Genomic DNA, 62,036 nt, shown 5'->3' with positions numbered 1-62,036 from the left:
CTCCGCATCATCAATTGGGGCCCACAGTAGGGCCCGTGTCCTTTTCTTCTTGTCTTTTTAGAGCAAGCTACCTTCATGTTCGAGTTATCTTTCCGTCTCGATGGTAACTAGAAGGCATCAATCTCGGGCTGCCGGTGGTAACCCTGCCCTGGAGCCGAGCCAGAACAATCCCCTGAGAAGCCCACAAGGGAGGGACTATAGCCCAGATAACCCTCATCCCCCACCTGATCGGGTCATGCTTTTGGAGAATTAGGTCTAGTGCTTGACGGAGCTGCTTACTGGCTTTTTGGACCACAAGCACCAATAGGGCCATCATTCTCAAGAAGGAGGGAGGCAAGATCCCCCGCTGGATGAAGGATCTTGTCCACGTGAGGCGGATCCTCGGGGATGCGGTCGGGAAGATGGGCAGGGAAAGGTCGAAGAGTCTTCCAGCATGTCGTACGTGCAACAACAACAGGAAATGAGGTTGCGTCAGCTGGAGAAGGAGATTATAGCCTTGAAGCCAAAGCAAGGAGAGTCTCAGGGGACGATGGTGAATCAACCTCTTAGTCTGGAGATTATGGCTATGGTATTGCCAAAACGTCTCTACATTTCAGCTATCAAGCCCTACGCGGGGACTACCGACCCAATGGATCATCTAGATCTTTTTACTTCCCATATGGCGGTACAAGATGCATTCGATGTAATGTGGTGCAGAGTCTTCCTGGCAACGTTGGAGGGGCACGCACGAACTTGGTATTCAAATCTGGCCCATTACTCAATAGCCAACTTTGCCCAGCTTCGGGGTAGTTTTCTAGCTCACTTTGTGCCTCTTTGGAGGCATTGAAGGTCATCTATGACCCTCGTTAGCTTGAAGCAGAACCAGGGCAAATCTTTGAAGGATTGTGTCTCGCGTTTCAATATGAAAGCCTTAAGCATTGAGAACTTCAACCATAATGTTGCTATGGTGGCGTTCCGGAATGCCTTAAGGCCTGGTCCCTTCGCACAGTCGTTAGCCAAACCTCCCCCGCTTACGTTTACAGATATCTTAGGTCGGGCAACGAAGTATATTAATGCTGAGGATGTAACACTCCGCCTCACGCGGGCGCGTCACTATAAGGCAATTTCCGAGAATCTTATTTTTTTCAAGTCTAACACGCGGTATCAAGAACAATCTTCACATGCAGAAAACATGCCCAACACATACGATAGTCGGCATCCGCGATGATTTCAAGAACAATTGTCACATGTAGATTAGATCCCGAAAACCCCAGTCTTGCCCGTTTAACTAACAAGATCAATACTTTTAAACTAAATGAGATTTAGTACAATGCAGCGGATACATTAACATCAAAACACCATGGTCTACCATGAGTTTCATACAAGGTGTATTCACACTGAAATAAGTATTACAAGACTATCAAATGATAACAACATTATCATACAACCGTTCATACATATATCAAAATAAATACTAACGCCTCCAAAATGTTACAACGACCATGAAACCAAACACCATTGGCCCTCAACTGGCCATGTCCTCGCCCTCGCAGCAGTCCTTGGCCGAAACATTGAATGTTCTAGGGGTATAACCTAGGTTAGACGATAAAACATCTAAGTGACGGCATGAAACAATTTATCGAATGCATGAAAGAAATACGAGCATGGCATATACAGACAACAACGACATGCAACATGTCTAACTTGAGAAATCTCCCTGACATACTCAATCTCCCATGGAAAATCTATTCCACACACATTTGGGGTTGACCTTGCCACGACATACTTAATCCCTGAGTGCCTTACCGTGTCACTCGATCACTTGGATTAACCTTGCCCCATTCTCAAGTAGACCCTATCCTGTCCCCCATGGACATAATAACGACACGAAAACCAATACCCTGATGATTTGAAAAATCACACACTATGCACCGACTCATTTATAATTAAAAGCAATTGATGCAATGTACCACATGTTCAATATGCATACGATGCCATAAGTATGTAAGTAAAACTCCTATGCATAACACCCCGAGTTCTGGAGGGTATAATTGCTCACTTGAACTAGTTCAAACACATGCATCCTAAGCTTGGGAGGGTAAAACCGCTCACTTGAACTCACTACACGCACACCAAAACATTTCCAAGCAAGGGTAAGACTGGAATCAAACCACTTACCTTAATTTAAAAAAGATCGATTTTCACCTCGAAATGGGTGCTATGTCTCAAAAAATGTACAATCCTTCTCCTTAAAATCTAGTCGTCCCCTATTTACCACTATGACTTGAGAAATCAATATTTCTATTTTTTCCCATAATTTCCTCAATTTTTCCTTTTTTCTTTTTCCTATTTTTCAAACATTTCTTCCCCTCGGAAATTCTTAATAAATACCAAACACCTAATTTTTCCAAATATTTTTGCATAAACCCTCCTAAAATAATTTTACAAAAATTATAAAATTAATTTCGAAGCCTGGATGTACCTTACACGCCCTCATGCGATAAGCATGTGGGTTGCGACTGAAGTCTGCGCGTGGTCTTCCCCGGTTGTCTTCTCCAACGACAGCACTGGCGACGACCTCCAACGGCCAAACAAGCTACAAGGTCTTGAAGCTCTTGGAGAGGCAACCTCAATGGCACCCTCATACGGCCGAAACAGTCGCTGAAAAATGCCTTAAATGGTAGTTGCAGGTATCGATCTGGCCACACCCGATTTTCCGACGAGCTTCACAAAACCCCAATAAACTTATACCAAACTCTCCCAAATTCTCTAGAAGAGCTCCCCAACATTCAAAGAACAAAACCCTCTTATCCATGAGACTTGATTCAAGCAAAAATGTGAGAAATTTATTTGATTTCTGCTTTTGAACTCTCACATTCAACCCCTATTTATACCCATTTTCGACGTCGATTTTCGCCAAATCTTGATTGATCTTATCCCCTTATCCCCAAATCTAGCCTTTAATCCCATCGAATAACCCTAAATCATGAGATATGGCCTTCAAAAAATCCAGCTGAATCAGCGATCACTTCCGCCATTAAAACCGGTCAAATCTCAACTTCTTCCGACCTATAGCAAGCCCCACTCGCTTCATCATCACCTAGAGGCTACTCTGAAGCCTCCAAGCGACCTTCCAAACACCTAGAGGCGGCTGGTCGGCGGCCATGTGAGGCAGTCGCGTTCACACCTTGAAACTCCCATTTTTTGCACTTTAGCCCCTAAGCATTTTCGAATTGCATTTTCTCCCTATCCTTAATACCCCTAGATTTTCTAACACTTCCACTACTGTCCCTAAGTTCCAAATTATTCATTTCCCTCAAGAATTTCTAAAAAAGTCATCGATTCGACCTCTCTCGGGTAGTTTACAAAATTTGCCCTTTTGCCCGGATGCCCCTAATAGCGTGTTTTCGATCTCAAACCTTCGCGAATCTCTTAGTTTTGTCAAATATCACTTATTTGGGAAATTTTTCCTTCATTTACTTTCTTTGACATCGACCCTTGCCTTTTGTTTATGTTTTGGGTATTGCACTTTTGCCCGAAACTATTATAAATTTTATTTTGACCCCGTAATTTTTGAAAATACTCTTGATATTAAATACTGGGTATTATATCCTCCCCCTCTAAAAAGGAATTTCGTCCCCAAAATCACTAACTCTAAGAATTAAACAAATGCGGATAAGAAATTTTCATCTCTTCTTCGCGTTCCTAGGTGGCTTTTTCTTCGTCATGGTTACTCCACAACACTTTTATTAACGGAATAACCTTGTTTCTTAAGACCTGATCCCTTTGATCTAAGATTCGAACTGGCTCTTTAGGGTAAGTGAAATCATTTCGTATCTCGATGGTCTCATTTCGAAGAACTTGAGTAGGATCCGACTCATGTTTTCGCAGTAGGATCCGGCTCATGTTGCCTTTTGCTCAATAACATCTTGGGTCCTTTTCCTCTAGCGGCTGGCCAGGTTAAATACATTATAGCAGCCATAGATTATTTCATGAAATGGATTGAAGCGGAACCAGTGGCCTCCCTTACTGCTCTACGAGTAAAGAAATTTCTATGGAAGAATGTAGTGTGTCGATTCGAAATCCCTCGGGTCCTAATTTCAGATAACGACACTCAGTTCACTGACCGATCGGTGCAGGAATGGAGCTAGGAGCTGGGAATAAGGCAACATTTCACTTTGGTGGCCCATCCATAGGCCAACGCCAAATTGAGCTCGCTAACCGAACCATTTTGCATGGTCCAAAGGCCCACATGGATAAAGCAGATGGAAGCTGGGTGGATGAATTACCAAGTATCTTGTGGTCTTACTGAACCACGGTGAAGGTATCTACGGGCGAGACTCCATTCAGCCTATGTTACGATTCGGAAGCTTTGATCCCAGTTGAGATAGGTGTGCCAACCCTCAAAGTGGAGCTTTTCATCCCAGAGTCCAATGAGCACACTGTAAGAAACAACTTAGATCTTGTAACACCTCGCCTCGCCAGGCATGTCACTATAAAGGTATTTTCGGGAATACTTTTTTTTTTTTTTTAAGTTCATCACGCGCGGTGATTTCAAGAACAATCTTCACATGTAGATAACGAATCCCGAGAACCCCAGTCTTGTCCGTTTAACTAACAAGATCAATAATTTTAACAACTAAACGAGACATATTATAACGCAGCAGATACATTAACATCAAAATACCGTGGCCTACCACAAGTTCATACAAGGTGTTTCTACACCGAAACACTTATTACAAAACTACCCAATGATAACAATATTATCACACTACCGTTCATACACAACCAAAATACATACTAGAGCTTCCAAAATGATACAATGACTAGCAAGCTAAACACCATTAGTCTTAACTGGCCACGTCCTCGCCCTTGCAGCAGTCCTTGGCTGGAACGTTTGAATGTTCCAAGGGCATAACCTATATTAGATGATAAAACATCTAAGTGATGGCATGAAATAGTTTACATAATGCATGAAAGACATACGAGCATGGCATATATAGACAAACGACAACATGCAACAAGTCTATCTTAAGAAATCTCCCTAACGTACTCAACCTCTCGTGGAAAATTCATTCCACACACTATTGGGGTTGACCTTGCCGCGACATACTTAATCCTCGAGTACCCTACCATGTCACTCGTTCACCAAGATTAACCTTATCCCATTCTCAAGAAGACCCCATCCCATCCCATATGGACCCAACAACGACACGAAAACCAACACCCTGATGATATGAAAATCACACGCCATGCACTGACTCTTTTGTAAGAAAAACAGTTGATGCAATATGCCACATGTTCAATATGCAAAAGATGCTACAAGTACATAAGAGAAACGCCTTTGCAAAACAACCCAAGTTCTAGAGGGTGTAACCGCTCACTAAAACTGGTTCAACCACGAATATCCTAAGTTCGGGAGGGTAAACCCGCTCGCTTGAACCCACTATACACACACCAAGATATTTTCAAGACAAGGTAAAGCTAGAATCAAACCACTCACCTGAACGTATTCGTATTGCCTCGATCCTCGTGTATTACCTCGATTTGCGTGTCAAATCACAAACACCTGAATTTATTCTCAACCTTAACCCAAGATATTCCCTGAACACCATATTTAATTAAGGAAGCATCAAAATCCATTTTCCTCATTTTTTCTATAATTTCCTTTATTTTCTCCCAATTTTCACCTCGATAATTCAAAATAATTATTTCCTCAATCATTTTCCCAAATATTTCAACACAATAAATCCTAAAATAAATCAATAAAAATTCTGCAATTCAAATTACCAAAAGCCCCTGCTCATGCTCCCTCACGTGCTTGGCGCGTGTATGAGAGTGAAGGTTGGCGCGTGTAGCCACACGCCACCATCTTCTTCCTTTTTTCAGTCGCCGACGGGTGCTCCAATGGCCACGAAAATGGTACCCCCTTGAAGCCCACGTTTAATCGATCCTATTAGCACCAGTTTCAGGCCGAAAGGCCATCGAAAAATGCCTCAAAAGTCAAGTTACAGGTCGTAGTAGACGGTCCACCTTGCTTCCTCCGGCCAACTTCGAATAGCCTTTAAACGCACACCAAAATGCTTCAAAATGCTCCCAATCTCTTCTCCTTGATTCAAGGATCAAAAGCCCCTTAACAAAACTCCCAAAATCATCTAAAAACACAACCGATTTGATGCCAAAATCATCGAAACCTTCGGCCCCCTTTATAGCAAAAATCTGGCCAAAATTCGGCCAATCAACTGCCAAGGCTTGGCCCCCAAGCCAGCTCACACCGTATACAACCTCCCCCAAGCCACTCTCGGCCGTCCCATCGCCGAAATCGGTCTCCACGTGCGGTGGCAGTGTGGCGGCCGATTTTCCTTCATTGTGTTCACATTGTAACTTTCATTTATTACACTTCCACCCCCAGCTTTCATCAAATCTCATTTTGGCCCCTTCCTTATTACCCCTGATCTTTCCAACACCATCACTAAGGTCCACAAGTTTAGTACTATTCATTTCATCCTCGAAACTCCTGAAAAATTACCGTTTTGACCTCTCTCGGGCAAATTTAGAAAATTACACTTCGGCCCGGTTGATCATTTGACCTTAAATCCATTCGTTTCAACCCGAAATCGCTTAAGGGTTATTTTATACATAAAATATTAGTCTTTAACACGCCCCATTGACTTTTCAGATGATCCCTACGTCAATTCAGTTTTCTCAGCTCGATCGACAGCTGTACCGAAAACTATTCCCGATCCCACTTCTTTTGATTCCTAAAATCATAATTTGTATTACTTGCCCATACTATACCATTTTACTTGGCTATCTATGGTCTGGGGTACTCTCTCTGACTGATTCAATCATCTAAAGCTGCGTTAGTATACCCTATAGCCTCATTTTTTCGAAAATTCCACTCGTACCCTTCATTAAATATTATTTATAACCTCAAAACCTTCTCGGGTATTACAGATTTCTTAGATGAACTTCCTGATCAGGTGAAGGTTCGACAAGCAGAGTACAATCGACGTTTTGAAAGGTACTACAACCGAACTCGAAGCTTTCTTCCTAGAGATTAGGTATTGCGGCGAGTAGATGTTCGAAGTGCCCGAGAGGCAAATAAGTTGACACCTAATTGGGAGGGCCCCTTCAGAGTGGTGGAGGCCCTCAACCTTAGCGCTTATAAACTTGAGACTGCAGAGGGTGCGCCTTTTAAAAATACTTGGAATGTGCAAAATTTGAGGAAATTTTATCAATGATGTTCCTTATTCTTACGACTCTTGAAATAAATTTATTTTTTCTCTTAACAATTGAAGCTCCTCACAACAAAAATCCAGGGGACCCCCCTGACAAAAAATAAGGCTAACCTCGGGGGATTAAAACCCTAAGTAAAGAGAAGGATCAGATGTGATCCTTCGATCAAAAGAAAAAAGATCAAATGTGATCCTCGAGGGGCCTCGAACCCTCGATCAAAAGAGAAAGGATCGGATGTGATCCTAGGGCCCCCCGAACCCCCAATAAAAAAAAAGAAAGCAAAGGATCAGATGTGATCCTTGGGGGGACCTCGAACCTCCAATAAGAAGAAAAAAAGGAAAGGATCAAATCTGATCCTCGGGAGCTCTTGCCCCTAATAAAGAGTGAGGGATATCCTCTAAGCATAAAAGGGGTTAGATGTAACCCCCCACCCTTAAGTTCTAAGAACCACCTCTAAAACGGTTAGGGAATGGACACCTGGCTCCCTCTCGAAGAGTGGATAGTTAGTGCGGGTAATGTTTAATCTTCGAAAATATTCGAAAAGAAATACAAAAATTTGGTAAGATCTTTGGAAAACAAGCAAGCAAAGAAAGAAGAAGATGTTAACGTCAAATTTTATTAAAACAGTGTGTTTAAATACAAAGACATTTATTCTGAAGAAGATAAAGTAGTCGAGACATCGAAGGCGATGGAGTTCACGTCTAGGTTCGGGAAGCACTCTTTCATAAGTTTCTTCATATGCTCGAATCCACCCCGAATGACTCTTTCTAACTCTGCAGCGTAAGCCACGGAGCTTCAAAAATCTTCATGACCGTTCTAGAAGGCCACGCTAGCATCCTTGAGGGTGGATTGAGGTTTTGTATTAGTTGTTCGAAGATCTTCTTTGCATTAAGAGTATGATTCTAGTGCTTTCACCTGACCCTTTTTGGCTTCTTTCAACTCCAAGATGAGCTTCTTCACGTTTTCCTAGAGTAGGTCGTTTGCGCCCTTCACAATATCTAGCCCATCCCCGAGCCTGGAGTTAGCCTGATGAGCCTCCAGTATACCATTTTGCTCCAGCTCCAGATCCTCGCGAGCTTGAGCCTCGGCTTCGTTGGCAAGCTTCGCTTCCTCCTGAGCTAACTCAACGGACTTACTAAGGATATGCATGCTGTGCTTGAGATCTGCTAGCTTAGAAGAGAGGGTCTCAAGCCCTCAGAGCAGGTGGCAATTCGGGCCAGGAGTTCTGATTCTTGTTGGGCAGCTGAATCTTGAAAGGCCGAGAGACTCTAAAAAGAGAGAAGAGAAAAAGAAAGGGGATGAGGATTAAAGCCTAGTTGTACAAAATAAAGAAAACCAAGTGGCTAACGTTACCCTTAGAATCTCGACGCAATAATCGGGGTCGCTTGAGGCAGGCGAAGTGTTAGAAATTACCAGGGTCCTAACAGGAGCCTCGATTGCTTCAGGAATCATGGTGGCTTTGGCCGAAGAAGGAGAGGGGGTAGTCTCAACCCTCTGTCATTTCGCCCTTCGGGCCAGAATCTCCTTAGTGGACAACACTAAAGCCTCCTCTAATGAAGCTCTCCCTATTAATCCCGAGTGCCCCTCCGGTGATAAAGACATTAATATCTACTTAAAAACAGAAGAAATTGGAATGGTGGGGTGCGTTATGGGTGACTTTGTACCTGCAGGTGGATGACTTCTCTGAGCCTCTGCCCTAGCCACCTCAAGTGCTTGGGTAATTATTTTATTGTTGTCTCCAGGCGGACCTTGGGGTAAGGCGGGTAGCGTCATGGATGAAGGGGAAGGTTGGTGGTCCTTCCTATTCTTCAGGGCTCGGACCCTAGAGGAGGGGCTTTTCTGGTAGGCCTTCAAGCCATCCTTTGAAACCTCCTAGAAGGTCTTAAGGTCTCCCTCAGCAGTTTTCTTCGATCTAGATGAAGCAAAAAGTCCTTTGCTATGGGAGGCCTTCAGAGCCTTCTCGGGCAGAGCAAGGAGTCCTTTACTCTAGGAGGTCTTAGGGGCTCAACTGCCTTCTTTGGTTTTGCCAGAGCAGAGGGTCCCTCACTCTTGAAAAAATTGAAGATCATCCCCTCGATGATGAGAGAATAGGTTATCTCCCAGAGATCTTCAACTGCGCAAGAAAAATAACGAAAATTAATGTCTAATAAAGGGGAAAGGAGAGAGGAAGCAAGGAAGAAAGGAGAGGGCTAACACTTATAAGTCTTATCGTTCAGGCCCACATTGCTAAGAGTTGGATTGGAAAGCCATTCCTCTTTCCAGTCTCGGTTGATGCCTATAATCTTATTGGCCGACTCTTTGATAGCCTTGATGCTCAGACGCTTATAGTTGGTATCCAAGGTTCACCCGTTGCACATGAACCAAATCTCCTACGCAGAACTGGATATTTTGGGGCGGACGAAGATGAACCGCTCCTTCCAGTCATCTGAATCTTTGGACCCCCCTGGAGAACATGAGAGACATGGTTGTGATCTCAGGATGGGGACACTCCTTGGATGCGAGGAGGTAGCCTTTCTTCATGATCCTGGGCGAAATTGAAATCCAACCTCTCGGATCGCGGTTAGTAGTAAAGAAGTAATCAAAAAGCTCCCCTGAAGGCTTTACTCGACCAAACTGGCAAATGACAATGAAACCCATCAAGCACCTCCATCCGAAGGGAGACAGATGGGCTGGAGCGATGGTGAGATATTGGAGAAAGGACATAACCCTCCCTTAGGGGGAGGGGGGGCAGGCAAAAGCTCATGTTGAAAGTGCATTTGGAGACGCAGAGGCAACTGGTGATAGGATGGCATGACCGTAGATGGGTGTTAAACTCGACCTCCCATTCCTCGGGAATCTTATATCTTTCCCTGAACTACTGGCACTCCGACTCGCTTATCCATTGGCAAGCAACGGAAGAGGCAAGGTGGTTTTCCCACTTAACGAGCTCTGCGCCGGTCGAGTTAAGCCTTCCAGATCCGGTGATCGCCATGAAAGAAAGTTAAAAGAAAGAACGAGGAAGATGCGAGAAGAGAAGGGAACACACGTTAACATGACAGAAGGCTAAGCAGAAAAAGAATTGGGAGAAGAAGTGAACAGAAGTGTGAGAGTCGCCTATTAAAGCTTTAGAGGCAAAGACCAAAGAGGCAAGTAATGGTGAGCATTAATTGCCCAGGAATTGCGTGTCTCGAGAAGTAAAGGTTTGGACAGCGTCAGGTAAAATGAATGTCAACATCGAAAAGTATTGGTAGCCACGCCACATATACATATATACAAGAAAAAGAAAACTCCTTAGCACCCCGATCCCGGTAGATCTCAACCTTCAGAGGAAAAGAGAGCTCAAACCCTCGGAGACAGTAAGCATTTAGTGCTTGAAACCTTTGGAGGCTTCGACACTCCTTGAGCCATTTAAATTAAAGGGCTGGAGGAGTGAGGGGCAAGTGATGAGGGAGAACCCTTTGGGTTCATAACCACTTCTATGCAACTAGTGATAGCAAGGACACGTGTTCGATAGGGGACCAATCTAGGGCCGCCAACCTGCTCTAGTTTGGGACGAACACGTGGCAAATGCGTCTCAACAAACCGGCTAAACCTGTTATTCAACAAAGATTCTCTAGATTCCTCGGCATCAATCATCGCTCCAAGGATTATGGAGATAGGGATTATTTTGAACCTCTCAAAAATGATTATTATATCCATATCATTAAGATCATGGCTCCGCAAGCGACGGGTTGGGGATCCTGATGATTCAAAAAGGGAATTCTTATCTTGAAAAGAGGATAAAAAGGAAGGGGACCTAGACTGGTAGAGGATTCCTCTCTTTTTCTTTAAGTTCTCTACTACATACTTGAGGCTTGTGATAAAACCAGTTAACTGACTTCATCGTCAGAGTGATCACAGGGGAATAATGTTGGTCCCTTGACACACACAATGGCCACTCAAGAGGGGGGTGAATTGAGTGATTAAAGACTTATTGAATCGATTATTTTCTTTTTAAAACTCTTGAGATTTTCTTATACACAAAATACACTTGTTATAAATATATATGTTGTTTGGAAATGATAGAAATATAAATACACAAACAACCACAATATAAACACAAGATATATAGTGGTTCGGTGTATCCAACACCTACTCCACTCTCTCAAGGTCAAACCGACACTTGAGGTTCCACTAAAACCACTACTAGGTTTCCACACAAGAACACCTAGCAAACTTGTACACCCTGAGGTTTCCCCTTAGCTCACCCCAGAAACTAATACAACACAATAATACACCTAGATTACTTGGGCTCTAGGATGCCACTCACAATCCACAATCTAATACAAATAAATCAATCCTATGTCCAACACACTTGGACTATAATGGATATCAATACAAGAACAATATACAAGGAAAAATGAAATGATACAAGTTACCAATAAGAAGAAAACTTCTTCTTTGCCTTGAGGCTCCAATGGATAGATCTTTGAAGCTCCTTGGGCCTTGGATTGCTTTGATTGAGTGCTTAAGAGCTTGTGTGTGCTTTAGGAAGATAGGAAATGGTAGAGCATTAGCCTTCTTCAGATTTCTCCTCTTGATATTTATATTGAGGCTCCCAAAATGACCTGCAACGGCTCTAAAAATCCGACCGTTGGAGTCTGGCAGTCAACTGTTCTAACTGGCGGTCGACTCCGCGACACCCACAGTTGACTCTTTCTCAGCCCACAGTTGACTCGACAGTCAACTGGCCAAAACCCACTCTCAGCTACCTCGACTCTGCATAAACAATGCTCGGTTATGTCAACTGATGCACATCCACAGTCGACTGCCATTTTGACTTACAGTCGACTGTCCCTCACAGGGAGTCGACTCTCAGTCCAGATTTCAGAAAAAATAAGATTTGTTTTGATAATACAATACATAGTATAAATTCATTACAAGATATTTACATTCATTTAGTTTAAGTAAATGTCCACATTTTCTTTTATTTCTATTTATTTTAATACATAAATGTAAATAACAAAGTACCCCTCATTTGGATTCAATAAAAATATCTAAAAAATCAAAATCCAAATAGATAAGAAAGTAGATTTTGAGTTTTAGAACAAATTCCAGTTATGACGATTTTAGCACTTCCAAAATACATACTTTCCATTACTTGAAAAATTCACTAAAAATCATTTTCATAATAATGAGTACTAGCTATGAAAATACCGGGAGTTAGTTTTCTAAAAGGAAAACATTTTCTTATATGTTCCCTTATAGTGTGCTAATATTCTACTTAGAATCAAATAGCATTTCTTGGTTCATTTTGATACACAAAATACTATAATACTTAACACATATCAAAAATCCATTAGGGGTTTTAAATATACCAAAAATAGTTTTACTAAAATTATGTTTTGTTAAACATCAAAATACACAATAGGTTGATTAGAGCAACTTGGCTCAACAAATAAGTCCCCAACATCATCTTTTATAGGTACTTTGTCTAAGCCAGGAGAGGGTGATCGGCTTCCGTATCATCATAAAGTTAAGAGAGTTCAATGATTAAGAATTTTTTGTTTGGAATCCCAGTTATATCAATCAAGTATTCATTTTCATGTTTGTCATCTAAGTATTAATAAGTCTTTTTAAAAGAATAGTCGACTAAGTGAGTTTGATCTGTTGACTATGCCTAACATTTGTCGACTATGTGCCGTGCATCTGTCGACTATGCTTTGATATGTCAACTATCCTCATGGTTCTATTAACAGAATAATTTGAGTTGTCGACTATCAGGGTGTATCTTAGAAAAATTTTTCTTTATATTTTTGATTTGTCGACTATGTAAGGGTGGTTGTTGATTATCTGTGAAGTTTGTTGGTTTTTTGTGGACTATGCTTCTGGCTCTATCGACTATGTCTTAATTTTATTCAAAAATTAGTTGACTAACCTCTTGAGTCTGTTGACAGTTTGTTTCACAGAAAGTTATAACGGCTAGTTTTTAGCGCATTTAATGCTCGCACAACTACCCCAATGATTCGATTTTTTAAGTATCCACCAGCAACTATATATATGATATTCAACGACCGAGCATTCAAGTCTTCATTGAGCTTTTAATTTTCATTCTTTCTCTATTATTATTTTGAGGCTTTGCATCTAAACTATTCCATTCATTATAAACCTCTTATTCTTCTATAAAGAGAAACTATAACTAAGAGTTTCACTCTTAGATTCTCTTATTCATTTCCCTGTATTTGCCTAGTGTAAGCTAGAGGGCCCATTTGAAGTGAGAGGCTTGTAATCTTCCTAGTCGCGAACTAAAGGACCTACTCGGCTTTAGTAGGGGTTTTGTAGTGGATTGATTTCAAAATCCTTGATGGGAAGCTAAGGTAGTAGATTAGACTTGGAAATCCAAACCACTATAAATCATTGTCTCTCATGGTTGCTTTTGATTTTTGTATTTTCCTTAAGCATTACCCATTGATTATCATTTTCATTTCTTTAAGCATCTTTATCAATCAAGATTTTATCAAGTGAAGTCAATTTTTTTAATTAACCCAATTCACCACCCTCTTGGGTTTTGGTGCCATTGCTATACATTTATATCAATTGGTATCAGAGCGAGGTTCCCTCTGTGTTCATTAGTTTAACAACCTAGGGGAAAAGATCTTGTTTAAATGGCACGCTTTGCATCTACTTCACATAACGAGGGTCAAAGCACCACTCATCCTCCATTTTTTTTTTTTGTACTAACTATAATTATTAGAAGACTAGAATGAAAATTTATCTTATGTAGGATTCAAGCTTAATGCAAGTTGTCCAAAAGAAAATAACATTGGCCGACATGGAGAAAATGGAGGCATCGACAGATGAAGAAAGGAAAAATATGGAAATCAATGCCAAGGCAATGAACATGCTGATCTGTGCACTGTCCCATGAAGAGTTCAATCGCATCTCTACATGCAAAACATCAAAAGAGATATGGGATAAGCTTAAGGTAACTCATGAAGGAATAAATCAGGTAAAAGAAACTAAAATTAATATTCTTGTTCATGAATGTGAATTATTTTCAATAAAAGAAAATGAATCTATAAAAGATATGTATACTAGATTTAATGATATTTTTTCCACTTTAGTGTTAGTGTAGGTGTTCTAGAGCCAATCAGATTGGGCATATTGTACACTGACAATTGTAATCATGTTTATTATTTGAATAAGGAGTTGTTCAAATTCACAAGAAGTCGTTCTATTAGTTTCTTGTTATTATTGTAATGACCGGATGAAACTAGATAGAAGTCCATATAATGTATACTGTGATTAATCTATAAAGATGTGAGATGATGTATCACAGTTTCTAGATATCATTAAACGTCCCAAGTCGTAGCAATGTTAAGAATGAACATTGATAATTGCGGTAAGACTTGTATGTGCTATGTTTTTGCTATGTGATAGCAATGGGGGTCTCACACCCATAGGCATGGGGATACCTAGACAAGTACATAGGTGACCAATGTTGGAGAAGGTGTCACTGGACATGACTCGCCATGAGAATCCATTTTGGTTATATGTTGATGGTATTCTCATACAAGGTGGGTGTAATTAATCCTTGGACCTGAGGTTGTCACGGTCATCTCATAAGAAGACCAGTATACTTTGACATCGTTTCGATGCGCCTAGACAAAGGCTGCACGTGGGCGATCATTGGGTATATCGTGAGGCTTATGGAGATGGGTGCATAGCCAAGATGGGACTCATCTATCCCTTGATAGAGGATGATGTATCTAAGGCGCCTTCGTTGGATATTCACTTTAAATCCATGGATATGGTAAAAAAGATCAATAAGGAGTTATTGATTCACTTTCTATTAAGTGAAGATATCTGGATGACTAAAGAAAAACTCATGTGATCGTAATCAAGCAACACATCGCCATACTTGAGATCACATAAGATACATTGACGAGAGAATCGAATTACATGGTAACCATGCTCGTGAAAGGTTTTTTGCGGATTATGAATCATTCTGAATAATTGGGTAGGCATGATGCCTTGCTAGAGGCCAATCTTATCTTATGTGTTTGTACCGACAAATTGCCAACATATTCGGAAGCCTAATGAATCATACGCAATAGGCATGGTCCCTAGCTTAAACCAAGAGAGTGGACGTATGGTTAAGTGGGACACTTCGGTAAGAAGTTTTGTCGTCGTAGGTCTTCACAAAAAAATGAACAAATAGATGTAATGACCTCGATATGACGAGGAGTCGTCATAATGGAAAGTGCTTCCTAAAATGACAATTGATTAAATTAGGAAGGAATTTCTAATTTAATAATTTTCTATTTGTTGGAGTGACAAATAGAAAATAAAATATATTTGGGCTTAAGTTAATATTTGGACTAAATTGAATTTGAGCTAAATATTCAATTAAATATTATATTTGGACTAAATTGGATTTGGGCCAAATATTAAATATTAATTATTATATTTGGACCAAATTAGATTTGGGCCAAATATTAAATATTATATTTGGGCTTGAATTAGATTTGGGTCAAAATAATTTATTTAAACCTATAAAAGGATTTGGGCTATTTAATTATATTTCTAGTTACTAGAATAAATTCATTTAATTAAGTTCCTAATTGGACTAAATTAAATGGGTTGGCCCATATCCATTAGGGTTTAAGAAACCCCAGAGCTCCTTATAAATGCCCATTTATAGGTTGCCCAAACTAGTGAGTTTTTGGTGTAGTTTTTCAAGAGTTGAAAAATGTATTGTCGTTCACTCTTCCCCGTTTCTTTTGACATCAATATGAAACGAGGACGTTTTTTTTTCGTCTATACATAAGCCACGAAAAGGAGAAAGAGCTAGCACTCCTATTCCGCTCTCATTGCCAACAGACATGTGCTACGTATCATGAGTTAGAGGCTGGATGCTTGGACAGCTTGAATCCGCGAACGACTCGAAAATCTAAATGTTAGATTTATTTTATTTGTATGTGAATGATTTGATTTCGATGTTGATCCAATCGCCGGGATTGGGGTAAGATTCAAAATTTTTTAACTACGCTGCTTGCCCCGTAGCGATCTTGCTTTACTTTCATTTAGAAGCTTTAGGAAAAACTTATACTAATGGAGAAAAAGTTAAAAAAATATTAAGAAGTTTTTCTATGTCATGGGATCCAAAGGTCATAGCTATAACAGAGGCTAAAGATCTAGACAAACTTGGATTTGATAATCTGTTAGGCTCACTAATGACCCATGAAATCATAATGAAAACAAATGATAATGTAGATAAGAATGTAGCTTTTAAAGTTGACAACGAGGAAAAAAGATTCTTAAGATAGTGATGATGATGTGTTTGCACTATTAGCTAGGAGATTTAAGAGATTTATGAAAAAGGGAAGATTTAATCAAAGAAGAAGTTTTAAAAAGGATAAAGATCAAAATGAAGCTAACCCCCCTAATGAGAATTGATGTTTTGAGTGCAAAAAGTTAGGTCATATGAGAAATGATTGTTCTCAGTTGAAAAAGAAAGATCGCAAGGAAAGAAAGGTAAAGAAGAAGTCTCTAGCTGTATGGGATGAGGAGAAGCTATCATCGAGTGATGAATCACAAGATGATGAAGTTGCCAATGTCTGCTTCATGGCTAATCTCGAAGATGAGGTAATTTCTCAACCTCCTAATTTAATCTCTGATTTTACATTAGAAGAACTCCATGATGTGTTTAATGATTTATTAAGTGAATGTGAGCAAATGAATGTGAAAAACATTGATTTAAAAAAGAAATTAAGTTCACTAGAGAGTGAAGTGAAAGATTTGAAAACTAAAATAAGAACCTTAGAGAATGAAAGAAATAGGTTGTCTAGTGAAAAAGAAAGTCTTCTAAAAGAAAATAAAGACTTGAAGGAGTCCTTAGAAAAACTAGTTGAAGGGAAGAAGAAATAAGAAATGATTCTCGAGGCTCAAAGAAATTTTAGAGATAAGTAAGGAATTGGATTTGATCCATTCCATGTAAGTTCTAGTAAAATAGTTTTTGTAAAAAGCTTTGAATCAAAAATTTATTCAAAGAAAACCATTCTTCAAACCAGATTTCTCAAAGAAAGGCCTTTCATGTGACTACTATGGACGAAATGGTAATTTAATAAATAAATGTTTATAATAAATTATCCTAAAAAATTTAAACAAGTTTGGGTTCCTAAGAATGCAGTATCTTCTAACAAGAATGGACCCAAGATGATGTGGGTACCAAAGGGAACAACTTGAAAGATTCATTTTGTAGGTTGCTTTGGTTTCTAATGACTCAAGGAGCAAGTGGTTCCTTGATATTGGGTGCTTAAGGCACATGACGAGAGACCAAGATCTTCTCAACAACATCATCTTCAAGGAAGGAGGTAATGTATTCTATGGTGATAACTCTCAAGGTAAGATCATAGGTATGGGTTCTATCTCTTTTGAACACCTTGTGTTGGATAATGTGTTTCTTGTTGATGATCTAAAGCATAATTTGATTAGCATAAGTCAATTATGTGATATGAAATATGAAGTTCATTTTGATGCTTGTTCTTGTAAAGTCACATGTCCAAAGACAAAGGAAATGAAACTAAAAGGAAATAAAGTAGGAAATATTTATCTTACTCTTCTAGGGTCATCTAGGATGGAAAATTGTTTAGTGTCTAATACTTCTCAAAATACTTGGTTATGGCAAAATAAATTAGGTCATGCTAGTATGAACTTGAATAACAAACAAGTAAAACATGACCTTGTTAATGGGTTACCAAAGCTAAAGTTTGAAAGAGATCACATTTGTGGCACATACATGAAAGGTAAACAAATCAGTGTATCATTTAAACCTAGGCTAGTGGCTTAAGGATATAGTCAAGAAGAGGGTATTGACTATGATGAAACTTATGCCCCTGTTGCTAGACTAAAAGCCATAAGGATGTTATTAGCCTTTTCTTGCTACAAAAACTTCAAGCTATATCAAATGGATGTTAAGAGTGCTTTCTTAAATAGATATATCAATGAAGAAGTTTATATAGAATAGCCCCCTGGTTTTGAAAATCATAAGTATGAAGACTATGTGTTCAAATTGTCCAAACCTTTAAATGGTCTAAAACAAGCCCCTAGGGCATGGTATGAAAGGCTTAGTAAATTTCTCTTTGAAAAATGATTCAAAAGATGACAAATAGATACAATCTTATTTATAAGAAGTCTAAACAAGGACATTCTATTAGTTCAAATCTATGTGGATGATATCATCTTTGGATCGACAAACAAATCTCGATGTGATCAATTTGAAAATCTTATGCAAGGAGAATTTGAAATGAGCATGATGGGTGAACTAAAATACTTTTTAGGATTGCAAATAAAAAAAAAAAAAAGATGAGGGTATCACTCTTTATCAACAAAAATATATAAGAGATATTCTTAAGAGATTTGATGTTCACGATTGCAAACCTATGGCTACACCCATGAGTGGTTCTCTAAGCTTAAATAAAGATGAGTTAAGTAAGGCTGTAGATAACAAGCTATATAGAAGTATGATGATTGGCTCTTTGCTCTATTTAACAACCAGTAGACCTAATATTATGTTTAGTGTATGCTTGCATGTTAGGTTTCAATCGAATCCCAAAGAATCTCACTTAAAAGCAGTTAAGAGAATCTTGAGATATCTAAAAGGAACTACAAGCATAGAACTATTTTACCCTAAATCAAACAACTTTGATCTAATAGCTTATACTGGTGCTGATTATGATGGTTGTAAAATAGATAGAAAAAGTACAAGTGGTTCGTGTCAATTCTTAGGACATTGTTTAGTATCTTGGTTAAGTAGGAAGTAAAATACAGTAGCACTATCATCTACTGAGGCTGAGTATGTTGCAGTAGGTAGTTGTTGTGCTCAAATATTGTGGATGAAGTATCAACTAGAAGACTATGGCATAAGACTCCAAAACATCCCAAATAGATGTGATAACACAAGTGCTATAACTCTAACAAAAAATCCTATATTTCATGTAAGAACTAAGCACATTGAAGTTAAACGTCATTTTATTAGAGACTATATTCAAAAAGGGGACATAAACCTTGAGTTCATAGATACAAATCGAAATACGCGAAGCACGGGTGACCGTTAGTATTCTCAAAACCCTTATATATATATATTATTCTCACATTTGGTCATTTTGCGCAAACGTTCAAGCCCGAAAATATTTTTTCTGTGTTCTCAAAGCATTGATATATCTTAATCGACCATTCATTTTTTTTATCTCTCTCATACTCTCAGCTATCTCTCTCTCATTCTCTCAATTACATTTCCTTCAATCGATGTATATCCTATGGCTAGAACGAAGAACTCTGGTGAGGATAAAGGAAAAGGGAATGAACCAGCCTCTTAAGCTATCCATCTTCACAACCTAGGCCTGAAATCCAGTTGTTCAACTCTGATGGTCAACAAGAAAGGTATTTCATCCACTTTGAATCTCGAGAAGTCCTAGAAGGTCGTTATTTGGATTTAACGTTTCTAGAATCCACCGATTTTCCATACATTCAAACGTTTAAGGAGTTCGAATAGTGGGATTTCTTAACTATCCATGGGTGTATATATGAAGATGCAACTAGGACATTTTATTCAAATCCATACAACACCTATCATAAGAGGAAGTCGGATAAGAAGTTTAAAACTAATATTGGAGATTCTCATATTGAAGCCACCTTGTCTTTAATTCATAACCGGTTTGGAATTCCATTAGAAAGTAAGATTATGCTTCCTGGACACAAGATTATGTCCAGGCTAGTAAAGAAGTCATAGGAGATGACAATATTACCACTAAAATCACTAACACAACATATATGGACTTGAACACTAGACTTCTTCATATCATTTGTTGTCAGATGATCTATCCTGGAAGTGGTAGTTTTTCACCGGTTACTAGACTAGACTTATGGCTACTACAATGTATTAAGGCTAAGAGAAGGCCAAATCTTTGTCTACTAATGATAAACCTGATGATATAATCTATTTTGGGGAAGCATAGGTCACTTCCCTATGGTATGACAATAAGTGAATTATTGGATAATCTAGTGGGCAGATGGAAAGTGCTAGGAAAATCTATCTTAACCCCTCTTAGGATATAAATGAAAAGACAACCATTAGTATTGGCTATGCAAGCAAGGATGGGGAATTGGTCAAGGTTGATAAGCAAGATAATCCTAGGAAAAATAGGAGATCATAAGGACCATCATCATCTCAGTTTGAGTCTCAAGATGAGTCGGTGGTTCAAGGGATGGTAGATCTGAAGTTGGACATCTCAAGGGTAGAAGCAAGCTGGACTGAATTCAGAGAAGAGGTTAGATCAGATTTGCAGAGTCTCCATAGGCAATAAGAATAAATTTCATCTCAGTTGGGATGGCTCATGCAGTTGATGTCTTCTCAATTTCCTCCCCTTGTTTTATCATCATCTCTACCTTCTGCTTCTTCTCCTTCTGCTTAGTCTTCTCCATCGTCCATTTCTCCTGATGTTTAGATGTTTCCCTCATCATACATTTTTATTTTGTGATCTATTAGATATTTACTTTGGAACTGATGAATGTTGCCTTTATGATGTGATTTTGTTTTGGCTACACTGTCATTTTATGGATGAATAATTATCAAGTCATTTTACTCTTGCTATTGCATGCTTGTGACTGAATGAATGATTGCCATTTTTGCATATATGGTCATCATAAGTTGGTTTAAGGGGGAGTTTCACTCCTTTTTATGTTCTCCTATTTTTATTTTGTTTTAAAAAGGGTGAGTCCATCAGTTAAATCTTTTTGATTTTGACAAAAAGGGGGAGATGAAATAAGATATGAATTGATTTTCAAATATGTTTTGTCATCATCAAAATGGTGGAGATTGATATTTTACTCTTGAGTATTAAAAGAGTTTTGATAATGACACAATTTTCTTCATTATATGAAAATCAATCTCGAAATCTAAAGAAATACAATTAAGTGTTTGAATTCAACATCAATATCATTTTTGATAATCTCAACTTGCTTGAAATAAAGTTAAGAGAGCTAGTTCAATGATTAAGAATTTTATGTTTGGAATCTCAATTATATCAATCAAGTATTCATTTTTATGATTATCATCTAAGTGTTAAGTCTTTTTAAGAGAATAGTTGACTAAGTGAGTTTGATCTATCAACTATGCCCAGCATTTGTTGACTATGTGCTGTGCATAAGTCAACTATGCTTAGCATTTATCGACTATATTTTGATAGGTCAACTATCGTCATGGTTCTATTGACAGAATAGTTTGAGTTGTCGACTATCAATGTGTATCTTAGAAAAAGTTTTATTCATATTTTTGATTTGTTGACTATGTAATGATATATTGCTCTTGTGATCATATAGTTTTGATAATGACAAATAATGTAAGTTTCATTATGTTTGGAATTAATATATTAAATGTACTCTATGTGCTTAAAAGAAAATCAATTTCATGAAGTTTCGCAAAAAGAAATGAAGTTGGGTTATGCTATTGTTTATGCTAATGTTTCTATCTTAAAGAAAAACCAAGTTGACAAGACTTCAAGTTTATTTTGGAAGATTGGTCGACTAATAAAATGCTTTTTATTTTTCAGAGCCTGACTTGGTCGACTAAGTTATAGGCTTGGTCGACTAGCAATGTGCTTGTTTTAGTCTTGGTCGACTAATCTTAAACTTTGGTCGACTAATAGTGTATTTGTTATATCTTGGTCGACTAACTCATTAAGTCGGACGACAGATAGGTTGCCTTGGTCAACTAAGTGCCATGCCTATTTTTGTCTTGGTCGACTAAGTGTCTGGTGTCTTTATAACTTAGTTGACCAACCTAATTCGTCTGTCAACCAAGCTTGTTATTTTTCCTGACTTTGTCGACTAACCATTTGTATTTGTCAACTAAGTTTCTTTTGCAGAATCATAACGGCTAGTTTTTTTGCCACATTTAATGCTCACCTAACTACCCCAACGGCTCAATTTTTGAATTTTTCCACCATCATCTATAAATAGGTGGTTGAAGGAATTGAAGGCTACTGAGAATATTTATTACGATCAACTACCGAGCATACACTTTGTATTTGTGCTTTCAACTTGCATTCTCTCTTGTTTTTCATTTCGAGGCTTTTCATTCTACTATTTTATTCATTAACAGCCTCGCATTTATTGTAAAGAGGATTTGTACTAAGAGAGTTTTTAACTCTTAAAATTATTTTCGTTGTATTTGTTTCAATTTACCTAGCGTAAGCTAGAGGGCCCATTTAAATAGGAGGTTTGTAAATTTTCTAATCGCGGACTACAGGACCTACTCTATTTGAGTAGGGGGTTGCTTGTGGATTTATTTTAAAATTCTTAGTGGGAAGTTAAGGTAGTGGATTAGGCTTGGAAAGCCGAACCACTATAAATCACCGTCTCTTGGTTTTGTGCTCTCTGTTCATTTGTTCTTCTCTGCATTCTTATATACCCTACTTAATTTTTATATTTAACATCTCGTCTGCAAATATTTTATATTCATTATTCTCTCAACGAGATTGTCTTCACACGGTTGAAACCTGATTGTGCCATTTTAAGGTTTTTAGATTTAATGAATCTGTGGTCTTCACAGATGACGTCTCTGTTTATCAAAAGAATTTTTTTTAAGAACTAATTTTTATATACCAATTCACCCCCCCCCTCTTTTTGTGTGTGCTTCAATACTGTCATGTAATTGTGGTTGTTGACTATCTGTGAAGTTTGTTGGTTTTCTGTCAACTATGCTTATGGCTATGTCAACTATGTCTTAATTTTATTCAAAAATTAATCAACTAACCTCTTGAGTCTGTCGACAGTTTGTTTCACAAAAAGTTATAATGCTTAGTTTTTGACACATTTAATGCTCGCCTAACTACCCCAATGGTTTGATTTTTGGAAGTATTCACCAACAACTATATATATGATATTGAAGAGTATTGAAGGCCAGGCCCGACTTAAGGCATAGGCCAATGAGGCCTATGCCTAGGGCCCCCTAAAAGGGGGGGGTAATTAATTTTTTTTGTCAAGTTTAATAATAAAAATATTTAAATATTTTAACATTAAAAATATTTTTTACCCAAAAGAGGGCCCCAATAAATTTCTAATGATAAATATTTTAGTATTAAAAAGGGCCCCAATAAAATTTTAATATTTTTTATTATTTTTTAAAGGCACTCCAAATTTTTAATGGCCTAGGGCCCCCAACTCCCATGGGCCGCCCCTGTTGAAAGAGATTCTTTGGATCATTTATTATTCAATGATTGAGCATTCAAGTCTTCATCGAGATTTTAATTTTTATTCTCTCTCTATTATTATCTTTTTTAGGCTTTGCATCTAAACTGTTTTATTAATTTTAAGCCTCTTATTCTTCTGTAGAGAGAAATTGTAACTAAGAGTTTCACTCTTGGATTGTTTTATTCATTTCCTTGTATTTGCTTAGCGTAAGCTAAAGGACCCATTTGAAGTGGGAGGCTTGTAATCTTCATAGTCGCAGACTAGAGGACCTACTCGGCTTTAGTAGGGGGTTTGTAGTGGATTGATTTCAAAATCCTTGATAGGAACCTAAGGTAGTGGACTAGGTTTAGAAAGTCGAACTGCTATAAATCATTGTCTCTCGTGGTTGCTTTTGATTTTCATATTTTTCTTAAGCATTACCCATTGATTATCATTTTCATTTCTTTAAACATCTTTATCGATCAAGATTTTATCAAGTGAAGTTAATTTTTTTAATTAACCCAATTCATCCCCCTCTTGGGTTTTGGTGCCATTGCTATACATTATATAATTTACCTTGAGCAAGATTTAATGTGTACAAAAATACTTTTGCGATCTTTTTTGTGATTAAATTTACATTGAACATCTCAATGATCAACGAGACATAAAAGAGAGGCAAATGAGGATAGATTGATGGTTGCAGTTTCTTCTTTTTCTTTCTTTGTAGGATAAAACTCAGTGGCCTTGTTTATCATTTAGAAAGATACACCATTTAATTGTATGTTCTAACATAATGGCTTGAGAAGTGGTGTGTCATGAGAAAAAAAAATTGAAAAATAAATTAATAAGCGGATCAACCTAGCTTAATCGAGACGACTCGACGATAGAAGACCGTAGCACATTTAGGTCAAGTGGTCAACATGGCTCATAGGTCGACAAAGGAGATTGCAAAAGGTCTTTGTGAAAGGCACCCCCGCAGCCCAACCATAGCGGTCGCAAAGGGCAGCACCCGCAGCCCAGCCAGGTAGTCACAAGGGGGCAACCCTCGCAATCTGGCTAGGCGACTGCAGATGGTCGACTAGCAACCCAATTGTGTGAGTGGCCTCGCGACCTTGGGCACGAGCACCTCCATGGCCCTGTGCCTGGGTAACCCCATGACCCCGGAGCCAGGCTTCGTAGGGGGTTTCCTTGCCTCTTCGGTGGCGACACCACCACCAAAGCATTTCCCGAATACGGTGGGATCCTACACAACATGTAAAATAGATAACTCCAACATTCAAAAATCTTTTCAAGAAAGGGATAGACAATCATCCATAAGGAATTATATCCTAAAAGGGCAAGATAAGCGCCATCTATAAGAATTCTAATCCTAGCCATGTTAGAAAAAATCAAGATAGACGTTATCTATAAGAGTCCTAATTCTGGACTACTTTAGATTACTCAATGCAATTTTTTGTTTTTTTTTAGTGTTTGAATTAAGCATCAGAGTGTTTGTGTGGTGACCTCCTTACGCCCTCTAACTATTTATTTCCTTGCAAACTCAGGTGGCCAGATGACGGCGTTGCTAGTCAAATAAATTTATTGTTGTATCCTGGCAACAACAAGAATATTTTGGAAAGTGATGGTTTTGAAACTTTAGTTTAGAGGTCAACATATGTTTGAGTTTTTGTCAACATGATTAAGATATCATTCAAAATGTTCATCAATCGATATTAATGACCTATGAATTGTTTTGTTATCAATAAAATATTTTAATTGTAGCCTTGCTCTAATAAGAGGCACACACATGTAAAGCAAACTAACAGTACATTCCAAACAATGCCCTAATTTTATTGTGGTTATAATCATATATAGAGAAGAAAAGCAAGAAATTGCAATATTAGAAAAGCTTTAATCCCACTGTATATATATATATATGTACATATACAAATATGTATATAAATTCTAGAAGTTGAAACATTTCTATATACGACCAAATCAAATCAACTAAACAAATTAATAATGGCCGAGCATAAAAGAAGCCACTATGTATAAAGTCGAAGCCAAACATATGGAAATGACGATGGTTTTGGTAGGTATCCTCCCTTTATCAGTCCTGAACACCATGGCATCATACACCGGCCAACAGTTAACAACCACAAAGCCAGCAATAAACATTTGAACAAACAATTGGTCTGCGTTTCCAATACCTGTGAGAACTACTTTAACCAACCCTCCAAAGAAAGCGATGAAGTTAATGATTGCGACCACCGTGAGCGATACAAACATAGGTGAATGGACTCCAAACATAAAGATGCCTTGATCATACCTCTTTCTTTGTTCATCATCTACCACTTTGCTAGTTAGGCTAAAACCATGTGTAGCTATTCCCAGGTGCTTGGAGGCAAACTCGATAAACCCGAAAAGATGGGTTGTCACCCCCCTCAACATCCACATTCGTTGCTCACTCCACCACCTCTTAAAGGTCTCTTCAGCTGACATGAAGTCTAAACAATCTTGTCCATAAGCCCCCATAAATAGAAAAACATACAAGATGAACCATTTATCTGAGACCTGCAATGCAATTAATGCAATGTAATGTAGTGTGATTTTGCAACAATTGCACCAAAAGGCATAGGGAGCATGCATATATACCTTTGGGAAGATGGAGATTCCGTTGAGAAGAGTTAATTGAGGAAAAATTCCATATATGGTGATTGGAATTGACAAAAATGGCCAGAAAGCATAGTTGGCATAGCAAAGGCCCATTAGTAGCCCCATACTCTTGACCCCGAAAGTTATCGGGCTATATTTGGAGATTGTAACCTCGAGAAGGCCCACATCCCATCGCTTGGTTTGGTTTAATGCATCAACCAGTGTGATAGGAGCCTCCCCAAGAAATGCAGGCCTTCTAGGATTGCAAAACGCAGACTTCCATCCCTCACAATGTAGCCGAAAGCCAGTATAATAGTCCTCAACCAACGACCCATATCTGTAGCCCAACTACAAAATTTTGTGCTCAATGCCATTATTTTCTTTTCCATACAAAAGAAACTTGTTCTATATTGAGAAAATGGAGATTGCCTTACCTTAGCCCCCCAGTTGCAATTGGTTTGCTCTTCATACTTGCAGCTTGCTACATGGTGTGCTAATGCCATTACTGGTTGGGACTTGATAGGCCTGCCCGCCACATGGTCTGGCATAAGCTCGGGGATCTCAGGGCCCACAAAAAATAATGGGCCCCCAAAGAATACACGACGAGAGAAAAAACACCCGGTCCCGTAATGATTTGTGCCTGCTAGCCCATCAAATCCAATTGGATTCATTTGAAACAAACCTTTAACCGCAGTGGCGTAGATATCATTCTTGTTGATCCCATGAAAATGTTGAGGGAACTGAACGAACCCTAAGTTGGGCTTTATTTTGTGGTCGAAAAAGTAACATAGCATACGATGGAGTGTTTTAGGGTCATTGGAGTACATATCACAATCCAGAGTCAATATTATAGGTGCATTTGTCATAACAGCTGATACCCGAATCTGTGTACTTCAAAAACATTAGATTTTAGAAAAATAATGAAAAATTTTAAAAACACCATAATTTTTATATACCCTATTATTTTTAGTAAATACTAAAAATGTAATTGTTGTTTAATTTATTTAGATGGGTCAAATTAATGACGATGAAATTGTGGGTTTCTCTCCACAACATTATTAAGAGAGGTTGTGTGCATACCAGGACATTAAGGGCACCTGCCTTGAAGTGATGGAAAGACATTTTGCTCTTCTCTCTGGACACATACACCAAATTTGGCATGGATTGACCTGTTATGTCCTTGTCCTCCCTGGCCTCTAACAACACCTGCATATAGCCTGAATTAGACTTGAGATCTTTTAAGTTTCCGAGGCTTCGATTTTTGTTATTAGGCCAAAGCTTCATTAACTTTAGGTGATTTTAATTAATTAGTTTATTTGATTTGAACTTGTGTGCTCTATTGGTTCTGTAGATTATGAAGGGATTTAATGATGGAATCTAATTATTGTATTAGCTTATAACAACAGTGAATGCCAATCCAAACATGAAATTTTTTATCAAATGAATATAGTTTATATTTAGGATGAGATTTGAAACTTTATTTTTTATAAGAAAAAAAAAGCCAAAGTGATTGACTCAGGTTTCATAGAATATGCTCCCTAAAGTATAACAAGATCGCCTCTTTTTAAAGATTAAATAGAAAGTAAACCTGGATAACAGTAGGATGATTTTTGCGAGTAAATCTTTTGGTCCATTTGTTAAATACTTGACGTTTTTGTTCGCAAGGGATGAACTCATATGGAACTTCTCCTCTCTTCACAATATTCTCCACGCTTGACTTCATGCTTTCGTATATCTTCTGCAATATGATTGGTAAATATTTAGAGTGTGTGTAACACATAATCTCCTAAAATTGATTTGCTAGGTGAAAATTAATTTTGTATATATATATATATATATGTTATACAAGTGTACTACTTAGGGTAAATGACACTCAAATACTTTTGAAATTTGATAAAAAGCATAAATACTCTTGATATTTGAGAAATAATAGTTTTATTGATTTTACAACTCTAACTACATTTATTTCTATCATTGTTAATACAATAAAAATACTTTTGCATTTTCTCTCTCGGTCCCTTTATCCTCTAAGTCCAACAAACTAATTAGAATCTAGCAATTTATCGACTTCTTTCTCTCTTTTTAGTTAAATCATCATCAAATTAAAATGATAAATTGGCAAATAATTATGTTTTGATCAATTTATTGTATGAGAAAAAGATAAAATGTAAAGATATTTTTATTGTGTTAAAATTTTTGACATGTGTAAAGTAACGTTGAAAAAGAAATATACTTAAGAGCTATAAAATTAAGAGAAATTTCTATAATTTTTAAAAATTTAAAAATATATTTATCTTTTTGTTAAATCTCAAAATGATAGTTTAATTAAACCATGGGTCATCACCTTAATTTGTTCAGTCTCCGAGGATTGACTATAATTTGATCCGAAAAACGCATCTGGGCATCTGTCCACAATCTCGTTCTTCCTGCAAAAGGGTATCCAATGGCTTGCAAACCTGGCGGCCTCCATGAACGCAAACAGAGTCAGCTGGGAGCCGCCGTCGTCCGAAACATACACCGAAATCTTCTCCGGTGGATAATCGTAAGCCATCACTGACAGGGCGGTGTTCACCACGGTCATCGGCGGCTCCTTGTAGGGGTCCGCCGTGCATATGAAGATGTCCAGCGCCGGAAAATCCCGTCTCTTCACCACTTTCTCCAGGTTTTCCGGGAAGACGCGGCGGTGGACCGGGCGGAAGCGGAAGGACTGCGCGGAGAACCACTCGAACCCTAGAACCAAGTCGGCGATGAAGAAGGTAACGGAGGTGACGAAGGAGAGAAAGGTGGCGGAGCCCAGGGCGGCCGCTGCATGGCGGCAGAGCACGGCGAGGATGGCGCACGTGTAAACCAGGGCGAACGCACGGTTAGCAAGCGTGCGGCGGGACGGCGGGAGCGTGTGAAGAAGAAGGGGCTGTTTGGCTGTGGCATATTCCTCCATATCTCTGCTCTGCACCACTGGGCGATGATCTGACCTCTCTCGAAGGTTTTGTATGATTGATATTTATAGGCCTTCTCTGAATTATTTCACATGATGTCACAGTACATGTAGGGCCAGAATATTTGTGGTGACAGTTATTTTGTGGTCCTTTAATAATATAAATAAATATTAAATTTTATTTTATTTTTATTCTATTTATTTTTTAAGATATAAAATTATTAATTAAATTTTTATATTTAAATTTAGAGAATAAATATTTTTCAATTAACAATATAGATAAGATAAAAAAATTAAAAAACTTAAAAATTGAATAAATAAAAAATATAAAGAGTCCACAATTAGTTCTTGTAAATTAAAAATTACAACAAATTTTGAATTAAAAGACATTTAAAAATACCTTAATAGATAGTTTATTGGGGCATTTTAACTATTAGGGCACTAATAATAATGCCCCATGTAATTGTACCCTAAAAACGTATTGAGCTACTTATAAATATCTCAAAAATAACTATAAATTTAAGTTTGTTGCGACAGTTAAAAATGCCTCAAAAATCACTATAAATTTATTTTTCATATCCCTGCAAGCCTTCTCTTAACTCTAAGAGTATGTTTGATTGCACACATTTTTCATGAAAAATATGTAATTATTACACATTTTCTATGGAAAACAATCAAACACTCTTAATTTTTCCATGGAAAAATATGTATGGTACAACCATTTAAAGCTTCTTTCTATGGAATTCATTTTCCAAGGGGATGAGATGGTTTTTATTTTTTAGACAATATTACCTAGAATTAAATTATAGGTAATGCAATCAAACACACCTTAACTTCTCCCTCAGTTCGAACCCTGAACCTTTACTTTTTCTTGCACACATGTGACCACCTAATCTACACATCATCTTATTAATATATGTGCCTATATTTATTTTATAGTATATCTAAGTTTTATTAGAATTATTCTATTGGAGTACTTAAGATTTGTCTATTAGGGCACTTCATCAGAGTGTTTTGTTAGAATTATTTTAATGGGGCATTTCAAAAATTCCGCCCTATTAAATTTATCTATTAAGACACTTATATTTGTTTATTAGGTATTTCATTGTCATGCCTCATTATAATTGTTTTATTGGAGCACTTCTTTAAATTGTGCCTTAAAATGATATTTTATATGGCACTTAATTGTTGTATCTCATTAAAGTTATTGTATTGGGGCACTTTTTTAGATTGTGCCTAAAAAATGCCCTAAAAAAGATGTCTCAACAAATCATTTTTGTTATAGTAGTTATTGATTTACTTTAATTTTTTCTTTAATGTTCAGATTAATGCGAATTCCTCATATAAAATTTTTGTCATCTAAATAATTATTTTATCAAATTATCCTTTTAAAATAACTTCACTTCTTGCATTTTCTTTTCCTATTACGTTATTGATTTATACCTTATTATTCATTACCTAACATCAAAAAGCGATTCGTAGAGTTAGGGAGCCTCCTCTCCAAATAAAAAAATAAAATTGAATTCAAATAAAAATAAAAATAAAATAAAATTAATGATTTTATATCTCAAAAAATAAAAAAAAATACATTTTAATTAATAAGTGATTTTAGGCCCCTCTTTTTGGGGGCCCTGGGCATAGGCTTGAGCCTGGGCTAAATGTGAATGAAAATTATAGGACTTCTCTGAGTTATTGTAATATTTACTATGCTGGTGATATTTTTTATATTAAAATTATATATAAATGACCCTTTACAAAAATAAATAAATATTAAAAAATAGACAAGAGTAACATACTTTGGATAAAATTTATATATAAAAAATAGAATTGGAATCATGTGATATTTTCATTTACTTATGAAAAAAAAAAACTCATGACAACTTATAACTATAAAAAGGTCATTATAGTTAGGCACATGCCAAACAATTCATTTTACAAGTTTGAGATTGTGAATTGAAGTAATGTGCAGTCACAGATGATATTATATTATATTATTTAATTGACCATAATATGTATTTAGTATGGTCCCTAAATAGATATATAAAGTGCATGCTACGAGTCTTGGGTTATTGTAAAATGAGTCCTAAATAAGTGTTGTTTATTAAATTCAATGACTTGTCACAACAAGAAAAATAGAGTTTAGCCATGAAAATTTCCATCGCTAAATTTGGAAATTTTGTCGCTAAGATAGGTTTGCAATAGATTAGCAACAAAATTGTTTCTTCGCTAAAATGCTCGTCACTATTTAACTTAGCGATAGAACTAAATATTCGGTCGGTGATCAGCAACAGAATTGCAATTGAACATCCATCAGTTATTAACGACGAAATTATTTTATCGCTAAAATGCTCATCACTATTTGACTTAACGATGGAACTGAATATTTGGTCGCTGATTAGCAACGAAATTGCAATTGAACATCCATCGATTATTAACGATGGATACTAAACATCCGTCACAAACTAGTGACAAATTTACAATTGAATATTTCGTCGCTAATCAATGATAAAATTGCGACACTATCTTTTTTTGTTGATTAGCGATGAAACATAGCATTGTAATCTGTCTCCGATCAGTGATGGATGTTCAGTTGCAAATCTATCGCTATTTTTAATGACGGATTTTTTTTGTTAAATATTTCTATAGTCATTTTGTCATTATTGTGGTTGTGAATTTTTTTTTTTTATAACAATGTTATTTGCGCTGAAGCTAATAATTTACTCTTGAAAAGTTTAACAGATTGAGAGATAAAAAGTAAATGTGTTAATATCTAATTGTAAGAAAATACAAAAATTTGAATTTCCAAATTTATAAAAAAACTAACTGTAATGTAGTTTGTAAAGACTAAAAAGATCTAAACCCTAAATTGTAGAAACCTAGGGGTTGGTGTGGTTGGTCTCCTGGTTTTCTTTAGAAGATGGAGGAGGCTCTCTGCAAATATTCTATTGCTGTAGCTGATACATAAGTGCCTCAACTTTTGCAAACCACTGTTGCCATTGTTGCTAGGCCTGCTTTGGTGCTAACTGTAGGTACTGGATCTGCTCATCCATCTGATGCTGAAAATGCTCATGTATCTCCTGGTAGTCTTGTTGGAACTTCGATTCAGCACATATCTGCTCACGCAAGTGATCCTCTATCTCTCTATCAGGCGGCATGCGAGATGTAGCTATAGAGGAACTACCGATTGACTGTACGTAGAACACTGATGCTTGGGAGTCGAGGTCAGGGGTGGATGTAGGGGGGGCTGGCACGGGGTTCAGCCGGTGCCAGCCCCAATTAAACAGTAAAAATATATATAATAAATAATATATATATATATAAATATATAAACTCCCAAGCACAGCTCAATCTCAAGCCCCCCTCTGCATCCGCCCCTGGTCGAGGTCGTACACTTGAGGCTTTTTCTTCCCCACTCACAGCTTTCAAATATGTCTACCTGATGTCCACTTCTCTCGACTCTGTGTTCCCTTCCTCTGGTTGAGAAGCAGATGTAGCTAATAACTCTATTCGATTTTACATACGAAGTCATTATCTAAAGACAAGTTCATTTACTTATTAAATTTAGAGGCAAAGTTGAATTCGTGACTTATTTAACTTACATTGATATCTCTGGATTGCTTGTCTATAAATATTTGGCCATCGGTTGACTTGGTGTTAGTTTTCTTGAAGAACTCGAACGGATATAGCTCACGTCAATCTAAAGATTTTAATTTTTTATAATATATATAAATTTAGCCTAGTAAGATGGTTAATCATATCTAATTTTAAGCACAAAAATGTATTTAAAGGCATTAATATGATTCTCATTATTTATCAAAAAAAAAAAAACTTCAATTCTATTTTATGTAAAAATTTAAATATATGATTGGATTGATCCTACACCAACCATGAAGCTATCATCATAGCTATTAAAATAAATTACACACCAACCATGAAGCTATCTTCATAGCTATTAAAATAAATTACACTCGACATATCATATAAGAGGTTTAGCTAATTAAATCACAACAAGTGTCATTTCATTATATCTTACTATTAAAAATGAGTTAAATTAACCACTTACTCCTATTTTTTTAAATTCTCTCTCTTTAAACATGAAAAAGAAAAACATTATTGATGGTCAATTGCCAATCATTGGAGAATGAGAGAGAGGGGATGGTTGAGTCTAATAAATTTAATGATGATTGGGTTGGAAGGTGAGAGCAAAAGAGAAAGAAAAGGACAACAAAAAATAAGGGAAAGGAAGCCGCAACCATAGCTATCTCCACTTGAGAGAAAAACAAGAGTTTGGTTGGAGAGAGAGAGAGAGAACATAATTTGGGTAATTCTAAATATTTAAGTATAAATTACTGATTAAATATTTAAATTTTAGAATTAAAAATTAATTAAAAACACAAAAAAAAAAACTAAGTAAAATGTTCAAATATCATCACGATACAAGCAAATGGATTGTGGAATTTTGATAAAAGGAAAGAGTGGGGTTGTTTCAATCTTTGTTTTATTTTTTAATATTCTTTGAGAGAGATTAAATTAACCATTTTTGAAGAAAAAGATAATAAAAAATTGAAGGTTAATACCACAGCCAACCATTTAATTGGTTTTATCACTTTTAAAATTCTGGAAAATTTTAATAGATTTATGCACATTTTAGGTCTTTTTCTCAAGTCAAACCTATACTTCATGACCGATTTATTTGGATGATCTGATTAATTTTCATTAACAATAATTATGGGTACCACCTAAGCCAATTGCGTGGACCAGTGAATCACTTTTACTTGGAGAGAATGATACGCCATCACAAAAAGCTCACTAAGGACAAGTTCAAATCATTTTATTAGGATTAACATCTAATATATATATATATATATATAGAGAGAGAGAGAGAGAGAGAGAGAGAGAGAGAGATTAAATGGCAAAGTATGTTTTAGTTGTCTTCTTCTCTCGTGGACTTCTCCACAAATGCTTCAACTTTAAAACTCCACAAGGGTAATCACCATGACCTTAAAATATAAATGATGATGTGGGAAAATGCACTATTAATTGTTGTCTCGATTGATAGAAAATGTGCAGACAATTAGAATGATTAGATTTAATTTATTGTCGAATTTATAAAATAAAGATCGATTTAGAATTATCTAAAATTGTCTATAGAAATAGTTTTTCGACATTCTAGTCAATGTAAGTTTAGGGAAAAACATGGGATGGCCACATGGAGAAAAAGGGAAAAGGGGTGTAGGAGAAGAGAATGAGAATGGAGAGTGTAAAAATTAGAGTCTAGGGTTAAAAATATAAATTTAAAGTATTTATAAGCACAAACCCATATAACTAGGGTTTTAGAGACTTGAGTCATCTTCTAATGGATAATCTTAGCTCAATATAGGCCTTGTTAGGCTTGACTCGGCTTCTGTCTGGACCTTGACCTTACTTGAGCTCTCTTCCAAATAAAATTACCACCAATTAATAGAAGATAATTTTGTTGTTTTAAAGTTAACCCAACAAGGTTGGAACCCTAGTTAAGAAGAAGATAAAAATATAAACTAGATTTGAGTTGAAACACTCGAACATTCATCAAACTCAAATAAAGAAGAAACTCTAATTTTGTGCTGGTTGGAATTTAAGTGAAACCCAACAATCAGACTGGAATTTAAGAAGGAAAACTGGAAAAATCAAATTTAAATTTGGTTGATTCGAGACCTAAGTTTGTTTTAAAATGTGCAGGTTTATTTAGAAGAATTATATACATTTTATAATTAGATTAAAGCTCATTGTCACTTGACTAAAAACAAAAATACCCATTGTTTTTTAAATAAAATTGTTTTTTAAAACTAATTAATCTCATTTTCTAAAAATAAAGTTATATACTTTTATTTTAAAAATTTGCTAAAAATTATTTATTCACACAGCCACAAGTTTGGACGAGGCATAGTACTGGAGAATATTCCAGCAATAGTGAAGTTTTTGGCGTTATTAAGGAAACTGATTCGAATTGAAATTTCTGCACCCACATCTCACATCATGATGTGACAAAGCATCCCAACATTATCAAACCATCACAAGTTCTTGTGCGGTTATGCTTAGTGCTTGCATCATCCGTCGTGTCTTTATCTGTTTTGCTACTGAACCATGCTAGGGGTTACATTTTAAGCTATCCGTGTAAATAATTAAAATAGTTTTTATACTTTATTATATCATCTCATTATGTTTCATCGTCTTAAATGATATATATTTTAATTATACATCTCACCATCTTAAATAAAGAATATTTTGTTATTTTAATTGTATTATGTAATCCAAAAAATATAAATAATATTTTCTTTTGCTACTTTATGTGAGAAGTTTATCGAGACACGATTAAATGATAAAAATATTTTTTTATCTAATTATAAATTTACTCTCTATGTCTTTGGCTGCCTTCTCCCTTTTCTTTTCTTTTTTTCATGACCATCTCTGATTATAAATTAAATAAAAAATATTTTTATCATTTGATCACCTCTTGATGAGTTACTGTGGCAAAGGAACAAAACTGTCTTTATATATATATAATAACGTCATTGAAGATATGATTGCGTCTACTGTCTATTGTGTCTACTATCTACAGAGGATTGGGTACTTATTTTTTATATTGATAACTTTGTTCTATTCTAAATTCAAATGGAATGGTTGGTTCAATGGGTAAACATTATATAATTGATTTTATTTATTAAAATTAAGATTTGTGACAAATAATATAAAACGTGTTTTTCCAAAATTTTATAAATGTTACAGAAAATCTCTACAAAACAGAAAGGGTTAGTGCAATAAATCGAATCAGATTTAGATAAAAAATAAAGAACGCAAGAAACAGAATGAAAACTCCATATTAAATAATGTTGAAGACTTAGATCTGAAAGAACTAGTCACTATTTTTGGTAATGCCAACGAATAGGAACCACAAGATACAAACGAAACTCTAAAACTGTAAGCCCAGAAAGCCCCGACACCTCTTGGCCGAACTCAAAACGAAACCCTCTCTCTCAACCAAACGATCAAAGCCACACATAGTAGGTTATCATAGAAGGTAGATTGGTCACAAAGATGGAGGATAGAAGCACAAAACAAAGAGAGAAAGCTTACCCGAAAAGGAGACCTCAGTCTCGGATATGTAGAGGTTTCAAGTGATATCAATGGACCATTTTTCGCACACAAGGAAAGGCAACTGCTCACATGGAAGGATGGATCAACCATATAAGGCAAGAAGACCCCTATTACGATTGGATGAACAAGGAAAGAGAAATGGAGCTATCGGCCAAGAAAAGGAAACACGAGAGAGGGAGAGAGGCTAGGGTTCGGCCACAAGAAAATGAGATGCCAAAATGAGGGCCAAAGAATGCCCTTTTATATGAGGGCTAAAGGGCTAAGATAAGTGGGGGCTTCCCCCCACTTGAGCAAATGGGTCGAGGCCCATTTCTCCTCCAAAGTAGGGAGTGGGCTTGTGGCCCGACTTCTAAAATGGGTTGTCTAAAAAATGATGACGGACTTGGATTTTTCAATCCCGAGCCAAAGCCTATGAAGATAAAACCCACCCAAAAACATCGTCATAGCCTCGGGCCTTATTAGGAAACAAAAAAAATAACAAATCTCCACCTCGATCCCTAATAAGGCCATCACACACATGCAACAAGAAAGCATGCAACAAAAGCATAAGAATGATCAATAGGCATATGAATAACCATTACCAATTCCCACGTAAGTTTACCAATGCTTAGAAGGTTTAGGCACATTCTGAATTTTTCCACAATAAGCACTTTTGTTCCCATAACAGAGGGGTTGAAATCTGAAAGCACTTTTTCAAGTCTAATAGCATCTTGAGATATAATATCATGAATAAAGTGCAATCTCATGTCAATGTGTTTAGTGCGCTCGTGAAAAACAAGATTTTTACACAAATGAATAGCTGACTAAGTATCAGAAAAAATAGTGACATTTTCTGTTGAAACACAGTTCATTAAGTAGTCCTTTAAACCATAAAGCTTCTTTAAGAGCTTTTGTAGCAGTTATATATTCAGATTCGGTGGTAGACAAAGCAACAATGTGTTGGAGTTGAGACTTCCAACTAATGCATGAATTACATAAAGTAAACACATAAGATGATGTTGATTTCCTATTGTCTCTATCACCTGCATAGTCTGAATCCATAAACCCCATTAGACTCAATTTATCTGAATGATGCTTATACACTAAACATACATTGAATGTACCCCTCAAATACCTAAGCAACCATTTCAATGTTTCCCAATGGACAGGACCTGGGTTTGTCATAAATCTACTTAAGGTGTTAACTGCATGGGCTAGGTCTGGTCTAGTACACATCATGAGGTACATAACTGATCCTATTGCATTAGAATAAGGGACTTTACTCATGTACTCCTCTTCTTCTTCGTTAGATGGAGATTTTTCTGTTGGTAATATAAAATGGGCTCCTAAGGGTAAAGATATCAATTTGCTTTCATGCATGCTGAATCTTTTTAGAATTTTTAACACATATGATGTTTGATGCAAAAATAACATGGAATTTGATCTATCTCTTATAATCTCCATGCCTAGGATCCTCTTAGACATACCTAGGTCTTTCATGTCAAATTCTCCACCTAAAGCTAATTTTATGCTATTGATCTTTTTAACATCAGAGCCAATAAGAAGCATGTCATCAACATGAAGTAAAAGGAACACACAATCATCTTTATTTTTATGCTAAATATAGGCAATTATCAAAATCACTTCTCTTATCTTCAAAACGTTTGGGTTGAAACATGTAGATTTTTTCTTCTAAGTCACCATGCAAAAAAGTGGTTTTAACGTCTAGTTGTTTAAGTTCCTAGTCAAAATATGCACTACAAGAAATTATGCTTCTTGTGATAAAATATTTTATCACAATAACTATGAAAATTGTCACAACATACTTGTTGTGACGAAAATGTTTGTCATCATGTTAGTCACAACAAGCTTGTCTTAATAAGTATATTGTGACAAAACTGAATTTTGTCATAATATCAACAGTTCTATTGTGACAAAAAAGATTTTGTCACTTAAACCAACTTATTATGACAAATTATTTTGTTGAAAAATAATTTTTTTTGTCACAATAGGTACTATTTAGTCACAATAAATTCAAATTTTAGATAAAAATCATATGTTTTATCGTGACAAAATGTATCTTATGACAAAAAGTATTTTGTCACAATTTAAATGGTGACAAAATTTTTAATGTGATAAAATTAATTTTGTCAATTATTTAATATTGTGACAAATATTTTTTTGATAAAATAGAAATAGTGACAAGATAAATTTCTCAAAATTATTCAATAGTGACAAAATACTTTTGTTAATGTCTCAATAGTGAGAAAAATATTTGTGTCAGTAATTAGTATAGGTGACAAATGTTTTTTTTGTAAGAAAATATTAATATTGATGAAATTATTTTTCATAAAATTAAAAAATGTGACAAATTTTCTTTTTCAAAATTATGAAAGGGTGACAAATATTTTTGTCATATTCTCAATGTTCCAATAGTGACAAAAATATTTTTGTCAATAATTCACACAAGTGACGAATTTCGTTAGTAAGAAAATATTAATATTAATGAAGTTATTTTGTCATAAAATTGAAAAATATTTTGTCACAATTTAAATAGTGACAAAAATTATTTTGACATAATTTTTAATGTGATAAAATTAATTTGGTCAATTATCTAATATTGTGACAAATATTTTTTTGACAAAATAGAAATAGTGACAAAATAAATTTCTCAAAATTATTCAATAGTGACAAAATATTTTTGTCAATGTCCCAATAGTGACAAAAATATTTTTGTTAGTAATTAGTTCAGGTGACAAATTTTTTTAGTAAGAAAATATTAATATTGATGAAACTGTATTTCATAAAATCAAAAAATGTGACAAAACTATTTTTGTCAAAATTATAAAAGGGTGACAAATATTTTTGTTATATTCTCAATGTCCCAATAATGACAAAAATATTTGTATCTATAATTCACATTAGTGACGAATTTCTTTAGTAAGAAAATATTAATAGTGATGAAATTATTTTGTCACAAAATCAAAAAATATGACAAAAATATTTTTGTCAAAATTATGAAAGGGTGACAAATATTTTGGTCATATTCTCAATGTCCTAATAGTGAGAAAAATATTTATGTCATTAATTCGTAAAAGTGATAATTTTTTTGTAATAAACTATTAACATTAATGAAATTATTTTTTCCCAAAATCATAAATAGCAACAAAAATATTTTCATCAACATTATTAAAGGGTGACAAATATTTTTTTTGTCATATTCTCCATGGTGACAAAATTATTTATATCAATAATTATAAAAATTAATTTTTTTGGGTCAAAAAAATGGTAAAAGTTACCAATTTTTCGAAAAATGTGATTTTTTTGGCAAAAATTTGAAAATATAAAACTATTTTTCAATAATCTAATTGTGATAAAAAAAATTCTATTTGTCATAATTATAATAATAACAAGCAGTGACAATTTTTTTCTTTATTTAAATTATGTTTAGTGATAAAAGTTATGATGATAGAATTATTTTTAAGACAAATCTTATTCATCCTTATATCAAATAAAAAATTAAAAAAAGACTTGAAATATAATAAAATCAACAATGCTAAATATAATAAATAAAATCAACAATACAAATAAAAAAAACTTCATATATGAAAAGTCATCGTTTCTAAAATAAAAACAATGCTTAAAAAAAATACTACTTTCACTCTTGAAACATAAAAATTAAATAAAGTTATTTGGCACCAAACATCCTTAATCTTCATCTACTTGCTCCATAATTCCTCTTGTTGTTCCATAATTTCAATCTGCCACAAAAAAAATATATAAATATTAGAATAAATGAAAATTAAATGAATTTGAATTGAATAAAACACTGAATCAATAATTAAATTATATATTTACCTTCATGAAAAGAAGTAGATGTATTCACTTCACCACTTCGTTCACGCCTTAACTCATCAATCAAAAATTTAAGTTGATCATAAGATTCTTGTAAGTTACTTATTTTGATTTGTTGGTTTTGTATTTGCTCTTTTAATTCAATATTTCGCTTTTCAGATTCAATCTTTTCAGTTTCTAAAAGAGTTTCTAGTTCCAATTCTCTAGATTTACTTGGTTTCACCCCATAACCAAGTCCACGAATATATCCAGATTTTGGCTTCAAAACTTTTTCAAGAATCTGGCGCCCAGTCATTTCAGTACCATCCTCCATTGCTTTGACCCAAAGAGCATTCATTTGCTCCTATAAAAATAAAAAAAGAAGTTAATTCAAGCATAAAAATTTATATAAATTAATATTTAAAATAATATATCATTAAAAATCAATAAAATGAACTTACATAATTTTCTTGAGCTTGTGGGTGGGTCCAAGTACCATCACTTTTACGATGTGTCTCAAAATAAAGCTTTACTTCAATAGGTTGATCAACTTTGTCTTCTTGATTTTCTTCTATATTTTCTTCTAAAATCTCTTCCAAATTTTCCTCAATAAGTTCCTATATTTAAAATTAGTAAAAAAAAAAAAAATTATACATATCAAAATATTTAAAATATATATATGAAATATAAAGTAGTTTAAATAACTATGCTTCAACTTATAACTAATTAAACATACCATTTCATACATGCGTTGGCAGAAAGACTTTGAACCTGACGTGTGTGAAACTTGCATCTTCGCTCGATTACTTGTATTTGATGCACTTTGAGCCTACAAATTTATACAATATATAATAATAAAAGGAAAAAACTACTATGAATAATTAAATCACAAATGAAAAAATTTTAGAAAATTTATTTATTGTATCTAAATTTATCAGAAATAAAAGATTACCTTAAATTTTTCCTCTTCAAAATGTGTACATAAAGCTTTCCAATCATCCGATTCCATGTGATCGACAGGATTTGAACGTGCTTCCTCCGGGGTAGTAAATTTCTTGTAATGCATGTGGCATTGGTATTTGTAAATCGTAAAACGCCTAGCCATAATCTTATCCACTACTTTTTTTGTATGTGGATCACTCAAGTTTATGTCAAACTCACTCTACAAATATTTAGTTCAAAATAAGTAATTTCTATATTATAAAACTTAATTACACATAAAAGTTCTTATAAGAAAATAAAAAAATTATAAATATATCTCACCTCGATTTTTGAGAAGAGGGGCTTCTTAAGAGTATCTGTCATTTTTTTCCAATAAAACACCCTTAATGGTGTCAACAATCGAGTGACAACTCCTATCTCCATTTTAAAAATCTTTTCAGCAGGGCCAATTGGTAGATGCATTGAATTTTTAATAATAACTCCTCCAATCTTTTTATCCTCTTTCATCCGCTTTTTAACCTCAAATCCTCTAGTTATTCCCCGACCTCTTTTCTTTGTATTGCCAACTGTAATTTAACCACATTGTACAAATAAGCTAAGTTTATCAAACTAAACTAAAAGTAAAATTAATAAAATAGAAATACAATCAATGGATAAATAATTAATTGGAAAGCAAAAAAAATATAAATAAATAACTAACCTCCACCAATTGTTGACTCAATTGTCTCCGTGTCATTTGGAGAAATTAATGAACTCCCATTCTTATTCAAAGTGGATGGTGAAATACCATCATTTGTTCTTGTTGGTGTTGAATCTTTTTCTCCAAGTTGTGTAGCATGAACCATGGTTGGCAAAGAGACATTCTTCTTGGAATTAGGTGGCAAAGTAGTGGATTGTATTTGCGTACTAGAAACCTTTGATGGTAAAGTATTGGATTTGGATTGCACACGTATAATCGGAACATTTAATGGTACAGTAGTGGACTTTGATTTCAAATAGTTGTTTTTTTCTGACCAGGTGCCATAGCAATTAAATCTATTATATGATAAAACAAAAATATGTAAGTCATCAATAATAATATTGTTTATCGACAATCAAGATGAAATTTTTAATATATCGATCTATTAAATCAAACTATATTACAAGGTAGAAATAAGTAAAAAAATAAAAGAAAAATCATAAGGTATTTTATTTATCCATCCACCCTTCCTCCCTTTATTTATTAATTGAATCCGTTAACATAAACAAAACTATAATTTGATAGGGCCATATCATAATTTTACTCTTTATTATTTTTCATTGTTGCCAACAATTATTAGTATCATTAGTATAAAAAATGCCAACTAATTTCTTGAGATAAAAAGAAATAAAGAATAATTTAATATTAAAAATACTAGTATATATATCTTTTAAAAATTAATCTGTTGCTCAACAGATTAATTTTGAACAACACAATTAGCTAAAAATAATAATTAAGAACTTGGCGGCTTGACATGTGCTAGGGATACAGCTAGAGCTAGGAATGCAATTCATCGTAAATTGAGGAAAGGGGGAGAAAAAGTAAGAAGAGGGAAAGAAAAATATATAAATTATATATATAGATTACAAAAACAGAAAAAGTGGGTGGGCTGGGAAGGGTAGGGGAGGAAAACAGAGAGAGGGTGAAACACTTATACAGATGCCCACGTGGGGGGAGGGGGTGGGTAATACGCAGTTTCTGTATACACATATATATATATAATCTGTATACACATACAGATTATATATAGATTATATATACATACATGTAACTATATATGCAATTGGTTATGTACGTGTATATAATCTGTGTGCACATACAGATTATAGATAGATTATTTTTATAGATTATATACAGATTATATAATCAGATTATTTATACAGATCATATATAATCTGTATATATGTATACACATATATAGATTATATACAGATTATTTATATAAATTATATATGTACATAAGCAACTGTGTATATAGTTACATGTATATGATTAGGAATTTTTCATATTAAAAAAAAAACAAATGACAAATTATAATACAAGAGAAATACTTATATAGTTACATATATGAATTACATAGAAATCAAACCTGTTTAACTTGAAAAAAATTGATCAGGAGATATGAAAAAATCAAGATTTATTTTTTAACACAAAAACACATATATAGTTCTACATACAAATAGTAATAGATAACATAAAAATCAAACCTGATTCAGAAAAAGACGCTGAAAATTGATACTAACAGTGTTGGATCTGACGATTCAAGTGTGGTGTAACGATTCAATCTGACAGTATAAGGCAAGGGGAGAATAAAATATAAGAGACAAAAGGCTTTTGAGGGTGTGCACGGTGCTGGAACTGTTATGATTTAATAAAGCTTTTACCGTGTAAAAGCAATTGGTGGGGGAAGGGAAAATCAAACCTAATTCAGAAAAATAGTAATAGATAACATAAAAAATCAAACCTGATTCAGAAAAAGACACGCTGAAAATTGATGATGCTGACAGTGTTGGATCTGACGATTTAAGTGCGATCTGATGATTCAATTTGACTATGCAAGACAAGGGGAGAATAAAATATAAGAGACAAAAGATTTTTGAGGATGTGCACGGCGCTGAAACTGTTATGATTTAATAAAGCTTTTACTGTGGGAAGGGAAAAGCTTTTGGTGGGAAGGGAAAAGCTTTTACTGCGTAAAAGCAATTGGTGGGAGGAAAGGGAAAATTTGGGGGGAAGGGAAAAGCTTTTACCGCGTAAAAGCAATTGGTGGGGGGAAAGGGAAAATTTGGGTGCATTGCTCCGTGGAGGGAATAAAAAATTATTAAACAAAGACATTTATTTTTAGTATGTAAATGGGAGAATAAAAAATTAATAAAGAGGGAAAAATGTGTAGAGAAATTTTTAAAACAAATTTATTCAGTGTTTCTTTTGTAATTTATTAGTAAGTTTAAATTATATAATTGTTTAAAATTTAATATTTAACCATATAATTAAAAATAATTAAATTAAAATTTAATCAATTTAACACTTACAATAATATATAAAATTAATTTTTACTTATTAAAAATATATAATTAATTTTTATATATGAATCAATGAAAATAATGGAACTTCTTATGCTACCTAAATATGATTTTCGAAACCTAGTATCAAAAAAGTGATTGAGAAATTCTTTTGGAAAAAGTCTTCTAAAAGAATTATTTATAACAAAAATATTGTATTTTTTATGAGAACTATCACGAAAAAATGAGTACAACAATACTTATACATGTTAAAATTAGTGAAATAAATATTAAAATTAAGTAAATAGAAAAAAAATATAATTAGCTTCTGTTAAGCTCACTCAAAAATATATAATTATCGATATAATAATTAACTAATGTAGTGGAGCAAATTAATTAATATAAAATAGTTGAATTCACTTTGTAAATCAGAAGAAAAAATATAATTAACTTATCTTAAACTCACTTAAAACATATATAATTATTGATATAATGATCAATTGATGTATTGAAACAAATTAATTTATATAAAATAGTTGAATCCATTTTGTAAATACAAAAAAAATATATAATTAGCTTACCTTAAGCTCACTCAAAGCATATAATTAATTATTGACATAATGATCAATCGATGTATTGGAGCAAATTAATTAATATAAAATAGTTGAATCCATTTTATAAATAGGAAGAAAAAAAATATAATTAGTTTACCTTGAGCTCACTCAAAGCATATAATTATTGATATAATGATCAATTGATGTATTGGAGCAAATCAATTAGTATAAATTAGTTGAATTTCTAATCAAATAAATTAATCATCATATGACGTTTTTCTCAAAAATAATTTTTGATAATAAAAAATTAATTTTAGTATTACAAAAAATTAATTATTAAATCATATACTCTTTTTTAAATATATAAACCACCAAGGTTATGGCAATCCAATAATCGATTTTAATAATTGAAATCATGAGATGGCTCAAAAATCTATAACAATAATAATTTTTATGAGTTACTAAATTGATATTATTATTTGACTGTAATTGACCCAGAAGATATTCTATAAAATACACTTCGAGCAATTAGTCTTAAAAAGTTCTAGCAATATCCCTTTGGAAGGACCTTTCCAAAAGAATTATTTTTCTAAAAAATATTACCTTTTTTGGATCTCATTAATTAGCAATTATTTGTCTCCATACATTATTGTGCAACGATAAATGTTTGACATTAATGTACAAAACAACTGTGTTATATTCAGTCTAATTACAAAATAACACAATCAAAATCAATAACAAATTATAAATTTAGTCGCTACTGATTTCAATAATGCTTCATATAATAATACACATAATGGTATTTAACTATTAACAAATAGTTTCATCTCTAATTTAGAGATAAAATATGTATGAGTGGACAACAAATAATGAACTAATTATTAATAATGAATAAACATCTCTTAAAAAATTAAAATTTTTACTAGTACTCATCATTTACAATAATTAAATAAAAAGACTAATCAATTTAAAATTGTCAATTAATAAAAATAAAATAACAACAAAACCCGTAATACATAGCTAGTTGATGCATGGGCATATGTAATTGTTTCTAAAAATAAATTAGCATCAATATTATTTAGAATATATCAATTTAATAAAAATCATATAATTTAATTATCTAATAATGCTATTTAAACACAGTGTTTGCATATAAATTTCCAATACACCTTCTTTGACATTAACCTCACCATCATCATTTCATTCTTCTCAATTAAATACAGTTTCAATCCGCTCAAGATATAAAGAACAAAATGTTAAGCATTCAAAAAAATGTACCATAATATCAAAAAAATACTAGAAGAAAAATCAATTAATTAATATAAAATTTAACAATGTCCTTTTCCATAAATTGATAAGACTTCTTCCTCCAATTGCAAGGATAAGTTACATGCAATTCAGATTCAATAATTTTTTATCAATAATCCTTAATATAATTATATATTATGTAAATTCATAAATATAATTATTAAGAAAATATAACTGAGTATTAATTTTTTATTGATAATATAATATATTAAGAAATTATGAACATATTAAAAAGAATAAAATATATTAAATTATTTTATTATAATTATTAGATTTATAATATAATTACATTTAAAAAAATATTAATTTGATACAATAATTTAAATTATCATCATAAATTATTATTTTATTTATCATAATCATAAATTATTTTATTTTTATTAAATAATAAAATATTTCAACTCAAAAAAAAAAAACCCAAAAATGATGGCAGGAGATGCCCCGCCTCCTAGCCAAATCCCCAAATCCCTTGCCAAATCCCTTGCCTTCATCTCCCCTTCTCATATTCCCTCGGCCATCTCCCTCTCTCATACTCCTTCTCTCAGCCAGCCTTTTCTAGCCTAACGCTGCCACTGCCTCAACGCCGTCGCCGCCGCCGCCTCTAGCTCCATCGCAGCCTTCTCGCCGCCTCTATGCCGTCGCCGCCGTCGCGTCATCGTTGATTCAACGCCACTGCCGCCTCCAGTAACTTCAGAAACCCATTCCTCTTTTTGTGATTATATTTATTTGGTTTTAGATTCTCTCTATGCTTCTCTGTATTGCTTCTTTTTGATTCTTGAAATCAGTTGTTGGGTTGGAGAGGGTTTTACCCCAAATTTGGGATTTTACCCCAAATTTGGGGTTGGGTTGGAGATGGTCTAAGGGCTTGTTTGAGAGAGCTTTCTATTTTTTTTGATTTTTAGTTTTCTTTTTTAGTCTTTTTGAGTTCATCGTTTTTATTTAGAAAGATGAAAACTTAACATATTGTTTGACAATATTGTGTTTATTTTCAGCTTTGTTACTTTTGTATTTTGCTTTTTTCCCCACCCTAGTAATCAATCAAAGTTTCTTTTTTGTGTTCACAAAATTTTGAAAATGAAAGCAAAAAACTAAAAATAAAAATGCAATCATGCTGACCCTAAGTTTTCCTTATTAATTTGGAATTTGAAAAACACAATTTTTCAAAAAATTTCTCCAAATCATCTCAATCCCATTCTCTAACACAAGTTACACAAAACAATAACATCTTTCTCCTTTTTGAAGGGGGAGTAGCAGACTTACCTCGGTGATATTCATCCCTTAGCTATTAATTTTGTATCTTCCTGTGATTGTTTCTTTCAATCTAATGCTAACTTGAAGAGATACAGAGAAGAACAGATTTAGCTAAGTGAGTGTGATTATGTATATATAATACTATGTACGTGTACTGAGTATATCATATTCCTTGTCCTTTTTAACTTAACCATGAGATGTTATATATTCATTTAGCTAGTTGATGTCCAGAAGGAAAAATTCAGTTGGTATTTCTGAAATTTAAAATCTTTCAAATGCTTAGTCATAATAATGAGAAGGATCTATTCATAATAACTTGAAATCACTATGTATTATCAGTTCTTCTGAACATATTTATTAAGTGCACAAGTTTGCATTGTAGAGTCTTGACCTATTGGATTGCAAAATATTAATACACATGCAAGCGCATGTACACACCTGTGCCCACTCGATAGTATGTGCACTGTGCATGCGTATTATGTACGGATTTATTGACCAATGTCATCATGTTTCTAGTTTGATATTCAGAAATATGAAAAATGTTGCTGCTTTTATTATTTGCATATTTGTGATTTTGGAAGTTAGTTTAAACTCTCCCAGCCAAAGATTACTAGGTGGTAATGAAATCCTTTCTTTGCTAGAGTGGGAAAGATACTTCAAAATTTCCGTCAGTACAACTTTTTAACAAAAGTAAATCAACTTTTAAATATTGATTTTTCTGTTGTTAAAACCCATTTTTCTTGTTGTGTTATGATCTAAGTTCACAGTATATATGTATTTTGTTTGTGTGTATGGGCCTCAATATATGTATTTTGTATCTTTTTTGTGTGGGCTTCAATATATGAATTGCCTTCATCTCACGGTACATATTATGTATTTTTGTATCTCCTTTCCTTTGGCTTCAATATATTTTATGCATGTTATAGTTTTTATGCACTATGTGTTTTTGGTTGAAAGTCCTTTTTTAGTTTTTTTGTGCACTATGTTATAGTTTTTAGATTTATGCATGTTACTGATTTTGCCCTACATAAAATAATTATATATAATATGTGATATATATTATTTTATATATAATTATATATAAAATATTATGTTATTATAAATGTTAAATGTTCAATGTTTTGTTCTTCTTAAATTGATTATAGGTCATAGCAACAATGGCACCATGTGGGCGTAATCTAAGGCAAAAAAAAAAAAAAAATACAAGGGATAAATGTCTAATCACCAGCTATCACAACTAGCATAAATTGCCAACAAGAATTTAATTTAAATATAGATATCATGAGTTAGAAAAGAGAGACAATAATAAAGAGAGAAACTAATGGTTCTTTTTCCTCTCTTTTACATGTAGACATCATATGTTGCAATGAAAAATGACGAGATGATAAATTGTTTCTTTGCAAGCATTTATATGAAAGATTGTAAAAAGTTTGTCTTTAAGTGCTTACATTCTTATTCTAACAGCAAGCTAAGAGTGAGGCCGCAGCTGCCTTTGGAAATGATGGTGTTTATGGCAAATTATTATATTAACTGTAAATTAAATATTATTGTTGGTTTATTGTCAAATTAAATATTATTGTTGGTTATGACAATTTATTCTGTTAACTATAGATTAAATATTATTGTTGGTTTATTATTTTTCTCACATTATTGTTAGTTTTAATTTTTTTTTGTTCATTAATATTAGGATAACTTGATGGATATAAGTTGGATAAAACTCAAGAATAAATTTTGTGCCGCATACATTCAAGGGGTCTGAGATTTCTTAGATGTTGCAAAATATCATGTTGACTCCATTGGTAGGATTCGATGCCCATGCCAAAACTGTAACAATTGTATCTTGAAAAGTTTAACAGAAGTCAAACAAGATATTTTTCTTTACTGGATGCTGGAAAATTATACTCAATGGATACATCATGGTGAGCCTTTTCAATTAGATAATGTTAATCAATGTGGTGATTCATATGATGGAGGTGATTTTGATGATCAAGTTCATGATCAGGATAATGATGTTCAAATGATGTTGAATGACATGTATAGAGGAAACCTTATGGAAGGTAATATAGAGGAAATTTCTAATACCCATGGCACATGTATGTCTAAAAGGGAAGTTGAGAAATTTACTAGACTATTGAATGATGCTGAATGTGAACTTTATCCTGGTTGCAAGAAGTACTCGAAGTTATCTTTTCTTATCAAGATGTTGTATAATAAGGCAATAACTAATTGCAGTAACAAATCTTTCAGTCTAATCTAGAGTTGTTCAAGGATGCTCTTCCAGAAGGTGAAACACTTCCAAACTCTTATTATGAGATCAAGAAATTAATGCGTGATCTTGGCCTTAGCTATATGAAGATAGATGCATGTGTGAATAATTGCATATTATATTGGAAGGAGTATGAACATTTTGATTAATGTCCTAATCCAGCTTGTAAAGCTTCTAGATGGAAGTTTGGTAAGGGTAAACGTAAGAAGATTGCTCAAAAGGTGGTTAGATATTTTCCTTTGAAACCTAGACTCCAAAGATTATTCATGTCCAAAGAAATTGCAGAAGAAATGAGATGGCATAGAGAAAAAACGTGTTGATGATGATACAATTAGGCACCCAGCTGATGCTAAGGAATGGAAAGATTTTGACAAGTTACATAGTTGGTTTGCTCAAGATCCTCGCAATGTGCGGCTAGGCCTTTCTAGTGATGGATTTAACCCATTTGGCAATATGAGCACTAATTACTCCATGTGGCCAGTTATTTTATTGCCCTATAATTTGCCACCTTGGAAATGTATGAAAGAGCCGTTTATATTTTTATCCATACTTATCCCTGGTAAGGATTCTCCTAGGAATGATATTGATGTATATTTGCAGCCATTAATAGAGGAGTTGAAAGAATTATGGGAAGAGGGAGTTGAAACATATGACGCATATTCTAGTGATAAGTTTCAATTGTATGCTGCATTGTTATGGACCATAAATGATTTTCTTGCATACGGAATGTTATCTGGGTGGAGTACAAAGGGAAAGTTAGCTTGTCCTATTTGCAATGAGTGGACATGCTCGCTTACTTTAAAGAATGAAAAAAAACAATGTTACATGGGTCATCGTAGATACTTGGATAAACAACATCCATGGAGAAAAAGTAAAAGATTTAATGGTAAGGCAGAGTATCAATCAGAACCAGAAGAATTATCTGGAAATGATATATTAAGACAATTTGCTCATGTTCCAGATGTGAGATTTGGAAAGTAATCTAATACAGGAAAACGTAAATGTGCTGAACAAGAGCTAAATTGGACAAAAAAAAGTATATTTTTTGAATTGCCTTATTGGAAAACATTGAAATTACGACATAATTTGGATGTGATGTACATAGAAAAAAATATATGTGAAAATATTTTGGGAACATTGATGAATATTGATGGAAAGACTAAGGACAATTTTAAGATTCGTATGGATTTGGAAGCAATGGGTATAAGAAAAGAGTTGCATTTGCAACTAGACGGTGACAAGTTCCTAATGCCGCCTGCATGTTACACTTTGTCAGTGACAGAAAGGAAGAAGTTTTGTGAATGGTTAAATTCAATTAAATTACCAGATGGATATGCATCAAATCTAGCTCGGTGCGTAAATGTTAATGATGGCAAAATATCGGGTATGAAAAGTCATGATTATCATGTATTCTTACAGCGGTTACTTGCAGCTACATCACTTGGTTATTTAAAAAAGGATTTATATATTGTATTGTCAGAGTTGAGTTCTTTCTTTAAGGATCTGTGTTCAAAAACTATGGATAGGGCTATGTTGAAAAAGTTACAAACCGACATCATTTTAATATTATGCAAGCTTGAGATGACATATCCTCCATCATTTTTTGTGATTATGGTACATTTACCAATTCATCTACCACGTGAAATTGAATTAGGTGGACCGGTTCATTATCGATGGATGTACTTTATTGAAAGGTATTGAAACATTATTTCAATTTATTATTGTTAGATGCACTTCATGAACAACAATAAACATGTATATGTGTATTGTTGTCTATGTTATATTATTCGTTCTTTTTATTACATTATGGTTGTAAATAGGTATCTCTGTACTTTGAAAGAATTTGTACGCAACAAAGCTCATCCAGAAGGTTCCATCGCTGAAGCATATATTAACAAAGAATGTCTTCATTTTTGTTCAATGTACTTTCGTGGAGTTGAAACTAAGCACAATCAACTGGAGAGGAATTATGATGGACCTCAACTGGAGATAGATAATGGATTTTCAATTTTCACACAAAAGGCAAGAGCTTTAGGAGCCCCTGTGTATCATGTGTTATCCTCATCCGATTTCAAGAAAATTCAGTGGTATATACTTAATAATTGCGAAGAGATAGAATTTTATTTAAAGTAAGTCTATTTTTTTTGTTATAAGATTAATATTAATCGATCATTTATATCAATATTATTGTTTCATTGTAGTATTTTATTTGTTGCTATACATACAGTTTACATAAGGAAGAAGTTCAAAGGCAAAGCTTAATTGATGTGCAAGAAAGACATGAAAATGAATTTCCATCTTGGTTTAAGCAACATGTACGTATGTTGTGTTTTTTTTATTAAGCATTAACTATTAATATTAAAAAAGAACTTTACATTGGATAATTTGTTTGATTTGTTTTACAGGTGACACACTTAAATATAAATGGAGTATTGCTATGGGAATCGTGTTTTTTTGTTTAAATGTGATTGGTGGAATGTAGGAGATAAAAGAAACGGAATGAAGACATATGGTCAACTAGTGAGTGTTAATACGAGTCGAAAATGGTATGTTAATGATCCCTATGTACTAGCCACACAAGCAGAACAAGTTTTTTATATTGGTGACATGAAAAATGGAAGCAGTTGGAAAATTGTGCAGAAAGTATGTCCTAGAAATGTATATGATGTTCCAGAAAATGTAGAAGAAGGTGAAAGGTTAATTTTGAATGATGAACCATATCAACAATATGAGATAAATGATGTTATTGAGGTTGAACAAATAGATGCAGAAAATATAGGATCATTACTTCGAGAAGATGTGTTTCCAGATGAAATAGATGCTAGCATTGTTGTTCCAAATAAGAAATTGGTCCAAACAAGAGATGAAACTGATGATAGTTGTAGTGACGAAGAAGATTACAATGAAGAAGATGATACTATTATTGATTATTGTGATGATGATGTTGATGATAAAGAAGATGATGGTGGTAGCGAAGATGATGAAGATGAAGATGACGGTAAGTTTTAATATCGTGTTACATATTATTTGACAAAATTTTAATTCATAAATTATTAAGATCACAATTATATATGATGTTTATTATTAATTATTATGTACAATCTCACTTATTTTTATTTTTAATTTTTTTTACAGGATAATTTTTCAAGAAGAGATCACAAGATCAATTTATGTTTTGATCATATCTAGTACTGAAGAATAAAAGTTTGCAAAATTGTCGAATGATCACAAGATGTGGTTTAAGTTTAATGTGTGGATTGCATGACTCGCTAGCTTATAGCTACTGAAGGAGTTTTAATGGATTCGTAGCCAGGCTAATCGATGACGAAGTTGCTAAGCTTTCAGGTGAAAATTTTAAAAACCTAGCATCTTAAGACATATAGATTTATAAAATCAATTCATCAAATTAATTACTCACCGTTACATGTTCTTTTACTTTTTAAAATGCTGATTAGATTAAACTTTCACTGTAAGCTCTGGTTAGATAGTTTAGAGAAGCTGGCCATACGTGTTTTTCATTTGTCAGTACTGACATAATTTTCTTGATACTATATAAGGGTTCTCCATTAACAACTTTGACCTCAATGGAACCACATATCTTTTGATTTGGGGAGGAAATCTACAAACTATACCATTGGTTGTTCTGTTTTGATGATGATTGGTATTCCAATCTTGGTTCCTGCTTTCGGTTTGTTTCTTTTCCTTCATGGGGTTTTCTGTTTTACAGCTGATGGGCAGTTATTCTGTATATGTTCTAATTTAATTAGAAGCAGAAGCAGAAGCACAGGTGGATGTTGGATTTTCGGTCTTCAGCAGTAGCACGGTTCGATTGTGCAGTCGCCAATTATTTAGATATGCTATGCGAACTGTAGTTGTTAACTTATTTTCTTAGCAAATTGTATTTTGGTTTACAATGGAGATTTTTTTTACTTTTATATTCAATTGGTAAACTGTTCTGTTTGGTTTGGTTTTGAATTGGGTTGTCCCTGTCTAAATCATTTGGCATGTTGTTTTATCCGTTTGGATTTTTGCTCATGAGTTGGATAGCTTTTTGATCTTCATAGATCATTTGGATATGCCAGTTCATTTTTTATCATTTGGATATGCCAAAAGTGAAGTGACTGTTTAGTGATATTTATTTTCAGTGTGCTTTGCTAAATTTTATCCAATTTGTGTTGTAATATATGAGAAACAAAATAGTGTATAGTTGTAAAAGCAGGAAGACATGTTTGGAAGTCAATACATCATGTTGTAACATAATAAGATTTTATTCTTTAATCATATATTGGGTTTACAAAAGATGGTGTTCTAGAAGACTACATTACTTTATAGCATAGATTTTTATTGTGATCGTTTAACTTTATTGTGAAAATAATAAATTTATGTTCAATATTTATAAATAAAATATTTATCTGTTATCATTTCATTATCTAAGATCTTTTTTCCTAACTAGTTTTGTCGGGCAATTAATTAAATTGAGTAAATTAATTTATCATGATATATATTGATTTGACTTATCGTCATTAATTTTAATTCGGCTCATTTGGTTGGATTGTCAATTGATAAATGTGTATGTGATTGCAATTTTTTAATCAATGATCTAACAACAAAATAACATATGCCTAGTTAAAATTCATTTACACTAATGAAATATGATATGAAAAAAATTATAATAAAATATTTAAATTAATCCTTCTTCTTTTTAGGGAGTTGATCAAAATTTTTAAACATTTTTAACTAACAAATGTTGAGATGGATTGATATATGTATATATATATTATGATAAAATATAGTAACTAAAACTATATTTGACAAAATATATTTATCACGATATTTAATTAATATTGGCCCTATTGTGACAAAATATTATAATAAAATATTTTTGTCACTTCATGTCTTTTATTTTTTTATTGTGATAATATTTTGAAATTTTTTATTTTATCACTAAATTATTATTTTATTATCTCTAATAGGACGTATTTTTATGAAAAAAATTGAATTCATCAAAATTAATATTGGGGCTAAATATTTTATGACAAAATATTATAACAAAATATTTTTGTCACTACATGTCTTTTGTTTTTTTTTATTTTGATAAAATATTTTGAATTTGTTTTGTCACTAGATTATTATTTTTTATGTCTAATATGATGTATTTTTATGAATAAATTAAATTTAATAAAATTATTTTTGTTACAAAAAATTGAATTTCTTGTGACATACATATTTTTGTCATATTTGTTTTTTATAATACTATGTTGTGACAAAGTATTTTTGTTATAAAAATTATTACTTATTGTGACAAAAAATTTTTGTAATTACATCTTATATAATTAAATATTGTGACAAAATTTTTTGTGACAAAATTATTTTGTCACATTATGTAAGTTGAATTGGCGCCAAAATTTTGGCGCCAACTTGATGTGACAAAATTTTGTGACAAAAATTATTTTGTCATTATAAATTATCTACATTACTATATTATGACAAAATATTATGTCAAAATATTGTTTGTCACAACTTTACTTACCTTTTGAATTTTGCATGAGAAAATTCGATTTTGTCACAATTTTGTCACAAAAAGGATATTTTTCGTGACAAAATTTAATCCATCACAATTATTTTTGTCACAATATCCTAAATTTCTTGTAGTGATGCAACAAATGCAAGCATGACACGTATGGTGGTATACTTAACAATCGGTGAAAAAATCTCATCGTAATCTACCCCTTTCTTTTTGTGAAACCTTTGGCTACTAACCTAGCCTTAAATCTTATGGGATCTTTTTCACTTGTACCTTCCTTAATCTTAAAGATCCACTTACAGCCCACAATGGACTTGTCTTTTGGTCTAGGTACTAACTCCCATGTATGATTTTTATTTAGGGAACTCATTTCCTCTCTCATTGATTCTATCAAATTTTTAGAATGCTCACTTTTAATGGCCTCTTCATATGGTTTTGGCTCTTTGTCGGCTAGATCTTGATAACCAGCAAATGCTAAGTCAAAATATGATTCTCGCCTTTGAGGAATCCTGCGGGATCTCCTCTTCCTGTCTCGAGCTAATTGATAGTTAGATAGAGGTGGTTGGTTTATGGGAGGTTGTTCTTCTTTTATTATCTCATTCTCCTTATTTTCTTCAGACTAGTTTTGACTTTCCACCTCGCTTGAGGTGGTGGGAATGTTGGTGCTAATATTCCTAGACTCTTCTAGGGAATCCTCGCTCTCAATGTCTTGTTGCTTATCAGTATTTGATTGTAAACAAGGCATTTCTAATTCATCGAAGGTGACGTTCCTATTTACAATTATTTTTACTCCCTTTTGACTTTTATCCCAAAGCCTATAACCCTTTACTCCTTCAGGGTATCATAAGAAAACATATTTTCTTGCTCTAGGTTCTAATTTGCCTTCATTCTAATAAGAATAGGCAGCACAACCAAAAGTTTTAAAGATTAAATAGTTTTCTTCTTCTCTCATGGACTTCTCCACAAATGCTTTAACTTTAAAACTCCATAAGGGTAATCACCATGATCTTAAAATATAAATGATGATGTGGGAAAATGCACTATTAATTGTTTTCTCTATTGATAGAAAATGTGTTGACAATTAGAATGATTAGATTTAATTTAATGTCGAATTAATAAAATAAAGATTAATTTAGAATTATTTAAAATTGTCTATAGAAATAGTTTTTCAACATTCTAGTCAATGTAACTTTAGGGCAAAACGTGGGATGGCCATATGGAGAAAAAGGGAAAAGGGGAAAAAGGTGTAGGAGAAAGAGAATGAGAATAGAGTGTAAAAATTAGAGTCTAAAGTTAAAAATATAAATCTAAAGTATTTATAAGCGCAAACCCATATAACTAGGGTTTTAGACTTGAGTCATCTTCTAATGGATAATCTTAGCTCAATATAGACTTTGTTAGGCTTGACTCGAGTTCTGTCTGGACCTTGACCTTACTTGAGCTCTCTTCCAAATAAAATTACCCCCAATTAATAGAAGATAATTTTGTTGTTTTGAAGTTAAGCCAACAAGGTTGGAACCCTAGTTAAGAAGAAGATAAAAATATAAAGTAGATTTGAGTTGAAACACTCGAACATTCATCAAACTCAAATAAAGAAGAACTCTAATTTTGTCTTGGTTGGAATTTAAGTGAAACCCAACAATCAGACTGGAATTTAAGAAGGAAAACTGGAAACATCAAATTTAAATTTGGTTGATTTGAGATCTAGGTTTGTTTTAAAACCTATATATCACTAATATCAATAAAGCCTATATATATACATGTGTGGTGGTGAATGTGGTTGTCTTTACAATGGTTTTGGAGAGCATGCATTTTTGTTTTGATAAAAGGCTACAAGTACAAGTTGTTTATTATAGAAAATATATAGATATAAAACCAAACTAGAAATGCAAAGAATAGAAACCTAAAAACAATTGGCAACAAGAAAATATAATCAAAAGAAATCTAGATATAATCAAAAGAAATCTAGATATGCAGAGAATAGAAAATCTACATATCTTTAAGAGAAATGTACATGACAAATCTACTAACAATAGATTAAGGTTGTTCGTAACCCACGTTAACCCCTTCCACATATAAGGAGTCAGCATCAAGATATTTTTGGACTTTTGTAATAAGACCAACATAGATATTAAGTTTACTAATTGAAATTTCTGCTTCAACATTGGCCTTTGGTTTGGCTCCAATGACGAATTTAGTTGGCCATTGTTTCTTACCCTTTTCATTTGTTAAAACAATGATAACTCTAAAAGTAAGCAACAATATGAATAGTTCTTATGTTTCATACAATTAAATTCCACAACTATGCATGTTGTAGAAGTAAAAGCAATATTATGGATCAAAATTAAAGTTCTTCCTTGCAAAGCCCAATCCAAGAGGGTAAAAACCAATTAGAAATGTTCTCATATTACATTCATCCATGAGCATTAGAGAAAAACAAAGGGAACTAGTAACTCTGTTAATTCTGTTTGGATATGAATTTTGTCTTACTCTAAGTTCTCAAACTTAATTGTTTAGTTGTGGAAAATGATTATTTTCTAATATTGTTTAAGTGCAATATGTGACAATTATTTGTGCAACATTTTTTTATAGGAAAATATTCGAACTATAGCAGTCCAAAGAGTTAAGGAGCGGCCTTCTGAACCCATTGATGAAAATTAAATTTTCCTTGAAGTGATGGGAAAAGAAAGGCATGGTCGAGTTCGTGGATATGGTTTCGGCCCCACACCTTCTTTAGTCTTTGGCAAGCTTCCTTCTCAATTACAAATGGCTTCAACAATTGAAACACTAAGACAATAGAATAAAGAGTTGAAAGAAAAATTAAGCACAGTAGAATAAATTCAAGCAAAAAATCTTAACTTGCTAAAAAGCTTCATGCATGGAAGAGGTTAGATTAGGAAGGGTTAATAATAAATGATGATACTTGGTTGATATGACACATTTTGGTTGATGAATAGTGTTCAACATATTCTATATTTTGTTGATTTATTGATTTTGTAAAGTGATACATTAAATTATAGTTTTTGATTGTTGATAATGTGTGTGTATATATATATATATGTTTGTCTTTTGGGTTGTTGATGATCGTATAACAATATATTTCATATATTGTGATAGTTTGTAGCATTTTGTAAAGCAGATGTTTGTAAATTTGTAAAGTAAGTGTACATGATACATGTTGTAGGTTAAATAATGTGAAATTGTAAAACACTTTTAGTGATGACCAACATAAATTGTCACACAAAAATAACCAATTTGTGAAGGCTAAGGCTATGACTAAAAAGATTCTTTTGCTAACGACCAAATATTTTGTCACAAAAATATAGTATTTGTGAAAACTAGAATTGTCACTAAAATCAACACTTTTAGTGATGGCCAAATATTTTATCACAAAAATATAGCATTTGTGAAGACAGAATTGCCACTAAAATCTACACTTTTAGTGATGACAATTTAGTGAGGGCCATCTTATCTTGTCATTGATAATCTAAAACAATAGTGTCGACTATATTGTGTTTGTAACTAAAAGGTGACATTTTTAGTGACGACCACCTTTAATCGTCACTAATATGGGTATTTTAGTGATAACGAGCAACTGGCACAAAAATCTTCTTTAGTGACAATTAATTTTATTGTCACTAAATACATTAGTAACGAGGGTATTAGTGTCGACTTGAGATGGTCTATCTAGCCGTCACTAATACTTTTAGCGACGACCATGGCTTCCACTAAAAATCTTATTTCTTGCAATGAATATACATTTTATAATAAGATTGAAGCTCCTCGTCACTTGACTAAAAACAAAAATACCCATTATTTTTTAATAAAATTGGTATGGCAAATTGATTAGGAAGGTTGTAAAACAAATCTCATTTTCTAAAAATAAATTTATATAATTTTATTTTAAAAATTTGCTAAATATTATTTATTCACACAGCCACAAGTTTGGACGAGGCATGGTACTGGAGAATATTCCAGCAATAATGAAGTTTTCTTCACCCACATCTCACATCATGATGTGCCAAAGCATCCCAACATTATCAAACCATGACAACAAGTGTTTCTTGTGCGGTTCTGCTTAGTGTGCTTGCATCATCGGTGTGTCTTTATGTGTTTTGCTACTTTATGTGAGAGGCTTGTCGAGAGGCGCTTAAATAATAAAAATATTTTTTACCAAATTACAAATTTATTCTCTATTTTCTTTGTCCCCTCTTCCCTTCTCTTTCTTCTCTTTTGAGAAATAATTTTGTATTGGAGCACCACTTATTAAGCCACTCTGGCAAAGTGACAAAACTGTCTTTATATATATAATAACATCATTGAAGATATGATTGCGTCTACTGTCTATTGTGTCTACTATCTATATAGGATTGGGTACTTATTTTTTATATTGATAACTTTGTTCTATTCTAAATTCAAATCGAATGATTGGTTTAATGGGTAAACATTATATAATTAATTTCATTTATTAAAATTAAGATTTGTGACAAATAATATAAAATGTGTTTTTCCAAAATTATATAAATAATGTGTAGTAGTAGTTCTGGTTATTGATTAGTCTGATATTTTTAATTTAAGTCTCACAAGTCTCGTAGTAGCTTTGGTGGCGATTTGATTGGATCAAGATTGAAAATCAAGGTTTGGTATGTAGGAATTATTAATCATCACTTGTCATATTGTTTATTGATTTAAAGAGGGGAGACTTGATTTACACTCACTTAAAAAAAAAATAATAATTATGAAATATTACATTATTTAATATATTAATTATATAAAAATATCATTTTTCTAGGTATGGGTTGTGTCTCAATCAAAGGTGGAAAAGACTACCTAATTAGTATTAAATGCATCCCAGAATTGATATGTTGCCCACGACACCCACCCCCCAACATTCCATCCCCCTTGCACCCCACCCCCTGCGTCGACCCACCCCCATCCAACCCTTTTTGTGGGGCTTGCGTCGGGTAACATAATGTTGCCTGACGCTGATAACATATCAGCCCTCTTCTGTCTCAATCCTCCAACAAGTGAGTTTTAAAATGTTTTTTGATGATATGTGGGTGTCTTAAGGGGGAGAAATTTATCATGTGTAATAAGAAATGAAAGATGAGACTTTTACGATGAATATTTGTAATCAATCTGCTTGATATTGAGAAATGGTATGGAAATGAACCCAATGAAGGATGTTAAATCTTGTGGATGAAAATACCATGGGCTCATGAATGAAAATGATATTGAAATATTTAAATGTGCATGATGATCTTGATATGAACATTTCTATAATGGAGCATGCATGTTATATTTATGTGAGACCTTATGAAAATTGCATGGCATTATTTTTAGCGCCCCTATTATTATTTTGGCTCGGGGGCTATGGTTTGCGGGATGAAAAATAAAATGATATTCTATGGAGAGCCTGACGTAGGTAAGGTGGCCATATAGGCCAGTAGGCAATGCTCAAGCCAAGTGAATGGCTTATTAATGTTTCTATATATATGTATACGCATATGCATGCATGTGAATGGAAGGCTATATGATGTGATCCATGTAAATGGACGGCCATGTGAGCTGATGTGATGCATGGAAATCTATATGTTAATGGGAAATGGAATGTTACATAAAATGTATAATGATGATGGTATGGGATGGTATTAATGATGGGAAATTAATAATGGATTTTTTAGTGTATTTTGGGGAGTCGGGTATATTCCATTTGGTCTATCCATGCCTTGATTCTATTATCTCACTTGTTGATTATATATACTTGTAGAGCCTTATGGCTCACCTTGCTTACTCATGTCATTCTAGGTAAGGGAAATGAAATTGCAGAGGGCAAGTCCAGTAGGGTTAGAGCCCAGATTTAGAGGTGTACAGAGATGTTCCCAACTAAAAGGTCCAAGGTGTATTTTGTTTAATGGCTTGTAGAGTGAAAAAAATTGTTGTGCAATTTGCAATATTGCCCTTTTATTTTGGATGGTATGACCATTTAGCCTAAGGGATTATGTAAGTCAAGTTGTGAATGAAATGTATTATTTTTGGCTCTTGTTATTTAGTGAGCAAGGAAAAAAAAATGTTGAGTGTTTTATTTAAATGTTGTTCTATATCATTTTTGTGATCTTTCGGATTTTTCTATGCTAGAGGGATGATCTAGGAGTAGACTGTTGCAATATGCATATGATAAGTACGCATTTAAAAAAAATGCTTGCAATGAAAATTGAAATCGGTATGCTTGAAAATAATTAGCTGAAATCAAATATGAAAATATTGCATGATGGAAGAAAAATAATACTATCAAAACATGAGAAGTGAACCATATAAACACAACATTTTTAAGTAGTTTGACCAACAAACCTAGTCCACTACCTTAGCTCTTCACCAAGAATTTTGAAAACATCCACTAAGGGATTTTAACTTTAAGGGATTAACTATAACTGTAAGGGCCCACTCTCGAATATTCTCGCTAGCATAGGATATTCGAAAGGAGGTCATCACAGAAATGATATAGAACAACCACAATTAAACAAACAACTCATTTCATTCATTAGCAGCGGAAACCATGCTTAAGTTCAATGACACTTATAATAGCTCAAGAGTCGGGCTTAACGGCCATACAAAATAGATAAGAGACTCTAATGTTAACTAACAAAATAAGACTCATTTCATCTCAAGTCTCACCAAAATGCTAACAGGATCTTCAAGTTAGGACGCGTCCCCGTACACCTCTATCCTCAGGCCTTAGTCCCACTGGACTCACCCCCAATAATAGCTTTCCCTTTACCTGGAATGGCAAAGAAGATCAAGTGAGCCACAAGGCTCAGCAAGTTCTAGGGTAATAAACAATGATTATGAACCAAGAATAAGGAGACACCAAAGAGAGTACTCCAAGACATCACTGATGTATACAAGTATCACATTTTAAGACTTGATCAATTCCAAGTTAAATGTATAATGCCACCATGTACTATTATGCAAATGTGCATATAAATGTAATATCAAAATCAAGTCTCATAGGCTCGCAAGCCATCAATCAATACATGCAAGAGTGCCTCACTTCATTATCAATATCAATTTCTCCGGCTCTCAAGCCATAAATCAATGCATGCAAAAGTGCATAAGTTTCATAGAACCTCACAAATAAATATGGAGCCAACCTGCCGGGCTATGGCCACCTCGTCCCGTGCCAAGTGCTCTAGGGTACCCTTTCTCCCTCCGCGCAAAATAATAGGTGCGCAAAACATATATATA

At 33.8% G+C, this 62,036-nt stretch overlaps 2 protein-coding genes across 4 annotated transcripts; one reads left to right on the top strand and one right to left on the bottom strand.

Annotated features, from left to right (window-relative positions):
• Window positions 1-25,280: 25,280 nt before the first annotated feature.
• LOC127812876 (cellulose synthase-like protein G3) lies at window positions 25,281-29,009 on the bottom strand. 3 transcript variants are annotated; one of them, XM_052353417.1, is made up of 7 exons: window positions 28,388-29,009; window positions 27,632-27,781; window positions 27,124-27,249; window positions 26,478-26,927; window positions 26,044-26,391; window positions 25,599-25,962; window positions 25,281-25,504 (listed from the first exon to the last, which is right to left on the bottom strand). In XM_052353417.1, exons 1-7 carry the CDS (start codon window positions 28,979-28,981, stop codon window positions 25,434-25,436), a joined length of 2,103 nt encoding a protein of 700 aa, XP_052209377.1. In that variant the 5' UTR covers window positions 28,982-29,009; the 3' UTR covers window positions 25,281-25,433. The 3 variants fall into 3 exon arrangements, with proteins under 3 accessions (XP_052209377.1, XP_052209375.1, XP_052209376.1); XM_052353415.1 differs by having other exon boundaries at window positions 25,281-25,962; XM_052353416.1 differs by having other exon boundaries at window positions 25,281-25,962; window positions 27,145-27,249.
• A 22,696-nt stretch (window positions 29,010-51,705) lies between these two features.
• LOC127813597 (pheromone-processing carboxypeptidase KEX1-like) lies at window positions 51,706-52,531 on the top strand. The gene is made up of 2 exons (XM_052354639.1): window positions 51,706-52,265; window positions 52,403-52,531. The coding sequence occupies exons 1-2, from the start codon at window positions 51,767-51,769 to the stop codon at window positions 52,405-52,407; spliced, it is 504 nt and encodes a 167-aa protein (XP_052210599.1). The 5' UTR covers window positions 51,706-51,766; the 3' UTR covers window positions 52,408-52,531.
• Window positions 52,532-62,036: the final 9,505 nt, after the last annotated feature.

Source organism: Diospyros lotus, chromosome 11 (genome assembly GCF_014633365.1).
Source record: "Diospyros lotus cultivar Yz01 chromosome 11, ASM1463336v1, whole genome shotgun sequence".
Taxonomy (NCBI): Eukaryota; Viridiplantae; Streptophyta; class Magnoliopsida; order Ericales; family Ebenaceae; genus Diospyros; species Diospyros lotus.
Note: the sequence above shows the minus strand (reverse complement) of the source record. Positions and strands in the feature narration are given on the sequence as shown.

Coding starts and splice junctions, on each gene's coding strand:
- LOC127812876 (XM_052353415.1), bottom strand. CDS start 28,981: ATGGAGGAATATGCCACAGCCAAACAGCCCCTTCTTCTTCACACGCTC. Junction 27,782..28,387: donor CGGAGACTGAACAAATTAAG/GTGATGACCCAT, acceptor ATCATATTGCAG/AAGATATACGAAAGCATGAA. Junction 27,250..27,631: donor ATCATCCTACTGTTATCCAG/GTTTACTTTCTA, acceptor GGCTATATGCAG/GTGTTGTTAGAGGCCAGGGA.
- LOC127813597 (XM_052354639.1), top strand. CDS start 51,767: ATGAAGACATATGGTCAACTAGTGAGTGTTAATACGAGTCGAAAATGG.